The sequence below is a fragment of the Lissotriton vulgaris genome, chromosome 4_1 (assembly GCF_964263255.1).
Source record: "Lissotriton vulgaris chromosome 4_1, aLisVul1.2, whole genome shotgun sequence".
Taxonomy (NCBI): Eukaryota; Metazoa; Chordata; class Amphibia; order Caudata; family Salamandridae; genus Lissotriton; species Lissotriton vulgaris.
This window is the reverse complement of record NC_141691.1, coordinates 1,460,195,502-1,460,267,590: the sequence shown is the minus strand read 5'-3', so window position 1 is coordinate 1,460,267,590 and position 72,089 is coordinate 1,460,195,502. Positions and strand designations below refer to the sequence as shown.

The window sequence follows — 72,089 nt, the reverse complement described above, 5'->3', positions numbered from 1 at the left end:
TATTTAAATAAATAAAAAAAAAAGCCTTTCCAATTGAATCAAAGGGCTTTTAGACCGTTAGGCCATCTTGCTCTCATGAGATCAAGGCTTACAGGACTTAGGGACTTAATGCCCTGTCCCTGTGGGGTGGTCCAAGAGGCCATAATATAATTATTTTCTTTTAAGAAAGTCGCAGTCCCATGGAACTCCCACAGGATCACCACAAATTCAAAAAATGTGGAGTTAACATTCTATTATTAAGAGGGAGGGGGCATGTGGCTTTCTTCCCAAAGTCAGAAATGTGCCAGAGGACCCCATCTCCCAGACCTTATTAATCAAAAATGGGAGTGGGACATACAGCCGCCCCCCCCCACACCAGAGAATGTAGCAGCCCAAATGAACCCATCCACCACAAGGCCTACCACATTACATTTAGGGTATGGGGTATGCAAGGAGAAACAGCTGCTTCCACCAGGCAGGAGCAGTTCTGGTTGGGGCCATGGGGCCCGAACACTCCCCGCAGCCCCGAATGATGTGTTTTGTGGGTGCCCCAGGTGGGAATTGGGCCATTCATTCAGATAGAAAATGGACCTGGAGATGGAGTACCCCCGGGCTGCTTGAAACTCAGGGTCGGGGGGCAGAAATGTACCCCCCTCTCCAATTATTGGTTTTCCCTGACCCCATTTGGGCTTAGGTGGAGGGGTCATGCACCCCCTCCCCTATAATTAGTGCATGGACCCAGTGGGATGGGTTTCCTGCGGCCCAATATTCGTTTGGGAAGTATGGCAAACGACCCCCTCTCCTGGTAGGGCACTGGCTGCATGTGGCCAGCTTTGTGTGGAGGGGTGGATGCTGGCCAGGCCCTGCGGCCAGGAGTTGAGCGCAAGTCAGGCCCAAGTCAGGCCCTGCACCCAACTACACTCAATTTGGGGGGGGGGGGGTGATTTACAGTTGGTAATAACATTATTTACGCTAAAAAAGAAACCTATAAATTCACACAAAAAATGGTTAAAGAAACAGTTAGGTGAAAATGTCAGTGACAAAGGTTGAAGGAACATTATAGCTACTAGAAATACTATAACAGGTACATTTCAATGGCTTTTAAAACATTTTGTCACTGAAATTTTGACTCAACTATCAAATTTGAACCTTTGGGTTTTTCATTTCAGTGAAATTATTTCACTGAAAGAAAAAAAAAAACTGAAATTTCCCAGTAATAGTTCTCTATAGGAACCATAACTGGTACCCTAAAGGACCTATAACTTGCATCTCCGCTATGCAGTATTGTTATCAGAGATGTAATTTCAGATGTTGTAGTCCTGTTATTAGTGATGTCCTAGATTATGTGAGGGTGAAGCAATAGGTTGAATAATTAGCAGTGCATGTAGAGAGCAATAGTTGTAGTTACTTTAAGGCACAAATTATAGTTACTAGAGATAACTGGCAAATTTCATTTTTTTTAGTTTAAAATGTCACGTTTTCACTGAAATGTTTACATAACTGTACCATCATTTTAACTTTTGGTTATTTCAGATCAGTGTATATATATATATATATATATATATATATATATATACACACACACACACACACACACACACACACACACACACACAACACACACTAATAAAGGTCGCCAGTAGATAGTTCTAGTTAGGGCCATGTTTCCATAGAAAAATTATTTTTTTTCTTGCCTACAAGTTTGTCATAGTTTGAAGTGTCTTCATGAAATTTTCCCCCAAAAAGTGTGCACATGGAAAGTTTCGGGGTGATCCGTCAAGTGGGGGCCAAGAAAATGGGTTTGTATAAGTGAAAGCTGACCCTAACTAGAACATCCCTACAATCTTAACTTTTCTCAGTGCATTTGTAAGGTGTTTTAATTCCATTTCCAAACTATAGTGTGGTACTTACCTACATGGGAAAGGTGTTGCGGGGCAATGGATGTTTGGTAAATGTTGAATACCTCTACTTGATCCACTGAAATTAAATATTTGAACATGTCTAACAACTTCACGATATTGCTAGAACTTACCATGGGCTGAGGAAAATGTACAGCATAATAATCAATATACTTTAGCTTCTTTCCCAAAAAAATGCTAGTGCTTTCCAACTCATGAATTTGCCTTTACAATATTTAATGAGCCATGATCCTGCACTCCGTAGAAAGAAAACAAGTTTAAAACAGCACCATTAATCAGCTACTTTTACATTCTGAAGCAGTGCCTAGTCAATCTTTGTGTTTTGACTGTATTTTGGTATTTACATAAACCAGCGCAGCTCAAATTAAAACGCAAGCTTCTTAAAATATACTGGACCATAACACCGAGAATAAGGACACTGGTTACTTGAAGAACAGCAAAGGCTTAACAAACTGGTAAATTACTAAGAGGCCAAATCAATATAATGTACAAAGAGGCTGGATATCATATACAATGGAAATGTAATATAACTTGCCTTAGAGAACTGACAAAGAGTGATTCTTTTCAAACAGTTGGGAAAAATATTTCCTAAGATACATTTTAATTAAATAATTAGAATATTAGTTTGCATCTGTATAAAACACAGAAAAGTAAATCAGTGTATCTTATAATAACATATGCTTTGTCATGTTACCAACTAGACTATTTCCCAAACCAAACATTAGCGTGAACCAGCTCTGATAGGTTGGGTGACAAAGTAAAGTATTGACGCAACATCCCTTTTATGGTTATTAATAGAAACTAAAATAATTCAATTTTACAGCTAAAACAAAATCAGACTTTATTTGGGGTGGGCGACATACCACCCTATCAGCAGAATTGGCTGAAAATTGGCCACTCCGCATTACTCCTCTAATGTGGAGTTCCAACCAATTTTCTACTGCCACTGCTTGTTGGAGTTTTTTTCTCATCGGCGGTTCAAAAACAGTAAATTGGCTAGCGAGATTGTGCATCCCCTAGCGCATTTTTCAGTTGCTAGGAGGCAGGGGCAGTGGGTGACATTTCAAAGTGGTGGGGCGCAAAGTGATTTGCATACAGCACCGTAGCGAGCGCTGCCCAAACCCCAAAAGGGGGGTGGGGGGGGGGGGGGGGTTACCCCCCCCCCCCCCAAGAAAATTTTGAAAAAAAAGAAAAATCGTGCATTTTCAAGCAAATTTGAGAAAGCAGGAAGGTTAATAAAGCAATTGTGAAAGTGCAGTTATTACATTAATAGATGGCATAACATAGGTAGCTGCTTATTCAGAATAACCACAGAGCTTCATACATTTCATCCTATTACGCTCAGGTGCTGAATTCCGACTATAAGACTTTCATGAAAATCTCAGCTCTAAGAGTAGAAGAAGTTTCACAGCAGTTGGGAAGCAGCCTTCACAAAGCATTAGGAAAATGAGAGGCAATTACTTGAAAGCAAACTGAAAGCAATGCATCAAGTAGTAACTTAAAGCAATGCATCCAGCAAAACAGTGCATGCAGTCAACCATACAAAAGTAAACTAAAGCAAGTGTGAACCTGTGAACCTTCACTTTGAAAGCAGGGTGCTTGTCAACAGGCCAGTCACATACATTTAAACTGAAGAGTACACTTCAGCATGCAGGCACCAACATAAAAGCACCAAGCAAGTCAAACAGTTTAATGAAAGAAAAATGAAAGCAATACATCCAGCAAACTAGACAGTGACTCAAAAAGTAAACTGAAGCAAGTGCACACTGAAAGGAATGGAATGCGCAGTCGTAAGTCAGACATTCACATAAAAGCAACTTACCAAGACGCCCAATCAATTACATGGGAAAAACTTGAGCCAATGCACCCAGAAAACCAGACCAGCACACCAAAGCATCCCACCCGTGATTGGATGGCAGCTGTGCTCTTAGGGTCACCCCTCAGTTTTTTGGCAGGGTTGAGCACTCTCCAGTTTTACGCCCTCTGCGTCTGAAGGGGAGACAGGCAAAGGGGGTCATAATGGGACATCTGGCACAGCTACTTTGTAATCGAGGTCACCCACCCAGCTTAAGACTGAGTTACAGGCTGATCTTAAATCTTTAAACAACCACAAGGGTCTCCAGCTAGTTGGTTCTGGAGCCAAAAGAGTCCTCAGCTCACTGGGAGTCTTTACATCGTGCCTGAGATGACATGACAATGTCCCTTAATCCGGAGCAACAGTGGGGAATGGTCTGGGTCTGGATCTGACTTGGTTCGAGCAGGATACAAAAAGTAACGGGTAGGTGGTAACCCACTTCAAGTGAAGGAGCTGTAAGGAACCTAAGCGCACTGGTGTGGATACCACTAACAGGGCAGCTCTGGCTTTCTCAGGGTGGGTGTCAGCTGTGTGATGAAACCAGCATGTGAAGCAGTTACCTCAAACAAACTAAAACCAATGCACTCATCAAGACAAGGAGTTACATGAAATCAAATAGAAAACCACCATCAAGCCAGGTAGTCACCTAAAGGCAAATTGAAGTGACTGCACACTATGGGAAGTGCACTTCACCAGCCAGCCTATTACAGTAAAGGAAAATAAAAGCAATGCTTCCAGTAAACAAGAAAACATAAATTGAAAATGTTTCCCCGCAGGACCAACAGTCACAAAAAGTAAAGAAACAGAACAAAGTCAGAGGCACTCCAGGAATGAAGATTTGTGAAAGCAGATGCGATGGTTGAGGTATGGTGGGTCAGTTTTATGTAGTGCCTTGAAAGTGTGAATGAGTAGTTTAAGTTGTGCTAGTTTGTGAATGGGAAGCCAGTGGAGCTCTTTCAGGTGTGGTGTGATGTGAGTTCCGCATGGGAGAATGAGTGATTTTAGCCACCATTTTGAGAACCATTTAAAAAAAAGAAATCATGAATCGTAAATTATTATTCTGCAATCATTTTTGTTCGTATTTATTGATTTGCCAATCTCTGTCTGTGAGTTTGCTCACAATTTCTGATACTTCAAAACAAATAAATAAGGAACAAGCAATTGCAACTAGAATGCACTTAAGCTTTCTACTTGTCTGCTAATTGAACATAGGCACATAAAAGCCCGAAAAAACACAACTTGGTATCAGTGTATATTTGTAAGAGGGAGAATAGGAGCCTGTACCTGACAATGCGAATGCACCTGAAACACTGGGTGTTAGCTGGTGGCACAATGGTTTTATGGTTGGACACGGTTAATGGTACAATAATTGATTGATGGGTGCAAGGTACAGGGGCTGTGTCTGCCTGGTAAAGAAGTTTATTATTACCAGTGTGGTAGAATTGGGGTGTCTGTACTTTTGTAATATGAAATTGTATATATTACGTGGGATTTTGCAATCCCTTTAAGAAAACTGGTCTCCAATTTCTTTATAAAAGGCTACTTGTGACACACCCATTTGCCTGTTACAAAGAAATGATGTAGACACTTATTACAGTTGAGTTGTGATGTCACAACGCCTGCTGGCAGAGCCAGCAGCCAAGGGGAAAGGCAGGTCAGGTCACATTGCTAGAACCAACAGCAAACAGAAAACACACAAAATCATCACATCAAATAACAAGTGTCCACAGTAGGAGCAGCTTGCATGGACAAACAGGAAATGCCCACAATCCGACCCCCTAGAACGAAAGAGCAAATCCACCCATACCAATCACCAGAGTACAAATAGCAATGAGACTCATTACTAACACCTTAGCACAAATACCAGATGGACAAAAACAACCACATGTGCACGGATAACAAATACACACACTTCGACCATAATTTGAAAATGTCTACATTTCTAGCTCCCAGACATGGCTAACCCTATCACCTTCCACAAATAAGGACTCATCACAGTAACCACTCACCCGCACCTTGAAACGAGGCTTTAATATTCTCCATTAGCACCTTTTTTCTTATTTGCATGCGTCAAACATGTTTGACTAAATGATGCCTTAAAGAAATTGTATCCAAAGTTGGTCCAAAAGTTTAGCAAAACATTTTTTCAAGATGCAAAATTGTTGTGCACACTTTATCTTGAAAGCAAGCAATCTCAAATCATGTTTTCACGTTTCTCCATTTATTTGCTTATAATCAGGGACCATTCTGAGAAGATTATATGTAGGCCAATAAATAAGAAAGGAGCCCCCTGGAAGAGCGGATGAAGGGCAGACAAGCATGGGAAATAACAGGTAAATTCAAAGAATAAGAACAATCTGCCCCTTACGATTTATAATAAGGCTCAAAAAGAGTCCTCAATTCACATAAAACCGCGATAAACTCACAATAACCAGAAAAAGAAACAACTGAAAATCATAGTGGGCAGATTGTTCTTGTTCTTTGAATTTAGCTGTTAAGATTATATGTAGAACGAAATACACAGTTCCAGAATGCAAGCACAGGTTCAAACGTCATTTTTCCTTGACAGCAGATGGCAATTGATCAATGCACTGAGTTAATAATGCAGTGGACCTTTCCAACAGTCATAAACCCGGGCAGGGTGCAAGTATCAGTCATTGTACCTTACCCATTCTTAGCAAATATATCCAATCCAATACATTGAAAATAGTTATCAGCTTGGAATAATATCCACGGAGATTGAAAAAGTAATGATACAGGCAAAGGGATTTAATTTATCTGCAAATTTCTTGCAAACACCTCTACTAGTTAACATTGGGATATCTCAGAATACAAGGTGCAATCAACTTGATGCATTGAAAAAAAATATATAACCTACTAAGCCACTAAGCTAATCAATGTTCAAAGGTGCTGAAAAGAGAATAGCCAATAATACCTCATAGCAATACATTTGATATCAAAATGATGCCTGTCTGTCAAAATGGAAGCTCAGCCTCGTTCTGGCACAGATGAATTGTTCGCACAATAATATTGTATTGCATTTATTGCTTAGTGCAAAAAGAGACAGGAGAGGCCAGCTTCTAGGCACCAACCAAACAGCCACTTTGGTAGTACAAAAATAGAAACCAAGCAAAAAAAGAACTCTACCTCCTTTAGATAATAAGTAGTATCCAATCCAGAGGTAGAAAACCGGGTTCCCGTAGAAAACCGGGTTCCCATAGAAATCCGGATTCAGCTCAAGCTTGAAAGGACATTTTCATTTAGCATTTTTTGAACATATGTAACAATTCATTCTATTCTAATTGGTAATGGAATATACGTGCTGAGGAACAAAAGCCACTAAGCCAGCAATTCGCTAATAGACCTGCATGCATATTTTCAAGGCACACATTGAAGCTAGGTTGCAGCAGAATGCGTTGTTCAAACAATGGCCCCCTGGAAAGCAAAGACCACCGTAAGTCCCCAGAACCTCTAGTAAAGAAGTGTGTTTTCTAACAATCAAGGGCCTGTGCGTGGAGTGCTATATAACTCACGAAAAGGTGACTGCTCAGTGTTTTCCATTCCATTTTTGGCGGGAAGGGAGCTCCTCGGCCCTCGCCGAGGCGGAGAAGCGTCTAGCATTTAATGAGCCTCTATTAAATAACAAGAATATTTATCAAGATTAATCACACAGATCAGCTTCCATAAAATGCAAAGCCTAAAAAAACAACAGTAACCTTTTCTGAAGGGGCGGCCTTCTGTTAGCGGAATTCTCTTCGAGCGACTAGAAATTCTGTCTGGAGAAATAAGACGAAGTGCGCCAGGTAATGATGTTCAAAACTCAACCTCAGATCTCCGTGAAACCAAGTTATATTAAAAAAATATGAAAACAGCAGTAGGTGCTCCGGCAGCAGTATTGCAAATCACAATTACTGTCAGCTTTAGACACCGTTGTCTTCCATGCATGCCTCCATTTTATCTTGTTACAATAAACCTCAAAGCAGATTTCCAAATTAAAGTTGTGAGTTGCCTACTTGCCTCTCCGCTCTTCCCCAGGAGCTCCGTGCCAGCCTGTCTTTTCTCTTACCAGCCTCATCTCACTTTCAGACTGTCCTCTCCACCTCCCAGTCTCGAATGCCGGGCCACCCCCACGCGCGGCATCCAATGGGATGCTGCGCCGGTGGCCCAGCCAATCCTGGCTCTGCATGCAGCACCAGGATTGGCTAGGGAGGCACATTTGCTGCTCGCCCTGTCGCCCTTAGAAAACCCGGGCTGTGGCAGGCGAACAGCACGGTGAAGCACCCCTGGGTCCCACTGGGGAACTTACAGTGCGCATGCTTGAGAAAGTTTCCAACTTTCTCAAGCATGCGCACTGTAAGTTCCCCAGCAGGACTGCGCACTACGGTCTGCTGCAGCCTGAGTGTGTGGACTGTCACTCAAGCTGCAGCAGGCCACCCCCCCTGCGCAATTCAGCGCAATGTATTTTATTTAGTGTCCGAGTCTAGAGATCTGGCCGGCAGCCGCGATGCAGGTCCATGGTGGATGGTGGGGCTAGGCCCCTACGCCCCAATGGACGCACCGCGGCTTCTAGGAGGGCACCCAATGAGACCTCTCTAACGCAGGAAGTCACAACTGTTCAGTGTCAGAAAGCTGACACTCAAGTAGAATATCTACTTGAGCAGCGGCAAAATCAACTCTAGAAGCTGCGCCCTTTGGCATACCATGTGGTGCGGTTAGTGCTGATTTTTCCGTGTGGAATGCGCTTTCGCCACTAAATCACCAAGCGAGCAGCTCAAAGTGCCTTTTTCAGCCTGTCCACAGAATTCTGCAGATCTCACCAAATGTTATTGTAACTCCACTGAATTCTGCAGAGAAAAATTCCGCAAGTTCCGCCCTGACATACTTTTTACTAAGTCACATGTACACAGGATCAAAGGTCCCTTCTGGATAGCCAGCTGTCTAAATTGCTCCGATTTCTCCACATATCTCTGCAGTGACATTACCAGCTTCCCACACATACAAAACCATTTTAAACTATTTTTCAGAAAATGGAGGCACTGTAATAGGTAATTTGAAGGGGCATTTGTTAATAGTAGCTTGCACCATGTGGGCAGGACGAGACAGTGGTCAGTACTTGACTATGCAGAATCTTACTTAAAGTGATGCCAATTGCTCTCCACTATGCCCAGCTATTGAAACCGCATATTGGATAAAACAGGTCATATTGCTCAAACATACCATTTCACACTTTGTCCAGTCTACAAACTGCAATACCCTTACCCAAAAAGTAATTTATTCTTGCTCCTTTGCATTGTAAAATTAGATCTACATTGTTGTCACTTTCTCCATGATGTGAGTTTTTCTAAATCCTGGATAACCTCTTATGCACCATAAAGGTGGCATGCTATGATCCTCCCCCTGTCCAGTCTCACCTCTGTGGTATACAACACTCTTATTTCTAATACAACGCAGTCCCAACAACTAGGAGTTAGTAGGTCTTACTTTCAATTAACTTAGAGAGAAGGAACCTCATTTAGATTTTGGCAGAGCAGGAGCACCAAACTTGTGATTCTGCTTAGAATCAGGGAAGGAACTGGTCAGCCAGCTGGAGAAAGCCCGGATTCCCTGGTCTGAGTAGGGCATCTTTCTAGCCTGCTCAGGCCAATATCCAGAACTGCTCTGCAGGGTGTCTGATGCAGCCCCAGTGCCTGCTGGGACATAGATGCAGCAGCAGCACCCGGCGCAAAGCAGGACAAAGCCATCAACTTAAGGTAAGTTTAATATTTTTTTAATTCTCACATCCCACGCTACCCTGCCTCACTACCTTTTGTATGCGTCAGCCACCACCGTAGGAAACAAACCCTTAAAATGCAAACATCTTGAAGGAAGGTAATCTCAAGGTGGATTTGGGACCATTTTGGTGGACAGGCCCTGATCTCATAGCTCAGCTGCTATATCTGTTACCAATTACTTCATTTGTTAAGTTATCTTCGAAATCCTGGGAGGTCATAAGCAGCACATGGAAGAGGCTCCGACTGTGATCCTCAATATACCAGGAAAATGTAAGTGATTTCTAGGTCTTGCATCACATCCATGCCCTTTCAACTTGCATTTAGAGCATTTCTAGTACCGTAAATTTTTTTTTAAAAAAAACAGGGTATTTATTCGAGTAAAGCACATTACTTTTTCATAAAGGGATTTTTTTTTGTTTAGCATTTTGATAACAGACTTAGGTTCCTCACAAAAGTGAGAACACACTGCACAACCTTTAGCTACATACACACTGTGGCCTCCAGCTATCTGGGTCCTATTTACATATTTCATTTATGAAAGCTCATAACGTACTTGCAAAAATTAATTTGGTGTAATGGAGTGCTGGATGTCAATTGCCTACGTCATTCAAATAACTGAGTTGGAAGTGGCTGTTTAATTGCAGTATTACTGGAATATTGTTGATTTGTTGTGTTACTGTGTAGTTATTGTGCATTGTCCTGGTGCTGTGATTTGGTTGTGTTGTATTGCATTGCGTTATATTATGTGGTTTCTTTTTTTTGTTTTGTATTTTTTTTGGGGAGTAGCATTGTGTTTTATATATTCTTGTGTTAGGTTATTGTGCTATGCTTTTGTTGATTGCTCCAGGGAGCTAAAGTTGTTAGGGCTTGGTACAGTTAAGCTTTTGTACACCCATGACTTCATTTTGCGAACCAGTTCAAAGACCACTAATTAAAATTAAATAGGAATCAAATGACAGATGCATCTTCGGGACATGCTTGGTGTTAGTTTTCAGCAGTTTTAAATTGTGCAGTGAAAAACTCAAACTTTTTAGAACGGTCCCATGCATTCAGGAATACATGAGACAATAAATATAGACAGAATCAAATCTATATTTGGAGCAACCTGTCCAGCCGGACACAGGTCTTTAAGTTTACTCAATGAACAAATGATCCATACAGAGAGAATACCTTCAACAATTCACCAGTGTGGTACACAAGCCTGTGCCCAAACAATAACAGATCAACTACAGAAGGTAGATTACGAACACATAAGGGCTTTTTAAGGCAAACAAACGTTTTCTGTTTAAAATTCAATTGTACAGAAGTATCAATCAGGCACCATTACATTACATAGAAATCAAGTTTTGTATAGGGTGCTAGAAAGGTCGACGGCGTTTCGGTCCCCCTACTTAATCATGGGGACCATCATCAGGGCATTCAATTAATGCTTTAACGTTATTTAGCCTCTAATTGCCAGGGCAGTGCACTGGTTCGTGACCGGCAAGGAAGTGTAGCCTGTATTCGGTTCGGCAGCCCAAAATCAGGCGCGTTGTGACCGCGTTACAATAGCGTAATCCGACGGTGCTAGGATACTACCTGGTTAGTCGGTAGTTCGGTCTGTTCCCTGGGAACAGACCGAACTACCGACTAACCCGGTAGTATCCCTGGGAACAGACCAAACTACCGACTAACCCTGTAGTATCCTGGCACCGCCGGATTACGCTATTGTAACGCGGTCAAAACGCGCCTAATTTTGGACTGCCGAACAGATTTATTTATTGGGGATTTAGTTGGATTTCTTATTTTTGGGCACTCTCGTTCGCTTTTACAATGGAGAATGTTCAGATAGGGAGGGTCTAGGGGACACTCGGGAAGTGGGAGGCATCACATGGGTCTGTGGACCCATTTTGCCTGTGTTTGGGGGTGGGGGACTAAGGTGGGAGGGGGGGGGTGTATGAGGGGGATTTGCTATAGGGATGGGCAAAGGGCAAAATTTCCAGTATGGTTTGATGACCAGTTAACTAAATTAAAGGAGTAGCAATTCTTGCAAGACGGGGGAAGGCAAATATATTCCGCTGATAGGTTGGGCCGTTGGGTAATAGTGCATGGTGATTTTCAGGGCAAAAATATTACACTTTGTGCCTTACACGGTCCAGTACTTGACGACCCTGAATTATATAAATGGCTGAGTCTGGAGTTGGTTGGTTGGCCATCCCAGTTTATAATTTGCGGGGATTTAAAGATTAATATGGAGTGTGGACTCATGAATCATCCATAGACCATATATATCGGGAGAATACCAAAAGTCTATAGGGCTTTACACCACCTAATAGAACTACATGACTTAATGGATGTCTGGGCTTTTTTTTTTTTAAATCAGGATGATCCGGGATCTACTTTTTTCTCTCCGCACCCCATAAAATTTGCTCCAGGCTTTATTATTTTTTTATTTCTCCTGTTCTTATTCAAGGCGCCAGCATTATAAGATTTCCGCGAGTAATGTCGGATCATAATCCGCTTCTTTTGGAGATGAATACACAACTATGTAAGATTAAAATTGATACCTGGACGTTTAATCGTGGGTTGCTTAGCGAGAGGGAGTATATGTATATGATGTCCGCTTGGATCTCAAGATTCTTAGGATTATCTGAAGGAGATTGGGGTGGATACGCTATCCCTAGAAGAACGAGACTCATTAGATGCTGAAATCAGCGTCGATGAGCTCTGGCAAGCCATAGATTCTCTCCTAAGGGGCAAAGCGGTTGGTCTAGATTTTCTGCCAGGAGAATTTTATAAGGTTTTCCGGTCTCAGCTCACTCCGGTAATGTTAAAATTGTTTTGCAGAGGTCAGGATGGCGAGATCTCTCCCTCTCCCTCCCCCCTCCCCCCTCCGAGTCTTGGCAAAGAGCCCGAATTGTAACTTTTTAAAAAAAAGATAAAAACCCTTCCGATATGGGTTCATATCGCCCAATTATGCTTATTAATAGCGATATTAAAATATACGCCAAGATTTTGGCAAATAGGATTTCGGGGGTGATAAAGAAACTCGTCTCTGTTCAACAACACAGCTTTGTTCCTGGTCGCGAGACTATAGATCATATTCGTCGCACAATTGCTCTGTTTGATTTTACTAAGGTTTCGGGAGACCCTATGGCCCTAATTCGATCAGATGCAGAAAAGGCCTTTAATAGGGTCTCCTGGCCTTTTTTATGGGCCGTATTAAGGCATTACGGTCAGAGCATGTACAAGCAACCAATAGCTCAAATCTCTGTATCCGTCTCAATCCCCGTAACAATTAATATTTTAAGAGGCACACGGCAGGGGTGTCTCTGCTCCCCCTTATTTGCAATTCACATAGACCCCCTAATTAGAAAATTTCTTTTGAATGACACGATCCTGCCGGTGAGATCCAGGGGTGGGGATACCAAATTATTGGGGTATGCGGATGACCTTTCTATCCTGACAGATTCTCCTCAGCTTGCATTGCCAGAAATCCTAAATTTGACTTTACAGTTTGGTAAGGTGTCAGGATATCATCTAAATGACTCTAAGACCCAGATTATTTGTAATGATAAAATCTCTCTGCTTGACTCTCGGGTCACTGATAAGGCAAAATATTTAGGAATAGTGATAAGCTCTATTCCAGAGGAAGTGTGGAGATCAACCTCAAATCATTATTATGCAAGATGGAAAAGGATTTGAGTAGGATTAATAACTTTCAGCTTACATTGATGGGTAGATGTAATGTCAAAAAGATTTTTCTACCAAAGATTCTGTACCTTTTTAGAGCTATCCCTGTATTATTTGAACACGTTTAGTTTAAATAAATTAGAACGTATAATTTCGTGGTTTGTCTGGGCTGGTAAACGACCTAGACAAGCCTTTAAATTTATGACGTTACCCACAGAGAGGGGGGGCTGGTCTCTACCTAATTTTCAGCTTTATTATTGGGCAATTACGTTGACATATTGCTGTATTATTGGATTGTCCAGATGTAGAGGATCGTGAGACATCAAGTTATAGTTTAATTTATGGGGAAGAGGCGAAGGGGTTATTATTTAGACATATTGATTTTGCGTACTTCAAACATGTGAGGTTTAAGGTTTTAGTAGCAGCCTTTAAATTGGACACCCGTTCCGAAATTATACAATATAGGAAGATTACATATATATACACTTCGGTATTAGGAAATGCCCTTCTCCCAGCAATCTTGGTAGATGGGTATTTTAGAGAATGGACGATGCAAGGAGTGACTATGCTAGGGGATTTGATTTCAGACAAGGGGGTACGGACCTTTGAATATATTAGACAGAAATTTAATATTACTAAATCTGCAATTTTTTAAGTTCTTACAGATTCGGGATTTTCTTTCTAGGAAAACTGTTACCTGGGTCTCCATTCCATTAGTTGAGGCTATGGGGGGGGGGGGGGGAATTCTACTATATCTGTGATTAATACAATGATAAATGAAAAGAGGAACGATGATCTACCTAAACATTTTAGCCGTTGGCAGATCGGATTGCATGCCGGGCAAGAGGTATGCGAAGATTCATTATGCCTTGGTTATACTGCTACTATATCCACAAACCTCCAGGTTCAATGTTTTAAAACTTGGTTTAATCTGTATATAACCCCACATCGTATACAACAATGGGGTGGGATTACGGGAGTCAACTGTCCTAGGTGTAGGGAATACGCGGTCGATAGTATTCATATGTTTTTCTCCTGCCCTAGTTTGACTCCATTGTTACACAAAATTGAATGGCTGGAGCAAGTCTTTTTATGATTTTATTAACATCTCAAGCCGTTATACTGGGGTAGTGGTGGACTTAAATAGGATGTTAGAGCGGAAATTATTTTATATTGCGATGGCCTCGCTCAGATTATGTTTAGCAACTGTGTGGTTGGACCCTGCTCCCCGACAGAACACGAATGGTTTAGCAAACTTTTAAATGTTGGGAAGTGGGAGCTCCTGGTTTTCAAGCTCAGAGGCCCACAGGCTTGCAGGGAAGGAGAATTTGTATGGGAACCTGTAATTAATTGGTTGGATCGTGTAAACTCATGATTAGTGAGTAGGACGGAAGCCCGGATGAACTGTATATATTGCAGATAGTGTAATATAATGTGACTAACTTGTCTTATCAATGGTTTTTAGGTCTGGTCTATATATCCTCTCCCCGTAGCAATCCCCGGGGGGGGGGGGAGGGGGGTCGGGGGTAAAAAACAAAAATACTGTGAGTAATGACAAAGATTAAATGTTTTGTGATATTTTTGTTTCTTCTTTTTTTGTTTGGATGTTTACTCTGATATCTTGTTACTCTCTAATAAAAATAAAATAAATAAATAAATAAAAACATACACTGAGTGGGCTTGGGCAGAGCCCCAGAGGCGTACTGCACTCTAGTTTTATGCTATTTGATGCATCCTACTGCAATGCATGAAGGACTATTTTACATTTACACAAATATTAAACATTCAATTCTTAGTCATATACCATTGTATACATAAAGTGATCCTTTTTTTACCACTAATGAGCCTCTCTTACAGTCATGACCATTTTAATTTCTGGGCTCTTATGTGAACAGACCCTTACATGAAAGCAGTCCGACTGCTTCTCCTCATTGCCACTGGGGCAGAGTCTTATTTTGTTTTTTTCATTAATTTAGTCTATTGGTGTCTTCCCACTGCCATTGGGCATTGTATTGCTTTTTTTTTTTAGTCAAAGGAACATAAAGGTTTATTATATTCCTATGCCCTAGAAACAAATTTAAGACTATATTACAGGCATCCTTGCCATCAGACCTTCATTTCACATGGAAACAATTTCACATGGAAACAAAACAGAACTATAGACAAGGGAGTCTTGTATTGTATTGTATTGTATTGTATTGGGAACTTATATAGCGCTCGGCTGCCCCAGCAAAGGGGCGTCCCGGCGCTGCGAGCGAAACTAAAAACAGAAGGGGAATACCAGAAGAGAAAAGATACAGTTACTGAAAAAGATGGGTTTTGATTTGAGTCAAATACAGACCCCAATTTAACTTCTTTTTTAAACTAAGATTCAAAGGACACTTTGCATATTCCAACTAACATGATAAAGCATATGCATGCTCAAAAAAAATGTGCACTTACGCATGCATATGGGCACATGCTGTACACCACAAAATTCAGTCCTACAGATACTGCCAGTGCTTGTGGGACTCCGGCCTTTGGAGGAGGGGACTCAAACTGCGAATTGGCGTTCCTCCAAAACACCATTTTTAGGTACCCGAGAGGGAGAACAATTAAACATCATTTGTAAAGTGCAACACTGTCACCCCTACTGGCTTCTTAGTGCTATGTCTCAGAAGAGCCAAGTCTGGAGTGTCTTTGTTGTCCGCCAGTGAGGGGGGCTGCATGGAGCTTGGAGGAGAAGGTCATGGCAGGTCTTGGCAGCGATGTAGGAGAAGGAGTGGACACTGCTGCAGCTGCAATGGATGCAGTGTGTGAGAAAAGGAGCACAGGTGTCCCGCAGGTTGGTGGAAGTTAAGCTGATGGAAGGTCCTAGGTCGTGGGTGGCTTTATAGGAGTGTGTGAGGTTCTTGAACTGGCATCTCTTCTGGATGGGAGCCAGTGGAGGTCTCAAAAGGTGGGGGGGTGATGTGGGTTTGTTTGGGGAGGTCCAGTATGAGTCTGGCTACAGCGTTCTATATGGCCATGAGTCTTTGGAGGAGTCGGGTGGAGATGCCAGCATAGAGGGTGTTGCCGGAGTCGAGGCGACTGGTGGCGAGTGCCTGAGTGATGGTCTTTCTGGTGTTGGCAGAGGTCCATCTGAAGACTGAGGAGCTTGCGAAGTGTGTGGAAGCAGGAGGCAGCAACTGCGTGGACTTTTCTTTTTATGGTCAGTTGAGGATGATGCAGAGGTCTGTGTCTGTCAGGCCACCAGCTGTGGTCCCATGTGGCAGTGTTCTTCCCAAAGATCAGCACTTTGTTTTTTTCAGAATTGAGGTAGAGGCAGTGGTCTGTCATCCCTTTGGGTACTTTAGTCATGGCATCACGGAAGTTAGATTTGGCGTTGGAGGGGGACCGTCTGTGAGAAAGAGGATTATCGGAGTGGCATCTGCATAAGGATTATGCGGAGTCCATGGGATTGGACGACGTCTGCGGAGTGTTTTGGGGTGAGTCGATTCATGTACATGTTAAACAGGGTGGGAATGTGGGATGATCCCAGCAGTATGCCACGTATAATGTATTTGGGTGCAGAGGTGAAGGGAGCAGTGGGCGGCTGGTGGAATTTGAAAGTGGGCATAAATACAGTGATTGAATTGTAGCACAAGCAAGGCCGAGTTTAGGGGAGGGGGTGCTCCCCAACGAAGAACATTTTGAAAATTGGTGTATTCTGGTGCAAATTTCAGCAATATTTCTGTGATAAGTGAACAACAAAAATTGGAGTTCTTAACCTGGCTTCAGCCTGCCACCCTTCATCTACCCAGGATGTGGCGTTACGGCCAGGGCTGGAGACTTAGGAAGCAGGGAACCAGGTTTAATTCTCAGTTTGAATATCCCGCGATTCTAAGTAAATCACTTAATCTTACATCTGCCTATAAAAAATTAATGCGACGTTGTGTAATGTAATTGGTGCTCCTGAATGGACTAAATTATTTCGGGTCGAGTTTGCACTATATGAAATTGCACAATGCTGGCAAAAACAAAGTCTTACTATAATGAAAGACAAATAGATACCCATTTAGTGGCTGATGATTTGTACAAAGTGAAACCATATAATATTGCTAAAAATCACAGCTACCCCACACAGTTTGTGATCTTAGGAAAATATTTTATTTCACCAAAACTCAATTTTCTTCATTATGACATGAAAGTACATTTAAATATGTGAATTCAGAATATCAGTTCTACAAAAGGTGTGGCTAAAAAACATAATATTCTGTAAGTTTCACCATCAGATCGCTACATATAAAATAAATGGAACATAAGTGAAAAATAAAGTTAAAAAGTTGGTACTCAATGGCAAACGCATTATAGTACATTATGAAAGCCTACTCGTTAATCCAGTGCAGAGATGCCTGTGTGCAGCCAGAGAACCACAGAATTAAATCTTGGTTGGTGCTGTGGGAAATATTGGCTTCTGTATTTTTAATGATACGAGGCCACAGCCCGAGACAGAAAACGCTACATACAGTAACCGATTACTGCAAAATGTTTTAAGATAAAAAGGGGCTTCCAAAGTATAGCTTTTAGTAATGCCAAGACTGTACTTAATGCATTTTTTAACATAACTGTCCCTTCAATACCTGATCAGGGGTAGTAAGGGCTATATATATTTACAGTTAAAAGCACACACTCACTTTACAGCTCAGTTAACTCTTTGCACCAATGCTCAAAACCAGTAAATATTTGACACAAACCTTGGACTTATTCTATCAATTAATGCCAATACCAGAGCTCCCAACCACACTTTACACACAGATTAGCCTTTACAATTGCAAATTAACTCTTTGTAGTGCACATTTGAATTTCTCGCAGGCCTGCAGGTACCCTGGGAGGAAGGCTTGATTTTGATTAGCTCAGCTGTCTGCCTTGCGTTTGTTTCGCAGAACAATAAACTCACTTAATGACAGTTTGAAGTATTTAATCCAAACTATTGGAATTCACCAACCCATGCAGTGATTGGGTCGGCTGCTGCTAATAGAGAGGAAAAGGGAGAGAAAACAGTGGGAATGGAGAGAGCGACAGACAGGACAAGGACAGTGTAGGATGGAGGGGAAGAAAAAAGAAAGGATGAGAGATGAAGTGAACCAGACACTACTGGAAGTAAATAAAACAAACACTCACCCTCAGGACTCTTCTTGTCCGGTGCACTTCAACAGTCCATGGTGGCGCTTTCATGATGAGGCCCAGCTGCTGGAGCTAATAAAAATCACCTTGCACTTTCAGAACCTCTCTGCTGGCGCTGGAAATAACGCTCTAAACAGAATACACATGAGGCGCAGAAGCATGCGCTGTGTAAGAGTTCAGAGCATGTGAGGACAGCCAGCTTGGTAATGTTGCAACCACTCCCTTTCCAGGTCATCATACTGTTCAAAATGGGAAAGGGAGGAGTGGTTAGGCTACTGATGATTGACAGGCGGCCCCGGGAGTATAGGGCTGATCCTGTGGCTGCTTTAAAATGTGAAGTTTTTAAAACATCATTTTTGGGCAGTTCCAGAAGACCCGTTATTGCAGAATCGGGCTGGCAGCATGTCCGCCCGATGTGCTTAACTATTACTGCTGCCAATAGACACCTGCGTGTGTAGTGCGCAGGTGTCAATTAAAACAGGAAATATTCAAGGTCAGTTTAAAAGGATTCCCTCATGGTAATAATTGCTTTTTGCAATTACTGGTAGTGGCGACGATATAGCATTTAATTGGAAGGGCGTAGCCCCTCCGCCCACTCTCAGAAACCGCCACTGGAAGGGAGGTAGTCTGATGCTCTAATTGCATCATGTAAGGAAGGAGGCAATCCACTTGAGGGTCTCTTGCTGTATACCTATGTTGCAGAGTCGATTGATGAGGGTGTTGTGAGAGACTGTGTTGAAAGCTGCAGAGAGGTCGAAGAGGATCAAGGCCGCAGTTTCTCCATGGTCATGGAGTTTTCTGATGTCATCTGTGGCAGCGATCAGCGTGGTCTCAGTGCTGTGGTTGTAACAGAATCATGAATAAGAGATGTCCAGCAGGTGGTTTTGTTCCAGAATTTCAGTACGCTGCTGACTGATTGCTTTCTTGAGTACTTTGGCTCAGTGTTCCCACTCTGAAGTCTCCGGGGGTTAACCCCTTCACTTATGAATGTGGCTGGTGGCAGCAAATTCATCCATTTTAGATCCACAGAAGCACTTAAGGTAACTGCCTATTTACCTCTTCATTTATATGAGCCCAGTAGGCATTCATAATCTCCCTCTGGACAAAGCGTGCTAGAGTAGTTTCTCCTTTAGCAACAAGGCCTATAACATAGGTTTTCTACAAATGCTAGACTTGAAACAGGTAGAAAGGTGGTGAGGCAACTATTACATATCTAAACTAGCATCCACGGGGAGGAGACATTTGTGTTACTGGATTACGCATATTGTTATGCTACTTAAGGGGATAAATGTGTGCAACAAATGTTAAAAGTAGGCATAAAGGCCTTACAAATCCACAGGTGTGTGCTGAACATCAGTATACTCCCTCGTCGATTAAGGAAGGGTCGGTTGTAGTAATAAATTAAACCTTTATTAAGCAATAATCCACAATTAAGATTAAACAATCTGAGACAAACTTAACACATTGATAAATAACTTGGTGTGAGGTTAAGAGGACAAACCATATCCAAGTGCTGTTCAAGAGCCCAGTACCCACAACTTGTTTCAAACAATACTCTAAAACAAAGCTACTTTTCCTACACACCTAATTGACAAAAGACAAAATAAAAATAAATAAAAAGTTAAATTAATTCTTTGGCTTCGCCCCACTCAAAGTGACACCGGCTTTCCAGGAACAACCTTATCACATGACATCCCGCTGTTTTTTTTTCTTTTCGATGTTCATAGTGCACAGTACACTTGGGCATTAAAAAGATTTTTTCCCCCAGAACATTAAAAGGAAAAGTAATTGCATATCACAAGGGTAAAAAAAGAATAAGCCATGAACCCACTGAATAATGGCAAAAGGTTTCTAATGTCCAAGAATTCCCAGTCAAACCCATTTATTCATCAGGCCCGGACTCGCTAGGACTGCTCCCCAGGTGGGATTCCAAACAGACTGTTGTACGGCAAGCCTAATGGTTAAAAATCTTAGTTATGATGCGATTAAGTTACACTGGATTATGGGCTAGGAAAATGGCTGTCTTATCTAAAATGGGGACATGTCAGCTATATGGAGTTTGTGTCTGCAGATATTCTGGACAGCATGTACATTAAAACTAATTGTAACCAAGGTTTATTGGTGCATCACGGGATATTTAAAACAAATTGCAATACATTTAACCCAAACTTCTTGCGCCCCCTGAAGTGGTTAGAAGTTTGTTCGTAAAGTTCCTATGCTTTCCTTCTCACCATCTAAGTAGATTCCCTTTATTCCCAGCTTTTACTGATAATCGGAAAGCCGAAGGATAATATTCAATTTCAGAAGTTGGTCAAGTAGGACTCTGCCAAGGCAGCTTCAAACTGGGTAACTTCATCCAGAAAGGGACTCTAAAAGGGGAAAACAAAATAATTGTTTTATACAGCTGTTCACCAATACATCAACATGGCTGCCAAGCGCTAATGTATTTCAAGAACAAATGTCGCCATACAGCTCAATTTCACCTATAATCATCCAAGTGTGGGAGCACCACACGTAATTCAGCACACAAAGGTGCACAGGAGATAGACGTTCGATAAGACTGGCATTTCAATCTACTAAAGTTCCCCAATTACACGATTCTTACAACATTACTATAATGCAGCATTTGATATAGTTTTATATTTCAGAATAGATTCACCAAAATTATATTCGCAAAAATTGGAAATCCTCCACTGTTGAAAAAGAGAAAGATCCTGAGAGTAAGCATTACCCTCCAAAGACGAAAATGTATTTTGTGAACTCAATTACCCCTGAGATGGTCACATTTCAGTGCCCTGGCATGCATCAACCTGTTCGATGACAGATCACCACTGGGGTGTTTATCAAATTGTATCATACTGCTTCACTCTATTGTGAAAACTGATCATAAAAGAAAAATTTTAAATCAGGGTGCTGCACTATGGTCAAACGGGTTTTCATTCTAAAATTAATATACATTGTATTAGCAAATATGCTCACAATTCATTATTTCTGTGGCATTATTTATTGGTGCTTAATGATCGTGTTAAAACATCTTTGAGTAGACTTGATTTCACCTTTCCCAGACCGGATACTATTTTTGTTCATTTTTAAATCAAACGTGGCGAGAAATGCTATTAATTATGCCAGCAATTTTGCATTTCAGAGAGGCTTGTCTGTACATCTCTCAACCTATGGCCATTGATTTGAATTAAAAGTAAATAAACAAAAATTCAGAGAACGAAAAATGTAAGCATAGGAAAACTTTAGAACATTAGCTGCGTTTATGCACGTTTATCTAAAACTATTTCAACACTGTTGTAATTATCAAAGCACTAAAAGCAGATTCTAAATCAAGTGAGTGTTTAAATCATATACAAATGCAACAAGACTTGGCAGTCAACTCATAGTGGTAACAGTGTGAGAAGTGCCAGAAAACACATGGTGCACATCTGCTGAAAGCAAAGACTATTTCTTTAAACTCCACTTCAGTTAATGGTTCGGCCTCTAGGCACTTTTACCAGAACCTTCTGCATTTCATATAAACATCCCATTTCATGTTAAGCATGCAAAACAAGCATTGGCCAAATCAATATGTTGCACATTGAAAACTATTGACTTCGCCAATGCTGTTTTTAAGCCCCCCTGATTGGCATCTCAGATGACTGCCATCCTTGAATGGATTTTGTTTTGCTTAAACATTTTTTAGAAAAGTTCAAAGATGGCTTCACCAAACGCACAGGATTTTTACCTGCATGATCACCATCTAGAGTAAAATCTTAAACTACTTACTGTATTGGAATCCAGCAAAGGATTTATGTCCCCTTACGACTTTTTGAACTAGGAAGAAAATTGAGTGTCTATGTTGGAAAGTTCCTTATTAGTAAATGTATACTTACCACTGACAATACGGCAACTAAGGCGGTCGAACGTTCAGTACAAGTCTCAATAAATTATTCCCATGCCTAATCCTGGTTAACTTTGTTGCGAGCAGGCAGGCTTAACTTAGGTGAAAGGTATATAAAGCATTTAAAAAACACCAATTCAGTGAATAATTAAGACACACTAAAATCCAACATCAATTTAAATAAATAGGAAATAGGATGATTTTTAAAATTACACCAAAATGACAAAAACCCAATTAAGGGAACCAGAGATATGAATTTCTGAAGATTAAACACTTTCTAGTGCTTAGAAACCAATAGCGCCCCTTCTGGACATTTGGTTGCCACGGACCGTGACAAAGTCAAAGTTTGAGGCTGATGCAAAAGAGCCCTGGTTGGATACACTAAGCGGGAGGCACCCGTCAAGATTTTAAACTTGACACTTAGAAACTTTTCTGGAGTATTTCTCACCAGACGTTATACAGCCTCCGCCAACAGGCCAGATTCCTGGAGGGTTCTCCGGATTGCTTTTCTGTGAGAGTTCGGTCACCCTCTGGAGCTTTTTCATAAAAGATCAAACTTTCCTAAACTTCTGAAACTTCTTCCTGAAGTTACGAGGGTCCAAAGAGCCCAAAACACAATCAAAGAGACTGGAATCTCCAAGATGGTCCTTGAAAGGTTGGGACCACAATTCACACAATGCACCTGGACAACACCCTTAAAAGTCCACCGGATACACTCCAAGCGGGGGGGCTCTTGGTAGAGTTGAGGCAGGTGAGCTCAGTTAACCGGTAACTTGCAGGGCATCAACTCTTTAATCCCTTTGAAGCAAGGTACATCCCAAGGACTGTAGTTCCATGTAATGCAGCAGGTGCAGATAGTCAGAATACAGGGCCTGATAATGCAAACCTAGTTTCCAGCTTGGCAAGCCTTCCTAGTTTCAAGCAGCAGCCCTGAAAGGCTCTGCCCCTCAGAGACACTTACTCAGTACTCTCTGTGGTCAAGCAGGAGGGCACTCCTTGTGAGGGGCAGGCCAACACCCCAGAGCATGACCATTTCCTCCAAAGTTTGGCACAATGGCCTCCCAAAATGCACTATTCTTCCAAAATTCAATATGGCCGATGTCTCAGAAGAGAAGCAAGAGCTAGCTAAATCAACCTCCAGTATGGCTCATTTCCATAGCTCCCCTCCCGCCGATCTGCAATTTCCTTCCTTAAGCCTACCATCTGGCTGGGTTCACAGTGGAAGGGGGTAAATGGACCTAGCGGTCTCTGCCTGTTCCAGTCTACCTTTGAAGCTAGTGCTTTAAAACGCCCTCCCACCTGCTCTAGCATTTCTGTGGAGCAGAGCCCTCTTACAAGAGATCTATTCTCTCTTTGGGGGCCACTTATCACTTCATCAAAACAGCCTGGCTAATCCACTTTGCGCTGACCAATCTGGGCAGACCACTGGAAGGCTGAATTTTGACTTACAGAATGTCTTATAACTTTTCTGTACATTTTAGGATACATTCAACACCATATGTTTTGATGTATCAATACCATTCTCCCAAGTCCCTGAATTATATTTTTCAGTTGTCCCTTACAGTAGTTATGAATTCATAAACTATTGCGATGTTAACCTATGTGGCTAGGGAGCTACAATGGGGAAAATGAAATGTTCAATTTCTGCAACAGAAGGGCCTATAACACTGCTTTTATAAGGACCCTGCCTAAACACAACCTCTCTTCCCCCCCCCCCCCCCCGGCACTTCAGGGGCTCATGAACATGCATAGATAATGTGGCTCCTCACTCCACAGTGCTCCTAGCACAAGAGTCTATTTTAGGAAGTACTTTACTACAATGAGGGAAGAGAAATGGGTAATTTCTCTATCCCAGGGCATATAAATCTGCTTTTAGAAGTGTCTTAGGGGAGACCCTGAGGGTACCCAATATGCCAAAATATTGAAGTTTATCCAAAGTCGAATTTGGTCACAATTTATATTTAAAAGCAGTTCTGCAACACAGGGCTGCTTTTAAAAGGAAGTCAGGCTAAAGCACTACTTTTTTTTTTAGGAGTGTTTACCCCTTGTTGGCATCTTGAGGGGGTAATAATTACAATCTATATGGAGTTTCAGTTTTTATTTTATTGGCATAGTTACTTAAAACCATTGCACTAATACACATCGTTAACATTTTGTAAAAGTTATATTAAAGAATAAAGGAATAGTTGAAATAGGTTGTTCAATTTAATTTCGGCTTGTGTTTTTGAACTTATTTTCTATGCATCTTTTAGGGGTGTGGCCATTTTGTCTGGTGTTGTTGTACTATCTGGACACTGCATAAGGGGTAACGAGACAAAGTCCAATGCTATCCTCAGGAGAGCTTTAGGTTTGCTCGATTGTTCAGACTAGATGACCCTTCATCAGTGTTCCAGCATTTTTTTTGCCACCAGTCTCAAGAAGTTTACCAAGCAGCAGTTCAGCGGTGGGTCTTTTGGTGCGAATCAGGCCAGCACAGCTTGCCTCCGAGTGCGGATCCCTTGTTGATTGAAGTGAGGTTTCAATAGTTGTTTCCGTTCCTTCAGGAGATCTTTGCATGTACATAAGAGGTGTAGCAGGTCCTCTGGTGCTGTGCCGCATAAGTAGCAAGAGGAGCCCGATTGAGTCTTAAGCCAGTGTGAGAGGTGCTGTATGCAAAGTAACAGGCCTAGTTGATACTTAAAAAAATTGGATTTTGATAGTTTTTGCATACCCCAAGTCAAAGTATTTTTGAGGGACAGGGGCTATAGAAGTGCTCAGGGTCATCCAGCAATGGACCCTCTTTGATAGGGAAGCTTTGTCCGTGATAGAAGTTTGACCGTTTTCCATACAAGTTTTTTAAATGTTGAGTTGTTGGTAGGTGTTTCCCAGACCTTGGATAGCCCTTTGTTAATCAGGCAATTTTTGAGGTAAAATGAGGCAGGTGATGAAACTTGCTGTTGAATTTCTAACCACAGATCATGGTTAAGAGATCCTGGTACAGATCGCCGTACTTTATCCCAAGTAATGATATACACTCCTGGTCTTGCCAGGATCTGTTTTTGTAGGGAAAACTCCAGCCTGATCTGGGCTGGCAAGGTATATTTGGGCAGGCCAAAGATAATCCTATACGTGGTTATATTTGTGCTGTCCATGACTTTATGAATCTCTACCCCTCTGCAGTTCACTACTATAGGCTATTGTTGGTAAAAGCTTGGCGCCTACAACTTGAGCTAGGTTGAAGTAGCGATGAACTACTCAATTTAAAGTTGAGATTCCTTAGTGAGACTGACAGGGCAAGGCCCTTTCTTCTGATAGAGTTCTTCTGGGCAACAAAGTGGCCACCCTGGTCTATAACCACGCATAGATATTTGTATTCCGATGCAGATGCAATGTGTGTGCTGCCCCAGACTCAGGGTGGTGAATTCTTTGAGTTTTTCCCGATAGTCATTGTCCAGGTTTTCTGCAGGTTGATGCTGAGGCCACTAGCTTCGGAGAATTCCTGTGTGGTGGTAAGAAGGTGCTGTAGGCCCACCTGTGTGTGTCTGAACAGGACTAGGTCATCCGCATAAAGAAGACATGCTAGTGCTAAACCTCCTAATCTTGGAGCATGCGAGTTACAGACATTCAGTACCGTCATACGGTCTGCTAAGAATAGGTTAAACAGGGTCGGGACCAGTACACATCCCTGTTTAAGTCCCTTCTTGGTTGGTATGCATCTCGACAAAGGATCCATCGTCCAGCTTTATCTGAACCCATGTATCTGTGTGAAGGTTGATTATCAAGTTCAGCAAAGTCTGAGGTATACCCCCAATTCACCAGTCTGCCCCAGAGCCTGTTATGTTTTATTGACTATAAGGATGCTTTTGACCATGAAAATCATAAGTGTAATGGCATTTTTGTTGATTCCGCCTTGTCGATCACCAATGCCAGGGTCAAGATGTAGGTTGTTGATTCGACAGACTTTGCAAAGCTGGTCTGATTAAGGGGAATGATTGACTTCTTTGGCCAAGGACTGAAGCTCCTCTAGGAATGTTCCTGCGAAGAATTTTGCCTCATTGTCTAGGAGAGCTACTAAGCGTTAGTTTTTTGGCAAGGACTTGAAAATTAGGGCGATTATAGAGTCCCCACAGGAGGGTGTGCGTGCGCCAATTTGCCTTATTTCAGTGAAGAAAGGTTCAAGAGCCTTGGCCCAGAGTTCTGCATCTTGTTTAAACAAAACTGGTGGAATTCCATTTGGGTTCAGGCCCCTTGTCTCCTTCCCTTTCCTATTTGCCATTTGATTGCCATGATGTTGCGACTTGAGGATACAGACATTTGCGTATTTCCCCCTTCTGCTGGACGTTCCGAGGAGCTGCCTTACTCCCGGTGCATCTATCTGGGGAGGCTCCTCCTGTATATATTCTGGTTTTTGATCCTGTGGCCTGTAGGGTGCTGTCTTGGTAGAAGTAGTCTCCAAGATATCTTGCCCAGTCTGAGATTTGGGATGAAATGCCCTCATGTGTGGGTCAAATAAAGCAGTTTATTGTTCCCCAAAACATTGTTGTCGGCTAGATATTGGTGTGCAGTTTCGCCCAGATCTCCTCCTATAAAGCTCTATTGACAGCCCATTGCGGTCTCCTTAGCTGAAGTTTTTGCTGTCCAAGTTTAGACAATAAGGGTTTCCTAAAGTATGGGGAAACCTCCTCCTCTGTACCCATTCCGGTACATCAGTTTCCATAATAGCTCACAGCGTACTCTGAACTGGCACGGAGGAGGAGGATTCCCTATACTTGTGGAAACCCTTATCGTCTAGACCTGGGCATTACACCTGACTATTTTTGGTACCTGAATCATTAATATTTTGTTATTAATAATCTTATTACAATTGGATATCATGGGATAGAAGTAAAACCGGATAGAAGGAACATTGGAAGAAGATTTAGCCCTGAGGAAGTCGCGGGGCAAAATTCCCAGCTGAGCGCCAAAACATGTGTTGGCTTTGTAAGGTCAAGTCGTAACACAATTGAATGCAGGAACAATAAAGTACAAAAAGAAGACTACTGTTCATTCTGGACTATTTTTCATACTAAGTAATATGTCTGTGCTGGGGAATATCGTTCACTTGGTTATGTTGGTTCAGAACACATGTAGGGCGATTCTACCCATCTCATTAGCACCGCAATTGTTAGAACAATTCTAACTTATTTTGTGAACTTTCCTTGGTGCGCCGCTTCCCTATAAATCTGCCACCCACCTCTCCAAAGTTAATAATCATGCAGAGATAAAAATCCATTGCCTCCGGGCACTTTGGAGTAAAAAGGGAAAAAGTTAAGTTTTCCAACACTCATAAGGGTGTCAGTTTTGAATCCAAGTCCCATCGCTTTAATGCGGAGATTAGAATAGCTAGGAATACTAAGAGCATAGGGCAGAAATGAGAACAGATTTAAAGATAAAAACATGAGGCTGTTTATGATGGAAAATATTTGTCTTATTCATGGGGCAGTGTACATTTGTCCAGTTTCAGAGGTCGGACTGATGACAAAGAAGGGTTTATGAAAACAGATTATGGAAACACATTCGAGGAGGGTTGTAGTAGGGGGGGGGGAATAGTCGAGAAGGCTATATGCCCAGAAGTTGCTCTTACAAGAACAATCTGAGATGAGGCCTTATCGCATAGTTAGAAATGGGATTAGAAAGGCACGTGAGCTTTTAATATAGCCTTGTAGTCCGCTGCTGAGGGCTATACTGGTTGGTAAAGATCCTAAAACCAGAGTTGAAGGCCCATAACGAGGCAGAAGGGCTATGAGGATATTACGACATGCTACTCACAGAGGATATCATTTTCCAAATTAAAAAAAGGAACAGAAAGAAACACTGGAATGTTGGAGCAGAGGACTTATACCAGCCATTATAAGCCCTGAGCCACTCCATTGTCTTAAAATGAAGCTCCCAATATTCCAATCTTCTAAAGGGCTGTATTTTCAACGTCAGAGTCACAAAACCTGCTGTGATTCATTCTGTAGTTAGCACTTCGTGATACTCTAGCAAGTAATAATAATAATAATAAAGAAACTTGTAAAGCGCACAGCTACCCCAGATGGGGTGTCCCGGGGCTAGCATGGACATTGACAGATAATACAAACAGTGAAAGAAATAAAAACCTATTTACCATAAAGTCATCATAGTCAAAACGGTGTCTTCTGTTTAGATGGTCCAGAAGATTTCTCTTTTCTACATTCTGTTCTGTCCAAGGCATAGAAGCACAAATGGGACATACCTAAATTGACAGGTTAGAGATCAGAGCTGTGTAGGAATATAAATTACTTTTAATGCAATTTACACAATTTGTGAAATATTTTTGGGAGAAAACTCATAAGTGTTTTCATTGACATTCTTTGTGGTACACAGGCCAATAGTCTATTTTTTAAATATATTTTATATACACAGGGAACAATAACCTTCATGGTTTTCGCTCTTTTTTGCCGTTTTAAACCGCCCGAAATTGGCCTAAAGACACCTGAGCACTTTACATGAGCACCACATGACATAAAAAAAATGTAAAAAAAGAAAATAATAAATCTGACCTTGTGTAAAGGCACGGGAAAAATAAGTGATTTGCCTACAACCGCAGGATGTCGAGCCAAAATTGGGACTCGAGCCTGGTTTCCAGGTTGGCCACTCAAGCAGTGAGGACAAATCCCTTCACCATCATTGCTGGAGTGGATCTCCAAAAAAAGTATACATCCAACATGATCTTCAAGTGTGTTTTCTAGGATGGTGCCAGTTTATGGTCTTCCAGTAAAGTCTGAAAGTCTTTGTAACAAAATAAAATTCTACAGGTTTATCGAATTATGCTAACCTAACCATCAAAGTTGTTTTTATAGAACATTCAGATTGCCTTCCGGCCACCTTAGGATGCTTTTTTTGTAATGTAAATAACATTTTAGACCATGCGCTTTGAGTTAATGTGGATTTGTTCTAGTCCGTGCTTATGCTGGTAAACATGGTTTTCACGCCTACAGGCCCAGCCATAGATGCTTCATTACAAAGGGTCCAGATTATCAACTGGCACATTGGTTACATATCGAAAAGTCAATATGATGGTTTTCATGTTCACTAGCGGAACAAAACAATTTTTCTATATTTTTTCTCTTCTTGACTAAAAGTAGATCTTCACATATCTTCATTGAGGTTCAGCAGCTTTGCAATGCACTTGCTATAGGTTTGCCATTGCTGAATGCTCTCCAATTGTGTTTAAGGGACCAAAACACATATTGTTCGGCGTAAACTGGAATTACCTGGAACATTACCCTCACTCAATTCTTTTGAGTAAAGTGAGTTAATTTTGTAATTGAACAATATGTATACTTCAGTGCTGATGTTGAACACCATGCATATTACCTTCCAATATCAAATTGTATGTACATTACCGCTTATATTTTATGTATATTTGTCAAACCTTTCATACTTTCTTTTTTTTTACTAGTTTGCTATCTTTGGTCCAACCAACAAAATGGATTTTGAGAAATGGTCTTAAATGTGCGAAAACTCTGAAAATAATGGTTGGATAGTTTTTCCGAGGGGTACCCTCTCTAGCTATTTTACAGTTAATATGAGAAACAATAGCACGATTCAAATAAGTATTTCGGTTTTTATCACCACAAAAATAATGTTCAAAACACTAATAGATTGTTTTTTGCACACAGTATAGCAATTTTATTACACGTATACATGCGAAGGGAGTGAAGAATTATAAGTGACGTCAATTGGTTTCTCTTGAAACCCGTCCGGGACAAATGAAAAAGTAAAATAACAAATAAAAGTACAAGTGAGATTACCAATGTAGCTGCTTCGTAACTGTGTTCTCGGTTGAAATGAGCCACAAAACCTTTCCTGTCCAAATTGCGTCGCATGCACACGGGGCATTCAAACAACTGACTGTTAAAAGTGAAGAGAGCAGGTTAGAGCTGAATTCAAACATAAGACTGTGGACTAACACTGGTTAAAATCGCGAATGAATAAACAAATAAGACAATTTTTACCACATTAAGTTTGTACCGAGCATTAATAAACACACCAAGCACAGTGCTTAATTTGAGTCGGTGGTTGTCACTGGGATAAATGGTCAACAGCACTTATGACAGTCTAACACATGGTGGCGCAGTAGGTCAAATATAGAGGAGAGCAAAACAGTTTATTAATTTAATATTCACAAAAAATGTCTAATACATGCCACCCTAGCCATTCTCATAACATTGGGGGCCTGGAATGGTCTGAATAGTCACACTTGTAAGAGTGTGATTGTTCATAGTTGTGTTAGCACTGACATTCGCAGCGCGGGCAGGGGCAACAGGTGGTGCAATATTTAGTGACCTCCTGACGAAATTCAATTTTGCTCTGAAAGCACTTAAGTAGGATGGAAGCCTGTTACAATCCCAGCATCCCACCTACACGGATTCACAACTATCTACCCACTGTCCAACGATGATCACCACTCTGAAGCACCATTCAGACAGCAGAATCCCTATTCAAGAATCCCAGAAGAGCAGATCTTAGGGATAGGTGTTTGTAGCTAGTGATAGTTTCCCACTGCACCCTAATTACAAGACTCCAAAATGCCAGCATCTGCGACAAGGCTCTGGACTGGATTCACGCCTTCCTTACCAGCCGAACACAGCAAAGCGGACTTCCTTCGTTCATCCCAGAACCTACAGAGATCAGCTGCGGAGTGCCCCTGAGCCCCACCCTCTTCAACATATACAAGACCCTCCTCTCGGCCTTTGCCAGGAACCATGTGCTACGCTGACTACACCCAGCTGATCCTCTCCAACAAGCCCACAGGCACCAGAATCAACTTTCACAGCGGGATGAAGGATAGCTGCCTCAAGCTCAAATCAGACAAGACCGAAGTATTCATCCTGGGACCCGCCCCTCAATCTAGGACGACTACTGGTGGCCCGCCACACTGGGAACCCACCCACCCACACCCCCACAGACTGTGCTTGCAACCTCAGCATCATACTGGACTCTTCACTGAAATGAACAGCCAGATCAACGCTGTATCCTCATCCTCCTTCCATACGCTCCTCCTGCTTTGCAAGACATTGAGATGGATCCCCAAAGAATCCAAAAAGACGACCACCCATGCACTCATCACCAGCAGACTAGACTACGGCAACATATTCTACACCGGCATCACCCAGAAACAGCTCAGGAAATTATAGAACGTTCAAAATGCTGCAGCCAGACTGGTCTACATCCCCCGCAGGAGCCACATAACTCACCACCTCCGACAACTCCACAGACTCCCGGTCAACAAGAGAATCACCAACACCTACAAAGCTCTCCACAATGCAGGACCAGCAGATCTGAACCACCTCATCTCATTCCATGCACTTGCCAGACACCTCCTTTCCACTCAACTTGCCTAGGCCACCGTCCCACAGATTCACAAGACCAGAACCAGAGGAAGATCCTGCTCTTACCTAGATCCCAGTCACTGACCCAATTCATGAAGGATCTCAAGACCTAGCTCTTCAACAACCTCCACGCCCAGATGGATCAGCAGTCCACCCCCTCCCCCTTTAAGCACCTTGAGACCCTGATAGGCGAGTAGTCGTGCTTTACAAACTCCTGATTGATCGCAAAGATTTTGGTCTCCATAGCATGTATTTACTTCAGGCTAGGTAGCTCAAATGTGCTGTTCCACGTGATGAGAACTGGTATTGCTTCTACGGAGTCTTCACTGTGTCTATCATTTATACCACTAGAGAACAAGAGACAAATGGCCCTCTGTCAACCAAGCTCAGAGAGTGGGGGTAATCTTAGATCATGCAGCAGAGCAATGTGGGCAAAACATATCATCCTTTGATTAAGTAGTTATTTCAAAGATCATGTCATGATTACCACTATTACTGTCAATTTTAAATAAATGAGATGTGGAATTTCTTTGTTGTGTTTGGTAATGTGTTGTACAGAGAACATACTCTTTTTTATGACACAACTGGACTATCAGCATGAACAACTTAAAAGAAAAAGAAAAAAAAACTGGGTCATACTATTTAAGTTACTTGCAAAGGGTTCTTACCTGCTGCCTGATGAAGGGTTGCGTGAGTGAGCTTGCGTCAGCTTTGTAGGAGAACCGTATTCCTCCTGGTATTTCCAGCATGTCCGGTAATGCTGCCTCATTCGGTAATACTTCACCTGCAAATGGAAATTCCGAAATATATCAAAAGTATGTGGTGGACATCAAAGCCAATTTCCTCTACTGCTTTCTACTTTGGTGGTCTTCCAAAACAGTATTTAGTACCAGAAGCTCTTAAAAAGGAACCATATGCTAAAAATGTCCTTGCTCACCTCCACCAAACAAAACATGAACTCTGAGGATTTAAATTGTGGTTATAAAGATAGGTTTTTCTGGTCAGATACATCTTTGTTCATTATGTGTTATTTCACAGTATCACTAGAACAATGACATAAAACTGTACTACTACACCCCCAAAAGGGACCCCAGTGGCGCAAAATGTTGGAGCATACAATCTTTAGTTGTAGGCAGTAATATCTATTGTTACACCTAGCACCATTGGCGCGAGTCTCCCTTCCATTTGTCCGGTTGCCTTATGTTTTTTTGCTGGTGTTAGATGTTTTGGGCACTGTGCCACTGCTGTCCAGTGCCACAGTGCAAGTGCCCCCTACTGTAAATTAATGTATTAATCAGTGATTCCATGATTGGCTTATTTGGTTTACTTGTCAGACCCTAGTACAATGCACTGAGTGTGCCCAGGGCTTGAAAAACCAAATGCTGCTGGTGGGCTTGCAACACTGGTTGTGCCACCCACAGAAGCAACCTTGTCAAATGTATCCAAGGCCTGCAATTGCAGAGCCTGTGTACAGTCAGGTACTCTCATGCTGACTGGGCAAGTGTACCCACTTGCCAGTCCAGTCCCTAAACCTTCCCTTTTCTTCAAATCAAGACACCCCTATGGTAGGCGCAAGGGCAGGGTGCATTGTAAGTATAAGGTAGGATGTGCCATGGTGTGTGTGGCATGTCCTAATAGTGAATGACAGTCATTTTCGTTTTTCACTATTGCAAGGCTACCCCTTCTCCATAGGCCGGAATGGGCAGTTCGATTATTACATCTTACAATCCTAACTGACTCAGGGAACATGGTAGAAATTAGAGTTTAGCATGCCTGAACTCAGAATGATAAAATACATCTTTTAGTGAAGATTGGTTTTAACATTTGTGTTTGAAAATACCTCTTTTAGAAAGCAGGTACTTTGTCTAACCTTCCAAGCCTGCCTCTACTAGGTTGTGTATTCCTTGTCTGGAGTTTGAGTGACAGAGGCTGGGGGATTCCAGGAGATAGGGCGAGTCAGCACAGGGCTGACTAGAGAGATCTGCATGTATATATGGGGGGGGGATGAGAGTTGCACCTGGGACCTGAATAGGGCTGTGCCTGCCTTCCCCAATGCTGGCTCCACCTCCTGTGTGGCATCAGATGTTCCTGCCCTGCACTGTGAAAGGAAAGAAGGAGTCATGTAAACTGGGTGCTCCAGAACTGGTTTGGACGGGACCCTGATCCCAAGAAATTAGATCACTTTTGGACTACAAGAAGAAACCTTTGCGGAGGAGAGGAACCTGAAGAAACTGAGGAGAGACTATCCCTAAGCGGAAGTGCTGCTTTGGGGGATTGGCCTGCAGTGGTTGCCTGACTGCCAAAGAAAGGAGAAAGAGCTTTGAATGCTTTACTTTCAACTTGAGGAGGATCTCCAAGGACTTGGAACATAGCTTGCCTTCTGCTGAAGTCTCAGGGACAACAGACCTCAAACCCCAGCTTCCCAAAGTTCTTTAGAAGTGCCTGCTGCTGTTTTGGGGCCTTCTGAGGGACTGCGTGTCACAAGGAGCTGGAAGCACGACTCAACGAGGAAGAAGCGCGTTGCCGTCGTCGCATCGTGAATGTCGGCGCTGTAGCGGTCGTATTGCACCGCATCAGGAAAAGGGTCTCGCAACGAAAGAGAAGTGAGTCGCCGACGCTGCTACTGCATCTTGGATGTCGCTGCTGTAGCGGTCGTATTGCACCACATCAAGAAAAGCGCTTCACATCCACAGAGAAGCGCACCGCTGAAGCTGCTGCCGTCGCATCTTGGGTGTCGCCGCTGTAGTGGTAGCATTGTGAGGAAGCCTCACGCAACGTCGGAGAAGAGTGCCGCAGCCGAGGCTGTTGCCGTCGCATCGCTGAACAGGGTGTCGCCGCTGCAGTTGATGCATCGAACCGAGACTTCTCGCATCATCGGAGATTCGTGCCGCATCTGGAAGGTCTTCACGTCATTTCTTTGCACCGGAACTTTGGCGCATATCCATTGCTGCAATATTGCTGGTTGTGGAAGGGTCCCGCATCGAAAGGTACATTGACGTACAGTGTCGCATCTTAAGAACTGAACGGAACCAAGTTAAAACTACCAATTTAAGTTTAGTATTGTGGATATTTGTCGTTTGTGGTCTTGTGTTAAGTCTATTTAAAGAATACTTATTTTTAATATACAACTATGTGGTGTCCATCTGTAGTGTTATCACTGGGTTACTGTATGTTGTCACAAATGCTTTACACACTGCCTCGGAGATAAGCCGGTCTGCCCATGCCAAGCTAACAAGGGGGTGAGCAGGGGTTATTTTAGGAGTATAACCCCTTAACCCGACTAGAGGCAAGGGTCCCCATCTGTCGCAAGTACCTACGTGTGCCAACTAGAGACCCCCAAATCTAACATCTATGTACAATTATTTGCTTAGAACTATAAGAGCAAATCCTGCTCAGTGACACTACAAGCGAGTATCTAACAAGGAGTCAGGTTTTTTTGTAATTAGGCGTGGGCATGACTAACATTTGCTTGGGTTTTCAAATTTAGGGAGTGTCCCTGACAAGACAGTGGTGTAGGTCTGTGGTAGGGAGCCTTGCCTTCATTAGAGTTCCATCTTTCTGCAGATCTTCCCTACTCCATTGCTTACTTTAGTGGAACTCAAAATCAGCAGGCTCCAGAATTCTCCAGCACTTTACTCTGAATCTGGCCCTTGCCATACCAGGAAAGACTGGAGACAAGAGGCTGAAGTACCTAGTTTGGCCAGCACCCTGACCTTCAATGTATGGGAAGGGGGTCTGCTGGCACACATCACTAAAGCCCTTGGCCAGACTTCCTATTCTGAAAAGGGTTATTTGAGAAGTGATGGTGGTGAAGATCGGAAGAGCAAGGCTAAAGGTGCTAGGTGGTTAGCAACTGGTGACCCTGGTATTTCCAATCCACTCAACTTCCCAAGGACATGTAGCACTAAATTGGGTGGAGGGATGGGGTGCACTGCCATAACATAGGCCTATGGTTTGCTAGCACAGACCAGATGCTAGAACAGAATGGTGGTATAACTAATGTTGTATTTCTCAGTAGCCATCATCCTGGCAGGTTGATTGATTTTGCTGGGCTGTTTACCTACACATGGGTCACGTGTGCTTGCATATATTGCCACACACGGGGTGGCCTTGCATACATTGAAACCCATAGGGCAGGGCGATCCAAGAACCATTCCATAACCCATCAATGTCCCCCATGCAGAACTGGAGGCAAATATACATAAGGCTGGCAAGTTGTACTGAGATTGTCCTGTGCATTTGTCGATTCATTGATAGGACTCGTCATGCACTAGGCATGCTAAAGATCTACTGGTTGGAGACCCTTGTGCTAAGAGGATGCACCAGAGGTCAGATTCCCATCTAGATTAGTGGAATCCCAGTCACCCACCAGGGTACCACAAAGGGCACTTGGAACTCTTACTTTGCACCCAGTTATAGCATATGATCATCGTTGGCCTCACTCTTTCACAAATAGAAACAGGATTTGGATAGTGTGGTATTCCTGGATTGGTTCCCTTTAGCAACCTCCCAACACCATAAGGATGCAACACATTGAGGTGCATTTCATTCTCACTGGGATTAACGAACAACACTGAGGATGAGAGGGGTGAGGAGGGTGTATTGAAACCCCTAGTCAGAAATTGGATTTCTGGTTGGCAGAGATATGCACCCTGTCCAAACAAGAACCACAATCCTAGGCAGGGTAAGTCAGATACACACTCTAAGATAACCTGTGTTCACCCTCTGGTAGCTTGGCACAAAGCAGTCAGGCTTATCTAAAGAGGCAATGTGTAAAGTATTTGTGCAACAAACAGTAACACAATGGAAACACCACACAAGAAATAAAGCGACACCAGGTTAGAAAAATACACAATAAGTTTATAAATAAAATCGAGACAAAAAGTAAGTGGAAGCAGAGATATTAATTTTTAAAGAATAAAAGGAGCTCCAGAGCTTAGAAGTACTAAGCGCCAATGGGGGTTATCTGGTCACGCTGGACCGGGACAAAGTCAACAATTCAGGCCAACTGCGCTGGAGCATAGGTCAGGGAGAGGAGCCACGCAGGGCCGGTGAACAGAGAACCTTGATGCTGGTAGCAACAGCAAGATGCAGGTGCTGACAAGATGCATCAACGTCTAGCCTGCATCATGGTGATGCATTACCACCACTGCATGGAGAAAATCAATGTATCTGTTCCGAAGAAGACGCGCCAAGCCGCTTTGGTTCAGAAGTATGATGCGCTGGTTTTCTTCACGCAGTCAAGGGGATGCGCTGATCACTCCACACTGCTGCAGCAGTGAAGAGCGGTTCCTATGCGTAGGGCTCTGCAGGCTATGCACTGGTTCTGAGACCGATGTGCCGATTCTACTCCTGCAACAGGGTTAAAGCACCATTTCTGCTACACAGGCTGGAGATAAGGATTTCTTTGGGGCCACTTCCAGTGAACCAGGCACAGGAGCCGGGTAGACTGATGGCTTGCCTCCTGTTGCTTGAGACTTGAGCTAACAACCACTTAGAGATCACTTTGACTGCAAGGCAGAGTCCATCTCTCCCTCAGCACAGTCATAGAGCAGCAGGGCAACAGAGTAGCATAGCAGAAAAGCAAGTCTTCCAGATCAGCAATTCAGTAGTGTGTCAGTGCTTGATGCAGCACAGCATTTCTTCTGCCAGAGTTCAGTTACATATCCAGAACGAACTGGTTTGGTGTGGTCAGTGCCCCAGTAATGATACTCACTTGTACCTTTGAATTGAGAGCGATTTCAAAGAAAGGTCTTTGAAATCCACAGAAGCCCTTTCTTCCCAAACCCTGGCTTCAGACTAACTATAGGGGCTAATCAGTCCATTTTGTGGGGACAGGACTTCTTTTTTTTTTAACTCGGTGGAATTCCGCTTCACCCTCCCACACTTAAACAGTTTTTTTTAAAAAGCCACTTACCTGCTCTGGCATCTCCGGGCTGCCCTCCTTGTCGGTTGCAACCCCCTAAGTTGTACATCTTACGAGGACTGTGCATGAGCAGTCATCTCACAATATACAAGGTCGGGGATTTGCGACTGTCAAGAAAGACGCCAGAGCAGAAAGTAGTGTTTTTTTAAATTATTTTTTGGGCATGGGCTAACTCCACTCTGCCGTGGAGTTGAAGTTTTGCCTGAACTAGAACGCAGAGTTGGCAAAACTCTGCTGGCGAAGCAGAGTTCGCCACCCGGGTTTAACTACGACCTGCCCTAGGCAGCTCATTGCGCAACAGACTTCTAGAAAGAAGGTTCACAAGCCTCTAAAGCACCAAGAACAATTGCAACAAATACTACATTGTTTCTTAATTTCATCCAGGTCACATTCGTGAGCAAATAAAAAAAACTGCCAGTTAAACGTAGTGACAAGTCCATTTATCTACACAAGTGGATACAAATAATTCCTCTCTAGCATCGTAAATCCTAAACGGAGGTGCTCAATTATTTACAATTAAATGTTTCTATCGAGAACCTTCAGCATTACAGGGCCATGGTATCCCAAAGTACTGGACTGGTTGTACAGTTTAGCTTATTGCAATGTCAATGCGGAATCCTATGCCAGTCTTATGCCGTCAACATCCCGCCCCAGAGACATATGGGGCCCATTTCGAGACTATATAGCAGCTACTAAGCAGGCCTCCAGCTCTCAGGCAGAAAACGCATTGTGCCAGAGGGAGTGGGATGATCGGACTGGACATCTATTGTAGGACTTGATGGAACTAATATTCAGAGTGTTGTATTTCTGCGTATCTATGCTAAATGTCATGTCAGATGTGAGGAGATGTGCATAAGGGATGTGTTTTTGAGGGCGGGCTGAGGACGATTCCTCCTGATTTGGATAAGGGGTAACGCGAGACAGCATTATTCTTACTGTCATAACTGCAACTGTTCTTGAACAGTCAGGAGCGACAGGTAAAACTTGTAAAATGGTTGTATACGATGCTATGAGCAAGGTGCTTGTTACAAAACATATTTGTTTCATATCTGGAAAATAAAGTTAAGAAAAAACCAGGGCCATGGTACGTACTCGCGGGTGGCATGTGCTCGTGCCACATGTACTCGTGCCACATGTACATGCACTACGATCTCTTCTAACTCATAAAATAAGCAGCTGCACTTTCACAAGCACATGATAGGGGCAGGCTGACTAGCATGCACAATCACACACTGCATTTCCATACTCATCCAGCCAATAACAGCGGCTTACCAGCATAAACCTCCCAGCTACCATTTCACTCCACCAAATAGCAAGGGTATACTACAGAAGGTCACAACTCTGGTCATCACACAGGACATCGAAAACACCCCAATCTAGGGCATAATACAAACCTACACAGTTACAGCCACGCACAACCAATGGGGCCGCACACATTCTGCAATGCACTCTAGCACCTAGTCACATTTTGTAGGTCGAGCCTAGCGCAGCGCATGCGCTGCTTGCTCGACTTTTAGTAAGAGGTAAAAAAAAGTGCTACCAGATACTGCCATGGCCGGCCTAAAGCTTGAGTGCATGTGCGCGGGCTTTGCTTCCCTTTCCGTGCTTCAATTCCCTCCCCCACCACAGATCGCGTCACTGCTTGGCCTCCACTCCACCCCCGCTCTCTATACTGCAGCAGGCCGTGCGATCACTTTCGCAGCATTCATCAGTTTCACTTTTGCAGCCAATGCTTGTTTTAACACGTGCCAAAGCCGGTGTTGTCATCCGCTCCTCAAGATGGCTTGCAGCCATAGGGGCTCCGTAAATTGAGCTCTCTGGGTGACTGAACAGTTGGTGCAGCGTTGGCAGGAAAGCCTCCTTCAGAGCTGAGCCCTGTCGCATGCTCTGCAGCAAATGCAACAGTTACGCTGCCGCCAACCTTGGGTTTAAACTTACATCGTCCCTTCTTGCACAGCAGCACGGACTTGAGAGAGCGCAAAACTGAGAAAAATGTATAAGTGCACCATATTTACTAGTTAGATATATGAAATAGTTAAAGCCGTAGAAGTGTTGAAAATTCCTAAGAATTACATATACCAACATGTGTTTAATCAAAGTAGAGTGCATATTAAAGAGTGTGAAGCTAATGTAGTAATGTTTAGAAATATTAGAGTGCTGTCAAGACTCCATGTTATGTGACCATTGTCGAAGAAATGTAATGCTGCTAAACGTAGAAATGCAGGCCTCATGGGAATGTATGAAGAACGAAAACATGCTTTTGCAGTTCATATTCAACGGATTATTACTTCCATTGCTATTTTAGAATATTATTGATTACGTGTTAGAAATCATGTTTTATAGAAGTGTTCTATATAATCAGAGTGTATTAACAAGAATTGTTTTAGTTTAAGAAATAAAGGTTCACAGAGTGCAGGCCTCTTGCAAAGTAATTCAGTAGGCCTGGAAAGATAAAGTTGCTTCTTTGATCTGCACGTGTTAGTTAGAATTGAGTCTCGTTAAGCATAAATTGTCATTCTTGGTAGAAGTTTTATGGCCCAAAGCAGATAACTGGAGGTTGGAATTTGGGGCCCTATTCATGGGTATCTGTTTGCAGGTGTGAGGGGGTTCCAATCAAGAGAGTGATGAATAGAGCTCTGTCCGGGGAGACAGGCACAGGCCTGGAGGAGGTTCCAAGAATGTAATGGGGGGTACCCGCGAGCGGAGAAGAAGCCTGGGAAGCAAGGTCAACGCTAACGAAGAGGCCCAGTGGAGTATCGTTATGGAAGAAACCAGAATCGAAACCACATGAGAGGTGTACGTGAGGGGCGTCTCTGAGGGGCGTTTCAACTGCAATTGTGATTTTGTATTAGGGACAGCACCCTGGGGTGGAGGCAGAGCAGATGGCCTGAGGACCCTTAGAGAGCGGATGGGTAGGCAGAGAGGGCATGACTGCAATGCACAGATTTTCACCAAAGACTAAGAGGAGTGAGTGAACTTCTTTGGAAGTCACCACGGCTGACACCTTTTTTTTTTAGCTTAAGATTCTGTTAAGTAGGGATGTCACTTAGTCTAGTGTAGGGACAGTCTAACCTGATTCTTTCCTTTCTGTAAATGACACTTAAATTACAACTAGTGTCCATTCTTGTGAATTTGCTGATCTTTGAGCTGGTTCTTGTAATATTCTTCTGTCGCTTAAGATCATTCAGAGAATTTATGTTCGTTTTAGTGCCAGTATACCTGATGAACCTTTTATTGAGATGTTTGTATATCCAGTTAACTTTGGCTTTATAATAAATCTTTAAAACTGATTTGTGGTAAGTGGTTCTTCAGAGTCGTGCCCAATTATTGGTTTGATTAACTTGGTAGTAGATTGCTTTTTACTCAATGACAGGCAACAAAGATTCAGTCGACCTGATTGGGATTCAGATCTAGAGTGATCAGATAGGAGATCAAAAATCCCGCCTTCCCAGACTTCATCCTTGCACAGAGAAAGCTGAAGCGCAGCCTGCTGTCCCAACATGACCATTTAAGATGTTGTAACTGGAGTCTTGAGAATCAAACAGGTTCACTCTGGATGCCTAGGCAGTTATTCCCATCAACTGCGATTTTTTTTTTTTTAAACTGGTTGAAAGCTGCTCTTTGTCCCGCCTTTGGGTGTAGTCTCACTTTTGAGGCGACTGCCCCCGTTACACGTGCCATAATGCTTGAATTCTTTCAACGATAGTTTGGGCACTCTTTGATTTGCATGGGATGGGCCCTGCTGCCTCTGGCTGGCCCATGGCCGCTCTCGTTTTCCTTTAGGCATATGCTCCTATTTGTCAGCATGGCCCGATGTAATAATACTATTTCTCCTGCCCCCTCCCTTTGTTATGTTCAGCACCTTCCTGGTCAGTGTATTTTCAGAGCGCTTGAGTTGTGTTATGGCGCTCCATTCACAGCCGCAATACTGTTTGTCCCATGGTCGGACCAGACACAGCCATCTTGCAATAGTGGCGGGCAAATGTAACTTTTGTTTCCATGTTTCACCACCCTCCACCGCTAGTGTGTGAGGCTGGGAACCTTAGGTTCACCTGGAGCAGAATTGGCAATGCACTGCGAATGTAAACATTCAACTGTTTCAGGTGTAACGGGAAAGGCTACATTCAGCCTGGGTTTATTTCTCATGCACCTGTGGAAAAAAAGATTCACACACCAAAGCCACCTCAATTTGCAAAAGCTAGCTTCAGCAACAGACTCCTTGTTGGCAATAAAATAAAGTGTTAGCAGACAAATAGCTATAGATCTTGCACCAGCTTCACAGTGTGAGGATTTGCCAAACGCCAGTCGAGCTGGCCTTGATCCGCATTGCGGGGGGCACTCCTGATTTGGGTAGGGCAGGGGACGAGGAGTCTTGCTGCAGGCTGCAGTCAGCCGTGTCGCCCTGGCTTCGTTTTGGTATTCCAGTCTAGGGTTTTGCGCACCGCCCGTTGCTCAGTGTGTTTGAATGTGGAGACCGGTTGTGGTGGTAGATATTGTGTTCACGTTATGCTCTGGCTCTGCAGCTTCTGTAGCCCCCTGTAAACACTCACTCGCCAGCTTGGAGTTGCTGAAGATATATTCAAATATTGAGGTTTGGTTTTCCAACACATCAGAAGGCTGATGGCAAGGAAGGTTTGTGGCTTTGTGGGGAGGTCTGGTGCTTGACGGACACAGTGCTGGATGCTATCAGTGACTGGGAGAAAGGGGCCGCGCATCTTGCTTAAGAGAGAACAGCTTTGTGCAACGTGTTCCTGTAGTGTTGTACAGAAATTGTTGTGGTGACTGCTTCTTAATAAAAGAGCGCCTTTCCCCCTCTAGTTACTCACACAGCACTGGATTGAATGATCACGGCTTTCGTTTTTCTTTGCCTCGTGTTATGTTACGGATGGAGGGCAGTATGGATCTAGGAGTTTGCTAAGAACTTCCCTCCAGGTTTATAAATGTAGTCCCTTTCTCCCAGTCACTGACAGCGTCTAGCACCGTGTCCGTCAAGCACCCGACCCGGTGACCACCCCACGCAGCCACATAAACTACCCCTCAGTGAAGGGCTGGCGCAAGGCATGGGCCGCTGCCCAGGGCCACACACTCAGCCCACCATCATGGGGCCACGCACTGGTGGGGTGTCCTGTTTCCCTGGCGATCCATTTCAAAGAAAGGTGTCGCCTTGCAATTAAGGACCTTCGGAGGGGCCCCGCTCCTCGGGCCTCTTAGGGATGGTGTCTTGAGGCATAAGGGAGGGAAACACTCCCTTCAATTACAAGGAGACCCATTTAAAGACACTGTTGGAGGCCCATTGTCCAGCATTTTGGCCCCCCACAGTTTTAACTTTTAGCCCAGAAGCAATTCTCACACCTGTCGGACTGAAGGTGTGAGAAATGCTTGTGGGCTGAAAGTTAAAACTGTGGGGGGGGTCCAAAATGCTGGACAATGGGCCTCCCACAGTGTCTGTGAATGGTCTCCTTGAAAGGGGCCACTTATCTACATTAGAGGGGCCTCGCACATTCCCTTTTAGCCCAGGGCCTCGCAAATCCTAGAACCGGCCCTGCCTCAGTGCAGGAAGTCAGTTAACATACGCACGAAGTTCTGAGCCATTTTACTCCCAACTCGCCCGGTGGAGCATTCACCTATGCTTTATTTTTACAGATGAATTCTCAGACACACCGGTCTGGTGCTGAAGATAGATTCAAATATTGAGCTGGTCACATGCTGTGGTGTTCATAACTCCTAAGCAAGCAGCAGTGAGAAGCATGCTTTCCGCCTGCACCTTTGCCAGCCCCTCTCCCTCCCTCTCTCCTTGGATTCTCAGACAGTCCTTTGTCTCTGGCTCTCGTCATGTGACCTCCCTCCTCACAGCCGGATAGCAGCCCTCTCGCAGAAAAGTACAAACCATGTTGTTGCACTCCTGCAGTTCTCAGCTGAAGAGAAGGCTGCCCAATCCACATGATCTTGGGAACTTCTCTTAACCGACTCCATATAACTGACTCCATATCACGGCCGATCATATTCTTATCCCCTGAACTAAATCTCATCTCTTCACAACTCATTGCTGCTCACCATATCCTCAACAACTCACATCTGGTCACGTTTTGCTCTACTGTCCACATCAGAACAAACACCTTATAATTTCCACATTTTATGCAATTTCTTACTCCCATCATCACTCCATTTGCATCAAACCAAGTTGGCAACTCTGACTGTTACGCCACATCCTCAACCATGCCATTTTCCACTGCCAATTGGCAGCGGGACATGGCAATTGCCAATTGCCCAGCTGGTCAGTTGGGCTCAAGTGGTCACTGCTTTTTCGGGTGTTCTTTTTGCTTGCCATCCCAGCACTTTGGGCTCGCTACACCCTAACGGACGGTACCTGGACGTGCTCCTGCTGCCAGCCTTGTTCGATAAGGCCAAGTTTGGGATAGTCTTGCATCGAGTCTTCTCAATACCTTACTTCGGCTCCGAATGGTTTTGGTGGAACTGGGCAGGAGAGCACATAAACTTCATGAAACAATGCTGAGCCCCAGGGGCAACTTTTGCTAACTTTTTACCCAGCTTCACAGCAGAGTTATTCAACCCGGACATGTGGGCCAAGCTCTTTGAGAGTGCGGGGGCCAAGTGTCTGTGGGAAAAAAGTGTGGGTGGCGGGAAGAATATAATAAACAAAAAGCACTCTGGTTACTCGGCTCGCACCCCCAGCATCCACATACTTTTACAGTTTACATGCATGCAAATCTGAAAGGGAGCATTTCGTGCAGCATTAAGAAGCACATGGTAGAGGCAAGCGATTTGTCATAAATCCGACTGCATAACCCAATTTATAGTAATTGTACAGCTATTCAATACCTAGCAACACAATGCATAGGATATTGTGCTGCATACCTAAACGCTTAAAATGTCCCAAAGGCGAGACCTATTGGCTATGCCAATGCTTGTTGTGTTTCGCCACTAGTCCCACAAAGGTCCCCTGGAAACATGATTTTTTAAGAACGAATAAACTTAAAATATAATCTTTTCTCTGAAACGCTGTTTTTCGGCAGCTCGCACGTCTCTTGGCCTTACCTGTTGCCCACAGCACTTGCAGCGGCCGTAGCACGTCTTCATATCTTCTTCGATGCTGGTGGCTCTCTGAGGGGTGGCGATCTCTCGGTGAGAGATTTTCCCGCGGCAAAGCGGACAAATGGCCCCGCCTTTCATGGCCGTCTGGAAGCACTTCCTGCAAAACCTAGAAGCAACAGTGTAAACCAATGGCTCAAAATGAACTATGATTCTATACGGATAAAAACAAACCCCCCGTGCTCCCCCCCCCCCCCACCCCCAGCACCCCAGCCAGCCCGCAACTCAACAAAACGAGAAGAGCATTTTACTTTACACATAATACAATTAAAATCTCATGTACCAACTTAACCTAGAAATCAGAGGAGTAGGAAAACAGAGATCACAGTGGCATAGGTATTATGCCAAGTTAGGGAAAGCTCGAAATATGTTGCTCAAATAGTTTTAAAGTCTAATAAACTCCTTTTTACTCGTAAATATTTTTTATTTTTTTTTATTTTAAAGGTTTTATATAGCGCTGGCTAGACCCGGAGGTATCAGAGCGCTTTACATGAGCATCAGATCATAGTTACAGGTTACATTGTTACAAAGGTTACACAGTTATTAGAGTATGACAACATAGGGCCAGATGTAGGAGCCCAAATACCGACCGGTATTTGGTTATTGTAATGTAGGGGGCTGGAAAATTACAGAATCAGTATATTTACAGATTCGGTAAATTTAACGATTCGGTAAAATACCGAATCTGTAAATATACTGATTCTGTAATTCAATATGTAGGTGGCACAGTTTACAGTGCCACAGGCCCTTAGAAATTCGTTATTTACCACCCAATACTATTGGGTGGTGAATTACGAATTTGTGTACATGCACATCTGTGCATGAACACCTGTGCTATGTGACACACATACATGCCCTTAGGGCATGTATGTGTGCCACATGGCACAAGCCAGAAACAGGGGTGCAACAGGGTGTCAAAGTGACACCCTGTCCCCCTTGGAAATTCGGTATTTTTACCGATTTGGTAATTACCGGAATCGGTATTTGCTATTGAATCCTATGGGCTTCAAGGCCCATAGGAATCAATGGCAAATACTGATTCTGTAATTACCGAATCGGTAATTACTGAATCTTACCGATTCAGTATTTTTACCGATTTTTTCCTACATAGCAATTGCCGATTAGTAAATACTGAATCGGTAAAATTCGGTATTTACCATTCGGTAATTTGCTATTGCCTACATCTAGCCCATAGTTACTTATAAGGTCGAGACACAATAAGCACAATTACGTAAGGGGAAAAGCAGGCAGGGGGAAGATTCAGGGGAGGGGGGTAGGAGCTGGGGAAGTAGACAGGTAATGAAGGCAGGAACGAGGGGAGTTTGAAGGACACCGCATGGAAAGGGGAGGGGAAGGGAGACGGTTTGTAGAGTGGTTTCCACTGGGTGCCCAGGTCTGTAAAAGAATGTATTTTGTTGAGGTAAACCAAATATGTTAGACAGTTCTTAATTTGAAGGGGGGGGCAGGGCTCTCATCAGCGCACACACACAGACACACACACACACACACACACACACACACACACACACACACATTGCCCCTGCCAAAGATAGTACCACCACAACTAAGTGTGATAAATCAAACTATTCTAGGTTGCAAAGCTCAGATTGGCTTGGGCGGCAGGTAATAGTAATTTATAATTTGCATTTAACTAATAAATACCGATTGTGCTCTTCTGTAAATTAGCCAGACAGCGCCACCCTGTGCCAGACGGTCACAAGCGCCGGTGCTAACAATTAAGAACCGCTGTTAAGCACTGGAAACCATCGACTCAAATTAAGCACTGATGTTAAGACGATTTCACTGCAGTCAAGCTTAGCGCTCCTAAAGCCTAGTCTCAGTCAACAATGCAAACAGTGGAGTACTTTAAGAGTTTTTAGAATTCAGGAAAGGTTGGAGTTTAGAGGCGATTAGAGGGTTTAGGGACTAAGGGAACTTTATAGACCAAGTGTATTAAGGTGCAGGAATTAGTGGAGCTTACGGTGGTAAGGGTTTTAAGGACTCCGGTACGGGTGCCTAGAGTTTTTTTTTTTTTTTTTAAGAGCAAGGGATAAGTATTTAGGGGTGGTGAAGGGTATTTTCAAGGTTCAGGGATGGGTGGAGTTTAGGGGTGGTGAGAGCTCTAAAGGTTCAGGGATGGTTGGTGGGTAAACATATAAAGGGGTTTTAGGGATCCAGATGAAATTAGAGCTAGGGAGAAGTTTAATGGTTCAGGCATGAATGGAGTTAGGGGTATAAAGTGCTTTAAAAGTTAAAGGATGACTGAAGTTTAGGGGGCAGGGGTGGGTGTGGGTTAGGTGCAGCGAGTGGCCATTAGGATTCAGGGATGGGTAGAGTTTAGGGGTAGAAAGGCCTTCAAGGTTCTGGGATGGGCATAGTGTGGGCATGGCGAGGGTTTTTATTTTAGGGATAAATTATGGATAGTGTTTAAGGTTGGTGAGGGGGCAACGAATTAAAAGCATTCAAGTTATTTGTATAAAAGATACAAAATCTGAAATAATGTCCCCCTAAAGCAAAGCACTGAAAGAAATTACTCCCACAAAAATGTCTCAAAGTAAAATCTACAATTACATCTTAAAAAAATTAGGCATCGAAAAGCCAATTTTGAAGAAAAAAAAAAAAAGGGACATTCTAGAAACTTTTTTATTACACAATAAATGCAATTTAGCCTGCAAATTTCCAGTAAACAGTTTAGGTGAAATGGCTTGTCATAATGGTATTCCATTAACTCATTTTCTAGGAAATCCCATACATCTCTTCCCAGCTAACTTGTAATAAGTCTTCTGGAATGCCTCTAGAATAGACAAACGAAAGAGATTCTGTAAAAGGCTCCCTCATAACATTAAGATATGCAAGATCCAAAGTCATGATTTTACCAAAGTCATGATTTTACCAATCACAGGTGGAGATTTCCTTTTAATAATCCGATTCTAGACCCCGCCACCCATTTCCATTCTGTCTGTTGTTGCCCTGAACATAAGCCATTCAAAGGATCCCAAGCATTTCTTCAGTGCCTTGGGTTCAGAAGTGTAGATTCCCCATTTTTCCTGCCTCCTAGCTTCTCTTCCAGAAAGTCCAGATATGCTTTACATCCATAAAAACACCACACTAGGTTGTTTGCCAAGGACTTCCCTCACTTCTGCAGAGATGGGCAGGAAAAAAGGTATTGTTCCGACAAGACCATGAACATAAATCAAGTAAAGTCAAATTTCCTTCTCAAATTCTAAAAACACCTTGTTAAATACAAAGTTGAAAGCAAGACTTATGGAGTTATTTACATTAAATGTAGGACCCACAGCAATAACCCGGCTGCTGAACAAAGAGGGGACATATTTGAAAGCGCCGTGAAACTCTAACCGGGGCTTCAAGTTCAATGCGGATAGTGGACTGAAAGATACTTTTGGTGAAGGGAAAAGCAAATGTTATTAGTAAACAGATTACATATTAAAATCTTTGAAGAGGAACAAGCTATCACCAATCATGGTTTTTGTGGAATTGAGTTGCCATTAACAAACAAAAAAACTCAAACGCATAATAACATGGCAGTGTAATTTAGAACACAAAATTTATTGAGCCCTGCTCATAATTGCCCTCAAGATCGTTGCATGGGGAAAACGACAATTTCATGATAATTAAATGTTTAGGCCACACTTTCTCAATGCTATGTTCACAAGGAAGCCTTGCCGTAAATATATGGTAAAATGGACACTGAGCTGGGGCACTGGGTGCTACAATCGCCAGACTGAGTCCCAATACTGGAACAAAAACAATATGACAGATCAGTAAATTACACTTTTGAAAAACACAAATATAGGTTTATGGTACAACACTTTCATTGCTTCTCATTCCATTGGTTTAAAAGTGGCTAGCAACAGTCATTAAGGATGTCAACATGGCTAGATAGAAGTGTGACTCTGAAAGTCCTTTGCCTCCCTTTTACTTTTTGTTGACATATATGGGCATCGCAAAGTTCCAACTAGTGATAAATTAATGGGGCCAATTAAGGGATCCGTCAGAAACAGGCTAATCTTTCCTTTTCTAAAGAAACTGCATTACATCATTGGCATAAGCTTTTTCAGGATGCTTCGATTTAAGGTATGATTTTATTCTGGTTACTGGGTGCATGAGATTAGCTGGTCTCCTTTTGGAGAGGAAATCTTTCAAGCTCTAGACCAGTCTAAAATTGGTCACATGAGCACAACTTTGTTCAAGCCAATATAACACTGTAGTTTCACATAGAAGTTAGCTTTTCAACACTGCAGTTTATAAGCGCAGAAGACAAGAAGCTGACAAGAAACTGCAAAGAGATTGATCAAAATAAATGCATGTTTCACAGGCGTCAATTTACTTACACATGTTCACAGGCTAGAGTCTTCACAGGAGTCTGAAAAACTTCTTGACATATAGGGCAGTAGAAATCTTCATCTGAACGACAGGACGGTGACTGAGCTGCAGAGGCCATCTTGACAAGTTGTAAAAAGTGTCTGCAATTCAAGCAAAGAACACAATGGTTTCACCTACAGTTGGAGAGGGCGAGATAGCCGCGCTTCCGGTTTTGATGCCAACTGCAGAACTGGGAGCCACCTGCAACATTAAAAGCATAGATAAAGAACCTAAAGTATAGATGTAAAATTTATAATCATTAAGATTTTTTTGGTATGTGATGGACAGTGTTGAACATTGCACGCACTCACCCCCAGTCAACTGATCTGGGTTTAATTCATCATCATTCTTTAGCTCACTCCCCCACCCCAGTTCAGACATGGCCATATGCAAATCAGTCTGACCCTGTGCCTCATGGGAACAGTCCAGCCCGAACTGCAAAGCCATGTCTTTCCTGGACCGCAAACAAACACCCTGGGACCTGTTTCGGGTTCATAATCCTCATCAGCCAGGCTAGCGTGAATCCAGTGGCAAAGTGAGCAAGGGACCCACGTCTGGGCATACCCTGCCAACTCAGGGCAAACTTAGCAAAACCAAAGGGGATGATGGACGGAGTGTTGAACATTGCAAGCACTCTCCCCCAGTCAACTGATCTATTTGCATATGGCTGGGTCTGAACTGGGGTGGCAGAGTGAGCCAAAGAATGATGATGGATTAAGCCCATATCATTTGACTAGGGGTGAGTGTTTGCAATGTTCTACACTCCGGCCATCTTCTTCTTTGGTTTTGTTAAGAGGTCTAACTAAGCACATTATATTTGCTGTACACCAGTTTCATCCATCTTGGTAGAGTTGTGCACCAGTACGTGGCATCACAGCCCTTGTGATACTAATAATGTGTTACTGCAATTAGTTGCACACCATCGTAACTAAAAAAAAAAAATATGTCAGTGGATTCTGAAGTGTATACATAAATAATGACAAAGAGTACAGCTTTGTTGGTTGTTTTCAAAGATTACTAGACGGGCTGGTTACTTTTGTTGGGGGTTGCAAAGCTGTGCAGGGAGGTCAGAACATTGTCATGTCAATTAAAAGGCACTGCTGGCAGTGGGGAAAAAGAGAACGAGGTAACAAGAGGATACGGAATTTCCTCCATTAGATTGTTATTTAAGAGTGCGTGGCGGGGAAAAATGGGCCATTTGCAGAGTAAACCCCTCAAAATAATCCATTTAGCAAAAAAACATTTAAGTGGCTCTTTAAGAACAAAAGTATCCACTCTGGCAATCCAAATGTACTATCAAGTGTAAACTTAAGGCTATGCACTCCCATCTAACCAAAAAACATCAATGAAAAGCTACAGGCACTGTTCTTCTAAATATTAACTATCGATTCCTCCACATTAATGGTCACTGCATTGGTGCCAAAAGACTTGTAAAGTTTTACATTTCAATACTGACAAACATTCTTCTTAGTTAGCAGTAATACTACAAGATGTAGAGCGCAGCCAGCAAAACCAACATATTTTGTCCTATTTTTGGACTTTTTCCATGGACGTCATTTAGCAGCTGCGACCCCTGGCTTGTTATTTGCGACCCCTAGCACTGCCTTTGCAACCACTGGCCCCAGCGGTGACAAAATTATTTCCAGGAACACAAGGTGGTAGTCAAAGAAGGAGCTGCATCATTAATATGAACACAAGGTGGTAGTCAAAGAAGGAGCTGCATCATTAATATTAATTAGGAAAGTCACAATGTGATTGGCTCTAACCACAGGGTTGGAGTCCTGTGATCGCTTTCCAGGAAGGAACTCCAGCTGCTTTAAAAATAAAAGTTTTCTGTTTTGGAAAACTGCAGTGAGAGCATGACGTGGTCCCTGGACCTCCTGAAGGGGCCACCGCGATTCCCATAGGCGAACAACCCCAATTTGGGAGTTGGTAACCAGTCAGTGGTTTGCAACAGAATTACAGTCGCAAACCATTGGTAGATCAGAGTCGGAAACACTATTCGAAAAGGATGACAAAACAAGCACCTTCCAAAAACCTATTCAGAAGCCATTATAAACCCATTTATCGATTTGTTCCACGTCACTAACATGGGTTTACTACACTAGAAGAACTTTTTTACACGTTTCCACTCTGATTTAGCAAATTGGAGCGTTAGCAACTAGTAAAAAGCTTTGTACATCAGGCCCACAGATTTTACATTACGAGTCCCGCGCTTAAACCCCAGACCACATAAAAAGTCCAGGAAAAAAATCCAAAATGCCATAGTATACTTCAAAACACGGACTGACAAAGATTGCAAATTAAAAAAGGTACAGGAATATTTGAACATTAGTAATATGAAGTTAAAAACTATAGTCCCTTCACACCTACCAGAGCTCACATTGCACCACACTCAAAAACCGAACCAGTAGCCCCTTAATTATAAGCCTTAAGGAATTGCTAAAAGTAGCCCAGTCTACATCCTCCTCACTTCATTGACTGGGTCTCCACCATCCAGACACAGGAAAGCAGTTAACACACTTCCACTATCTGGAGAACTAATCCTCACCCCCATCTTGGGCCATGCTACAACCAGGGGCATCCAAAATGGATTCCACTTAGTTCTTATATTAATATTCTAAGCCTCACTTTATGGGTGAGCATCAAAAGACACCTGCTCTAGTATTTGCAGAATCGCCTCTTCAAAGTTTGCATTATTTAGCCTATATTGCTATGGTCCTAATGTTACTGCAGTCTTTGAGATCAGCCTTAAACAGTTCACTGTATATGGGTCCGGCTATTACTTTACGCTTCCAGCCCTTGTGCTGATCAGTGTTGACGAAGCAGTGGTCAAGCAGTAGCCTTTCAGGGAATGGGCTAATCAACTGATTCTAGTGCTCAATAAAAATGCCTAATATAGCACTATCCCCTGTTTATTTCTACAGTTTTGAACCTCAGTTTACACGCAATCACAAAAAAAGCATCCTCTGGATTATTTGCATGCTGCATTTAGTGTTGATTGAAGGTCTACAACCTAGGTTTACTTAATTTTGATAGTTTCATAGTGCATTAATAATCCATATACGAGTACATACTTTTTGTAATGCATGACAAAATTTAGTAAAGGTGCAATAGAATATACAAATGCTTGCATTTTACATCATTCATCACAAAGCCTGCCCTTCTCACAATAATCAAAAAAGTATATTCAAGACTGGAAGATCGTGTGAGCCAGTTGAAAACATTCTTAGTAAAGGCCTTCGCACCAGCTTGGCTTGATCAGCTCATGGAGCACCAAAACAGACAAAACAACTTCCTGAAACAGGAAAACAAGCTTGTTCAGGTAAACTACGTGGGCTAGAGGACACCTCAAACGTAAATGGGCACTTTCGGTGCTAAAACAGTTGAGATAGAGGCTACAAGGTACAGACCGCTTTAAGACTGGTTCCATCATTCAATGCAATGAATTACTGAAACACCATCACAATGATCTACGCGCTTCAAATATTTAGCTTATTAATTACTTTAATTGCCACTATTGTGTTTGGTGTTATAGCTACATCTATCCATATTATCTACACTATATTAGGATCATAATTTGAGAAAAGTTTTTTTAAACGTATGTGGATTCCTTGTGTGTGCGTCCATTCATGTTGAAAGGAGTTTGAGACCACTAATAATTATTAAAGACTCACAAAACTTTCCCCAGAAAGCACCATCTTCATGTAATGCTCCTGATTTAGAGTCACCAGAGTTCGGACCTCAAGTTGGAAAGAACGCTTCAAGCCTGTACTTTGGGTAGAGGGTCTAATACTGGGCCGTATTTTGTAAAGTTGCAGAAAACATTTCACTAACAAGAACTGATCTCCTGTAAGTTATCTATTAATGCCTCCAACCATTCATGTGAATTCACATACACCGACTCCCACTAAAGATTACACCTAACTCCTAATAATTAAATCCACCACTCCAAAACTGGAGCTTCGTTAACACCTTGGCTGCTAGAGGTATTCTCCCCCGGTGCTGCATTCCCAGATTTACCATTGTTCATGACGAGCTCAGCTCGCCATCAGCACAGCTCAACCATGCCTCATGAGCTCGTCATGAGCATCGAAGGGGTTAAGAACACAAAAGACTGATCACAATAGGCTTCGCAAAAGCCACTGACTTAGAAACAGACAGAGCACAACACAAAATAAGTAAACAGCTGATTGATCCCAACCAGCAGAATTATTTTAAATACAAAGTTCATGGAGTAAGTTCTGTTCAGCAAGCGATCTTCATGACAGTTGTTCTGTAGTTACAACATTGATACAGCTACAGCCGACATGTGTTTCGCTGCCATTTGCGACTTTCTCAAGGCTTCTACAGAAAATATGGACAAGGATCAAATATCGCATCTAATCGGATGGATCAAAGCACAAGAGGTATGGATAACATATTCCAGAACAAAGAATATGGCCTAGTAATAAGTTACGTCCGCACGTCGGTTTCTTCGTGTTAAAAATTCAATAGCGTAGCGAAGTAAACTTATCCAGTCACAATGGCCACAGAATCAAATCTCTATGCGTGAAATGCCGAAGAAACACTCTTGAGCAAATTTGATCATGATCGGCGTCCAACAAGTTAATTAGGGAGTCTAGCGCAGACTTCTTCAACCTGTGGGGCAGCCCCCCTGGGGGGGGCGCGCCACCATCTCAGGGGGGGGCGCGTAGCCCGCCGTAAATCTCACCTTTGTCCTCTACTGATTAAAGAAACAGACGGCAGAGTGAAGCTGCAGGGGCCCGATGAAGGGGTGAAAACTATTAAAGCCTCATTAACAATATGAGATTTCTCTTTCAGCCATGTAATCGCCGTAAAGGGACTAAGCACAGGTGTAAATGAAATGTAATTATTGTGGGAGGGTGCAGCACTGATAAAGGGTTTAAACTGCCCTTCTGAAGACAAAGGTGAACCATATGGTTGGAGAGGGGATAGAGCCCCTTTTATATCTGAAAACAAATGTGTGCAGGGGCCTCTGTTCATCTCTGCAGCGTGCGGGCTCTGTTTCACATCAAAATGCAAGTAATCTCATAACCTGAGGGACTCGTTGAGCACATCTTTCCTGAGAAGTTTGCATGGAGTGCAGGTTTCAGCTTTGGGACGAATTTCACTGCGCATCTTTATTTTTCTTGTTTTATTTAATTTGCGCAGGCCTGCTTGGCAACACCCCTGACAGTTTTTTTTCTTGTGCTTCAGTCATGATCATCTTCAGAGCTGCCACCTGTTTGCCCTGTAACAGCTGAGAACTGTACATTACATAGCAGTCTGTCTTCTCACTGACCGTAAGCTGTGTTAGTAGTTGCTTGCACTAACCTGTTTTGGGTCAGGTGACTGAGAGCCACTGTGGTCCTTGCCAACGTAACTTTTCAGCGCGCAAAGCAACACAGAGTCAGAAGAGCATGCCGGGTAGCTCTGTGTGACAGGCTGCAACTGGTGTGATGGGGCCACCAGCGGGGCTTGGCAGGCAGTGGGCAATATTCAGGACCGGGGTGCACCGCTAAGTAATACAGCTTGTGGTTTATGATGTGACTGGTCTTAGAGTTCCTTGTTGCTCACATGGGTGTCATTTCTGATATGTATGTTTCCCTCGTCTTCACTGCTTGAGTTTGCCTGCGAGAAATTGTCACTCCTAGTCCTTGAAATGTCACTCATAATTACACTGAAATTAAGAAAATGTCACACATAGCAATCTGAAACCTTGGCAGCTATGTTTGGGGGGGGGGGGGGGCTATCCTGGTTAATTTCTACAGCTGAAATGCTTTAGCTGCAGTGGGAGGCAAGGAGCCCCCTTTTCTAAAACTGAAAGCAAATATTTTGCAACTATTTACTGCAAGTGTCTGGGAATGTACCCTGCATTCAGACAACTTGCTCCTCATTCTCACCCTTCACTTTCATGCTCACCCTGCACTCACAGCGATCACAATTCCCTCACACTAACCCCCTTGCACTCACACCATTCACCCTGCACTCAGTGATCACTCTGCTCTCACAATCCACTTCCGCGGTTTTCCCTGTACCTCAACCTGCAGCCACACAAGCACACTACCAACCCTGAACTCATGTGACACTTCACTCACCTATCCCCCTGCCTGCTCAGTCTGCAATCTCACTTAAACAAGCCCTTCACTAACCATGCATTCATTAGTCCTACTCTGCACTAAGATGCACACCCAAATTCATATGGTCAGCTCAGTCACCCTGCAGTCACTCCACTTACCCTACTCTCACACTGTTGCATACCTCACTATGCACTCACATGAGCACTCCTGCCACCCTCACATCACAGAGGGTTAATGTGCCTGCTACAAAGAAGGTGTACCATGCAGATCAAAGAACTGAGGGGCATATGTTCAATGAAGTCGCGGAGTGAGGCGTTAGCAGTCATGGGTTAAAGCCTCTCTCCGCCACTTCAGAAACAGAAGGCTGCACCATATTTACAACAATATGGTGCCGCCTTGCGTTTCCCCTTAGCAGTGTAGTGCAAACGCAGACACTATTGCACCATAGTTCAAGGGTGTCTGGGTGCAGGGAAAATATTGTTTATGTTCAGGAGGGGGACCTTCCTGTAAATAAACAAACAATCTTTAAATGCCATTTGTCTCACTTCCATGTGTGCTACTTGATGCAGCACACACAGAAATCACAAGATGGATTTTTTTTAAAGAGTACAAATACAAGGCATTTTGCTTTTGGAGAAATAATGCATTTCTCCTACTTTCACCAGCTTAAGACCAGGTTTTCCCTGTTCTTAATTTTAACGCTGCCTCACTTTTACGCTGCCCTTGTAACTAGGGCGCAATATCAAAATCAGTGCCCACCATTTCACGCTAAGCATAGTATGAAGGAGCGCCGTATTTACAAGGCAGCGTTAACCCAAGTTAAGTGGCTTAATTCTGCTGTGCAAATACGGCAATGCCCCTATCACCACCACAACGTCGTAAAAAGTGACGGTGTGGTGTCTATAGGTGCTTGTACATATGCCCCTGAGTATGATGAAACTATGAGTAGCACTATAAAAAAAATGATATGTTTGCCAGAAAGGTGCTATAGAGAAATGAGGTCCATTGTTGGCGAGTGGTAGTGAGGGAATTCATGGAGAAGGAGGAAACACTCATTGGTTTGAACATTATTTGCCGGATATGGCCAGGGATATGCGGGTGGCGGTCAATTATGTACTGTACCAGATTCCAGAAATTTCTGTCAGGTGGTGGAGGGGCCCGACATTTACAAAATTTCAGCTGGGGGGGGGGGGCTCAACCTTTAAAAGTTTGAAGACCTCTGGTCTAGCGGCAGGGCACCATACCATCAAAAGACCAGTCTGTCAGCAGTGTCCTGACCCCAAGAACGGTAGGTTCTGGTCCCCACCAGCAATAACCATAAGTGTGCAGAGCGGAGGGGCTGGCTTTTTTGAATATTCCACTGCCACCATTCCTTTTTCTGCAAAAGCCACTAACCTTGGGATACAGAGCAGCATGGTGAGCGGCGTAAAGTGTTACAATGCCCCGTCAATGGTAGGAAGGGCTACGTTAATGCAATGACCATGCATCACCCTCATGTCTCACATCACTACTAATGCCATAGCACTCAATGGACAGGCAGTCAATCGTAGCACTTACAGGCTGCATAATAACTTCTTACCAAATGGGGGGAGTGAGGAACGGTAAATCGTAAAGGATGTACATAATATCAAAAAAGAGAGATAACCTCTTTAATGGAGCCTCTTATTTAGACTACAAACTTGCAGTTTTTAGAGAAACTCTTACAAATATTTCTGTATGGCATGCTTCATCATCAAGTCTGGGAGTGGGAAAGGAAGATTAAAAAAAAAATGCATATGAGCGATCACTTGAGTAATACAGTTTTATTATTAGGAGTACCCTTGACACATATAAAAACAAAGATGGGACCTCTACGGATAGTTTAATGACCTCAGCTTGCCCAGGTCAACATGTTTCAGCTCGTATTTGATTGCCTAACTAGTCATCTAACCTTAATAAGGACCAACCCAGTCCCACAATATTAACTGTTTGTTATACATTTAAGTGCAATGGTTACTCCAAAAGGAGCATCTCAACACTAGAATTGCACTACTAGAACATCAACAGTGAATCAGTAAAGAAAAACTACCTAAACAAGAAGAAACCAAGAATGAGCAGGGAGAAAAAAATAGGTCAAGCAGCAGTCTTTAACAATACCGAATTAGGTCAACCTGAACAACCAGGTTTTGAAATTCTTCCTGAAAGTGGTTTCTAAAGTTACTTCTCTCAGGTGAAGGGGCAAAATGTTCCACAAGTTTGAGGCACAGAAACCAAAGAAGCATCCACCCATATGGATTCTTTTCGTAACAGACCGCCGACAAAGCGGTGCAAGTTAACACAGGCCTTCAACTGGGTTGGTAGGGTTACACTAAAGTGAAGAGAAGCCGGTGACATTTGCCATTAAAGATTTTATGGCAGAGGTTTTAAAGTATATTCTTTTGCTCAGCAGCAGTCAGTGTAGTTTGTCAAGAGCCTGGCCAGAGAACGCATGTCTTGGGAGAGTGTCAGAGAGTGTGTGTGTTTTGCACAAATTCCAACCCTACACCATGTATTCTCGTATTCTCAAGCAGTGCCAAATTCACCAGAAATGCATTTTAGTAAAGGCGTCAATGTCAGCCCATAGCTAGTTACTGGCAGGCTACTTTCTGCGTCACAAGGGTAATTCCATTTGGTACCTAGTCTGGTCCAGTGACTCCTGAATGTTCAAGCAACCCCCATACTAAATTACTCTAACTATATTTAAGAAGTCGCCACTAAAAGACAGGTGGTTATCACAAAACAGTAAATGTAACATCTTCATTCCCAGCACTGATTTCTTCAGGAAGGTGGTGGTGTGAGCTTTATGGTTTCACAGAAAGTACCTAGAGGCAACCCGGGCACTTAGAAGAAAAATAGGGATTGTAATCTCTTTTGAATTTCAGAAAAAAAAAAGTCGTGTGCTTTAGATTTAAGTCTACTCTGAAGGCCAATTAAATAATCACACTGATCTTGCTGGCTTAAGAGACAGTTAAACAATAACAAAAGAGAAGGTGGGGGCACTGGGAGCGAGCGAAAAAAGGTCCAGTGCATGTGCTCCAACACAAAGTATCCTCCAAAAAGAGGGGTCACTGTTCCTAGAGAAGAGAAGGGGAAAACAGCCCGATGAGGAGCAACCTCCCTATGATGAAGCATGACATCCCTCGGAATGTGTGAGGGGAGCAAGTAAGTCTTTGACTCTTCTGTCTACACCCTAGACCATTTTTCCCTCTTCTGTGTGAGGTTTTTCACCTAGCTGGCACAAGAAATCAAGCAGAGGTATAAACAAAATATGGGACATGTATGGCTCCTTTAAGACGTCCTCTTGGTAGGGGAGAAGACAGCAAGGGATTGGCTTTGCCAATCATCAGATTCCGGGGGGATAAAACACTTCCTTCAGCAGTAAAACAAAACCTAAAGCCATGAGCTAAGTTAGTCTCACCTTTTATGGCCCAACACAGACGGTCAACTATTGGTGATGATAGATGCACACTTCCAGTATCCATAACTAAAGAATTTGAAATGGACTTATGTTTAAGTAGTACTGATCACACCTGCCCCAAGAGGAAAATAAAACCAACATCCCTCAGTTCCAATTAAAAGAATTCCAAGGATATCTAGAGAAACTTGACATCACAAGTACATTCCTTCATGATATAGCCAAGCCAAGGTGATGTTGGCAAATTCACGGAGACCATATAGACAACACTGTACATCTCTAAAATGGGATAGATTGACTCTATATTAGCAGTTTTTATAAGTCCAATTGGGACCACGGACCACTATGCACAGACAACACCCACTTATAAACCAGGTGTATCCAGTATTGTATCTGGTTGTGCAACCTGGCAAGTTGCTGCCAGAGCAAGTGCACAAAGAGAGCAGAAGAGAATAGCAAGCAAATGCTGCATTAAATGAACAAAAGGAGTGAAGGATATTAGGCCTCATCTGCAATCACCAACCTGGAGATAAATATGTATGAAATTTAAAACAGCCTATGAGAATCATCCTGCAACCGGTGGTGCTCTCTGTCTCTGCAAGGCATCTGTATGAAGTTGGGCTGGTATATGCTGTCCGCTAATTGAAGTGGGCATCTTGCACCAGTCCAAACAACCCTTATGGTGATTTAAGAAATCTATCCAAGTGGTACCTGTGGAAAGCACCATTCAGGCTTAGTCTTGAAGGAATGCTAAGCAACTTGTTTAACCAGAATGCAACCGCATAGTATTGGTTAAATGAAAGGAAAATCACACAGTAGGTATAAAAATATGTATTTATTAAAAACACTCCAGTACGATACAGTATCTTCTACACGAAGATACTCTCAAAGCACACAATACTGTAGTCAGAAACAATAGTAAATAGCACAAATACACAGTGGGCCACCTGGGGGGGAACCAAACCATATACTAAAATAGTGGTTTAAGAACCAGGACTTGAGTCAAGACTGTGTCTAGAGGAGGTAGAATCACTGGGACCCAAAAGAACCACCCAAGGGGAGTCAGTAGGGACCCCAGGTGCAGTGTAGGAACACTACCTTGTGCTCCATACAATTCTAGGGGAAAGTCACGGTTGAAGTTTTAGAGTTTAAGGACCCTTCCCCAGTGGACTTTGAAGAAACCCAGTGGAAGTTAGGAAGTTTGAGAGCCACCACACCTGTGGATACCATAGTGCCAGAGTTACCTATCCCAGGGGAGCCAGATGCATAGGTCTGAAGAGGCGTCGGAAACCTCTGTCAATCTCAATGGAGGACTATGAAGAAGAGACACTGCTGGAAGGAAGAAAAGGGTCAGTTGGAATCTAAAGGTGGATTCAAGTTGAAGAGTACCCGAAAGCAGAGAGGACAGAGTCTGGGTCACTCAGTAGTGACCAGGGGCTTGGTGGATTACTGCCCACCAATGTCCGGTGCTCCAGGAGCTTTGAGGGGGTTCTTGACTCTGCAGCCACTGGGACCATGAGACATCGAGGATGACCAGGAGCTACATAGAAGCTGTCCCATAAAGGATGTCGAGTACTGAAGGGTCAGTGTGCGGCAGGAACACCAACAAGCCTTGGTAATGGCAACCAACACAGAAGGTCAAAGAATGTTATGTTGCGGACCAGCAAGGCCCAGGAGATTCATCACAGCAAGGGGAGCCAGGGCTGGCCTGCGCAACCAGGGGAGACCAAGAAAAGCAAAGTTGACCCTCTAGTGGACTCGCAACCCGGAGGCACAGGAGTCGCAAGAGGACCTCAAGCGGTTTCACCAAACAGCAGCCCACAGAGCACTTGGCGTGAAGAGGCCAGAGTTCTTGATAGGAAATGGTGCCAGAGGTTGGGGCTACTGGGAGCCCAATGCACTTGCTCAGGAAACAACAACAAGAAGAAGCACTTGCATATGCATGCAGTGCAGAGGTACAGGTATTGCAGCCCCCACAAGGGATTCAGTTCTCAAACTTGGTAAGAAGGCAGCTTGGACCTAGAGGGATGTAGGAACCCACCTCCTGTGTTGCTGGAGCCTTCTGAGTCCATAGGAGCTCAGGAGCAGCAGACCGCTCAGTCGTGATGTGGTACCTGCAAATGCAGGAGAGTGACTCCTTCACCCCAATGGAGATATCTTTGGTTGTCCTTGATACCCCACAGGTCCTGAACGGAACCTGTATGGTGCATGGGCAATGCTTTGGACTGAGAGGGAGACTGGGTTGGGCCCAAACGAAGTCCAGACAGTCTAAGGTGGAGTGATTTCTGGTTCAGAATCTTGTCCACATCGAATCAATGGCGCTACAGTCAGGTAAGCCCTTTGTACCCACAGGAGAGGGTTGGTCAGATGTAGGGGACCCTCCTAGGGGAGGGTCTGGACAGTCTGGAGGTTACTCCCATGTACTTTGTCCAGTTTTGCGCCAGAGCTGGAGCCAGCAGCTCCCAGGATTGGTTTGAGAACTATGCACAGGGACACCAAATGTGTCCCTCATCCAGACTGTCGCTGGCAAGCGCACCCACCCAGTTCTAAAACACTAAATCCTATATGGGAGATGGTCACACCTCCCTGTGACAGGATGCCTATTCTGCCTTCGCCAGCTCGAGCTTGGATCAGCAGTAGGAGGGCAGAAATGTGCCTGACCGGCAGCAGCCATTTTGTGCTGTCTGGGACTAGAAGGCTGGTATCGGGAACACCAGGAACCCCACGAAGCTTGCCTCTGAGGCATGGAATCATACCTCTCACACAGGTTATCGGTGTGAGGGTATGATTCCAATATGTTTGATACCAAACACAATAGGATTTGATTCAGCCACTTTAGAGTTAGTCAGTACGCGGTCACATATTGCCATTCTATATGTCGCATATGGCTGTATCACTGACAACCCGGGAGAACGGACTCTGTAGGTTGCAGAGGAGTCCAGCTCATGCTAAGACACAAACCCTTAGAACCAAGCACCCTGCCTTCAGGATTGGTAAGGCCTGCTATAGGGGTGGCATAGGTTTTAAGTGCAGTGATCCTTTAGAGACAGTGAACCTATATCTAAAGTAAGTGGTGCATAATACATGCTTCAGCCATTGCGAGGCCTCTGGGGTACCTATACCCTGGGTACGTGTGTACCACATACTAGGGACTGACAAGGGTACCGCAGTATCCAATCTGGAGTGTACCCAAGTACATAGCATAACAGTTTAAGGAGAAAGCAGATAGACTTGAGTCCAGATTAACAGGATCCCAGTCAGACTAGTCAGAAAACAGCTTAGTACCAGGCAAAAAGTGGGGGTAACCATGCAGAAGGATCCTACCTTCCTACAGCATCTCTATTCAATAAATCAAAAGGCAGCACATAAACAGCCACAAGAAGAATGTTATCAACCTGGCCAGAAAAAAGGGGCCATGAAGAGCATATAGTCATCATAATACATCTCAATTCACAAACTCAAACCAAAATCAAGGGTCCAAGCCTCGACTTGGATGAACACCTAGGACAACGAAATCCACACCCTCAAGAAATTCACCCGAAGTCCCAAGGAGGATGGCCATGGTACTATTTTTAACCCTACTAAATGCTACCAGTAAAAGTAAAGGTACCTCATCTTCTCTGTAGAGAAATCATGTGTTTTCTGCCCCATTGTCCACTTCTGGGCTTGAGAAGGACGTTGGATCTCCACTCAGAGTGCTGTGGCTCCTTTTATTAGGCTAAACAGAGAAAAGAGCTCAAGGACCTTCTAGATAACCAACTACCTTCATGTGGTTGGCCATGGATGCTTGTTCTCCTGTGGAGCGTGCAGGCTGGCTTGCAACAGTCCCCACATCCGGGTGATCCCTCCCGGCCCCACTCTGCTTCCGCTGCTCGGATCCGAGCAAGCAGTTGAGAGAGAAAGGTTGCATGGTCTTACAGTACCCAACACTACTCACCCTTGTTGGGTCTGCTGGTATGTCACCACGCCCGTCAGCTCCTTTCTGTTCTAGTAGATGGTAGTCCTGCCAACCCACAGGCTCAGGGACCCCTCTGCTAGTACTAGCTTTATTAAACAGACCTAACAAGCCAACCTGCATAAAAGTGTGAGGGGCTCAGCCTGCGAGCACCCAACACCCATCAGCGCCACTGTTTGGGGTACAAACAAACTTCATCCGGTGCCACAGAATCATGTATACCAGCTTTTTCCCCAATTGCTTCAATCTATCCAGCACTTCAAATACACTGCACAATATTCATAACATATGACCAGATCAGCCACCCTTCAACATATTTTAACTGCGAGATGAGAAGGAGGGGCCTTGAAGGAAGACATGGCCTTCAGCACAGTCTCAAGAGCCCCTCATAACCTCCCGCAAAAACACCAATGAAAGCTTGTGAGCTAGTTGCTTTAGTTTCGTGTAGGGTGAACACCTCCCTCCAGGTGATTACCAATACTACTTCCGGTCCCAAATTTGGGCTACAATGCAAATGCCTTATGGGTGTTGTAGTATTTCCTGCTTTAATAAAACTAATTATACTAATGCTAGAAACCAGTAATGTGTAGGTGGGTAGCAGCCTCGGATTGGTAACGCGGGCACTCGGGCAATGCCCGAGGGACCAGTGTCCGAGTTCCTGCAGGGGGCTGCTTTTTTGAGCAGTCTAGGGCCGATTTGGGCGGTGTCACTATTTTCGGAATACAGCCAGCGGCCCAGTGGGTGGCTGAGTGGCCTTTCAGCAGGCAGATGGGCGCTCATTACCACCCCACCCCCCCCCACCAACACCCCCCCCCCACCCCCGGTCCCCCACTCCCTTTGTCTCACTGGCCGGCCCATTAATGGGTGCATATACTGAGCGGGGGCAGGGGGGCTAGAAGTGGCCTCACTTGTTTTCAGGTGTGTTTCACTAGTGTAAACTAATGCGTGCATGTTTGTAAAAGCCCCCCCCCCCCCTCCTTTTTAATGCAATTACGCTGAAGCAGTGATTGGAGGAAAGGCATTATGCAAATGGCTGGCGATTTTTTTTGTGTGTGCCCAGGCCGATTTTCATTCCCAATCCGACCATGGTGGGTAGTTCGGAACTAGAGAGGATGCCTGTAATGACCCAGGGTGAGGGGGTCACCCTAGGTTCAGAGAGCTTCCAAAGCCCCTGATGGGCTTCCACTGTTCAGAGCCTCCATCAATGAAGTGCACACCTTTATGCATGGGGGTTCCTGGTCACACCATGCCATATCTTTTCACAGGGTACAGTAGCAACATTGTAGTATCGTGTGACGCAGTGGCACCGTGTAAGTCGGCAGGTCTGAATGTCCATAATCACATGTGGCTCATTAAGTCTATTTTACACGTCACTCGCCATCTCCCGGAGCCAGATTTATAATCTGAGAATTGATACCGCCAATGCCTTTCCTCCAGGAGCAGTGTTACTCTTCACTTACTAACAAACTACACAGCCTCATTCGGAGGTCAAAGGGCAGGGTCGTGCTATGCAGCATGTCAGGGGTGTAACTGGACCAGCTGCGGAGGGGCGTTCAGTTTCTCAATTCCATGATTCATTAGAAGAACCCGTCCAGTAGGGCCTTGCTTATTTTGATTCTGGTACTTGTCGTCTTGATTTGGTTCTCGCAGTCTTCTTTTATTTCATTATGAGCTGTGGACTACAAATGTCATACCACAAACGGGAAAAAACGGCACTGGCTGAGCTAGTTACGCGCGCTCGGATTCGAGTGGCCATACCGTCAACAAAAACAGGTCTCGGAGGGACCGAAATGCGGGGAACAAGGGTTAATAAAAGTTTGGAACTCTAAAAATCATTTATATTCGGAGAATCTATTACATAAACAGCACAATATAGACGAGCAAATGTGCACCGTTTTATGTTAAACGACACGCGACTATTCTCATTTAACGTGGAGTAACAAACACGACGGAATCACACGTAATTTTACCCGAACACTTGCAGTGAAGACAGTTAAGACCTTTTCCGCTAATCCTTCTGTAGCCACATATTCATTCACACAACAAACATACCTCCAGCCTCCTACCCGAAGTGCTTCTCCCAAATGCACACCTGCAGCGCTTTATTCCGGATACAGCAAGCTGAGCAGGTGGTCCGGGGTTAAGAAGTGGGGCAGGCTGGGAAATGTAGTTCAGATCAAGTGTTGAATTCACCGTACACCTGAAATCACCCCCACAAAAGACTTCGAGAGGACATTACTGCATCCAAGGTTTGATTTAAAAAGACCATCACCGCCTAATGATGAGCCCTGCTGGGGATCGGATGGTTTATTAGTAAGCAGTGAGTATCCAATATTGTATCAATATTCATATTTGTTTAGCTGATTGGGGGCGCTCTGAAGGATTGTTCTCCCGCCCCTCACACACACACAAAAAGGTTTGGGGCCTCAATGCACAGCAGGGGTCTGTGTTACGCCCCTGTTTGGAAGAAACAGCAAAACATAGTATGAAACCAGAGTTGTCAATTGGTCCTAACCCTTGAAGGTGTACTTCAGCCAGTCATGTTTTTTTTGGTTTTTTTGCTAACGGTCCTAAGCATTGTGGGACTCGTAGTTTGAGTTGACTCATTATATGCCCGGCCCTACTAGTTCCAGTGTGCTTAGTGCTGTTGGATGAAGACACAGTCCTGGTTGAAAATCAGCCTCGTGACATTGGGCCAGTTGACATCTATTTTAAATAAATATTCGAAGATTATTCTGACAAAGAAAAACGAAGGGCTGGGGTGGGGAATATGACATTAAGTAATGTATTGTGAAAGCCTAGATGACATTGATATTACAGCATAACTATCAAAGGGAAAACCTACGTTTTTTAAGCGTTTTAAGACTCAGTTCAAATAATATAAACTGGATTAAATATTTGTATTCATTAATGAAATTCATTGAAGACCTCGAAGAAAGTGCTCACAGTGTAACACGTGAAAAGGGGATATGTGTGCATAGTACAGCTAACTTGAGACTTAAAGATGTACATGAGAAGGCTTGGCCATGTAGTGTGCGGTGAAAGAGTCAGGAGTGCACCTAGACCCAAACCTTGGGGTGTGGGGGACCTAAGATTTTGAATGGTGGGGCAGACGCATATCCAGAGACCGTTTCAAAATTGCTCCCATAGAGAGCAATTTAACAGTGTTAAATGTTTCATTTTTAATGTACTTTGAAGCAGTAGACTTGACAGGATATAGAATTGTGTGTTCCATTTTCTGGGACAATCATTGGCAAATGAGATATTCCAAAACACAATGTGACCTGTTGAATTTATTTCAGCCTGTTAAGGCATTTGTTTTCGTAATTGTTCCGTTCATACTACGATTACCACCATACCATACCTTTACAATATTTGCAAACTAGGATGTTGCACGCTCCTCACCCGCTAGGGTCTCAAGGCGCTATCTTCAATCCTTGGTAATGCACAGTAACCCCGTGGTCAGCTCCCACCAAACATTCCTGGTTCTGATATGATCGGGCACTCTAATGGATACAACACACTTTTGGAAAGATGTTGGCTGTATAACAAGGCAAAGCACCAAAACCATGCACTGTATGTGAGCATCTATGGGTCTGCCCCAGCAAAGAACACATAAGCAAACTTACAAATTCACCATGAACACTGGTAGGAGCAGGATAGAATATAGAAACACCTTTTGTCAAAATATCTGCCAGCAGTGCAAGAAGAAGGCCTTAAATCTGTTGAATGTTTACTAGTCGCTTTCACTGATGCCCCTGTTAGTGTGTTTCAGAATGATTCTTGTGCTGAGTGGCTGATCCTGAAGCAGGCCTCTTATGGGAATGCAGTGGCATAACAAACGTCTTGCAAAGAAAAATGGTAAAAGCATAAATTGTCCTCTCACGGGATTAAAGACACTGGAAAGGAAGATAAAAGCAAAACGTCCTGGATAAACAGGCCTAATCAGTGTGAGGAAAGGCGAGCTGCAAACATAATATTTTCTACCATATTGCCGTTTGCAGTGAAGTTGGCACAAAAGATGAGCCCAACCACCCTTATCCCAATCTCACCTCATTTTCAGAGAAAAGTAATCTGCTCTTCTCAGCTCCAGGTTATTGCTCATTTTTGTTCCTAAGGTCAGCTACCTTTGAAGCACTGTTTCTTCTGTCTTGGGGAAGACAATTCCATCTGTAAGTCTCCTTTCTCATTTTCCTGTTTATCCTCCTTTTCTCTTTTCTGTTTCTCCTGCCTCCTCTGCCCTCTCCCTGCCCTCTTTGATATGATGTCAACGTATGGTTGCCTAAAGAATGATATAACTGAGCAAGATAATAGTTCAGGACAATTGCAGCCAATAACCACAGTACCTATACATTGCCATTCTAAGTTATATACTTTAAAGCAATACTGGGTTTCTGTAATTTGTTATCACTCTTGGCATTGCCAGGTTTGTGTGTCTCTTTCTCACTGTCACTCTTTCAAGGCTTCGTTCTCTCTCTCTGTCTTTCTCTCTCTCTCGCCTCACTCTTTTTCTCTCTGTCTCTATCTTTCTATCTATCTCTGGGCCTCCCTTTGGTCTCTCGTGAGCCCCAGGGTGGCCTCTGCAAGGCAGCAAGATGGAAGGATGGAAAATAATGGGTTGATTCATAGGAGGAAATGAGAAGGAATATGTCATATTCATTAAACAGTCCATCCCCTCCCCCTTTCCACTTATCACACACCCAGGGTGGGATTGGTAATCCTGCCCTAGGGCAATGCCCGAGGGGCCGGTGTCCAGTTCCAGCTGTGGGCTGCTTTTTTGGGCAGTCTTGGGGCCCGATTTGGGCGGTGTCTGTGTTCAGATGCAGTCAGCGGCCCAGTGGGTACCTGAGTGGCCTTTCTGTAGGCCTATGTGCCTCTATTACCTCCCTTTTATTAACAGGCAGAGGTGTCACCCCCTTTCTCTCACTGGGCCAGCCCTTCAATGTATGCAGATTAAGCAGGGCAGGGGGCCTGAGCAAAATTGGCCTCTCTTTTTTCAGGTGTGTTTCACCAGAGTGAAATAATCCGTGCATTTAAAAAAAAAAAAAAAACACCCACCATTTTTAAAAAAATAAAATTTCGCTGAAGCAGTGTTTTGTGGTAAGGCAATATGCAAATGTGGGCCACTTTTTTTTAGCGTGCCCGGGCCGATTCTTTTATTCTAATCCAACCCTGCACACACCCTTTTCTTATTCCCTCTTGATCTCTTCCCCATCTGTCACCCACATTGTGCAACTGCAACTCTATCCTACACCACTCAGTAGTTCTTTTCGTCCTCTCACCCTACACCACACAGCACTTCCTTGCCCCTTATCCACCTCCCTTAGCAAATCACTGCCCTGTATTCTTTCTTCATACCTTACTCTTCCACACAACCAGTGCTTAATTTGTGCCTGTGTTTCCAGGTGGTGGGTTCCGTCACTCTGCTTTTAGGACTACAACTTATTTTTCATCATTTGACTTTGACCTCGTCAAGAGGCACAAAGTTAGAAAAAGTAGAAAGAATGAGAGAGTGAAAGAAAGAAAAACAGTGATAAAGGAAGAAAGCAGAGAGGCTGCAAGAGTCAGGTTAACAGACAGGAAGTTTAGGGTGATGGAGGAAGGAGGCATCGGGTGAAGTCAGCCATGGTACACCTCAAGCCCGGCATTCAGCAGCGCTGCAGCAGTCTGCTGAGAAACCCTCTGGACTCCTGTGTCTATTATTTTATAATTAAAAAAAAAAAAACTAAGCATTGTTCAGAGCTCTTTCCTGCTTCAGCTATTTATCTGCCCTCATCCATATCACCTCAACTCTTCTCGTCCCCATCTTTCACTCTTAAACACTTGCCCTGTCCGCCTCTCCCTCCCTCCCATCCTTCCTTAACCCTTCACTTGCCAGCATTTTCTTTCTCTTGTCATCTTCTGCTATGTTGTACCACACCACCTGGCCTCCAAAAAAACACTATTATGTCAACTTAAATCCTTCTCTCCGAAGAAACAGGACGCAGGATCCCTCCAATTCTGGATCATTTTCAAATTATTTCTTCAAAAGTTTCTGGCAGAGAAGATCTTTGAAGTGGTTCTGGGAGTCTTCCCACATTGGGGGTGCTTTGATGCCTTGAGTGTGCCCTGGGGTTGGTGCATTATTTGGTCCCAGCAGTGAGCCAGAGGACGCTTTTCTGAGGAGCGAGAGAGTACTCTTAGCATTTTTACTTATGTTTTTCCATTTCTTTTCTCACTGCTTCACTCTTCCCTCGAGCAGGCTTGGATGGCCACGGTGAAGGCTATGGTGACTTACCTTGCTGGTACATGGGCTCTTATAATTAGTTCACAAAAATGTCTATTTACTTTCTTTTTCCCTTTATCTTTATGGAGGGTGTTTTATCCATTGAGATTGGACGTGTTCAGATATGTACCACTGTGACACTTGAGTTTTGTTTGATGTTTATGCAAATAAATGCATTTCAGCTACAATATGAAGCAACAAAGACATATTATTTGTTACAAACTCCCCATGGCCAAATTCAATGTGGTTTAACATATTGAGTGAGTTAAATCCTTCTACAGGAGGATGTGGGGTAAATTCCACCTCAGCATGTCATGGATTTGGGACTTATATTGAGCACCTCAAAGCAATGGTGTGGAGGTTTGGTTTTATGTCTAAAAATTGAGTACAGTTCTAATTGTGGTATATCACAAAGCGTTTGATCCTGGGTAAATTATTTTATCTCCCTCTGAAGTGGTGGCCGGCATGGCTTGCGGGTATCTAGGCACGTGGGGGAGGGGGGGGGGCGCAATGAAAAAAAAAAGAAACACTTACCTTGCCACCGGGTCCCGTGTCTCTGCTCTTGCTCTCCTTGTTGAACTCGAGGAACAGTAAGCACAGCCAGGCTCCCCTGACCAATCACAATGCTGCAATGCAGTGTTGTGATTGGTCTGAGCATCATGGTTTGGCGCTCAGCCAGGGACAGGGAAAGTGCTCATGACTGTTTTGGATGGCCCGAGAGGGCCGGCCAAACAGTTATGTGCACTTAAGAGTGGGTAACCACTCCTCACCTGCCCTGCTTCAAGAGCTGAGCAGCCCCGCCCGCCCACCCGCCGCCTGCAAAGCAGCACGGAAACATAAAATGATAATGACTCAAAGTTATTATCATTTCATGTTTCCTTTACTATGCACTGCTTAAAAGCAGTGGGGAGACACTCCTCAGCCATAGTCTGTCCCTCTGGAACGCAACATCTGCCAACATAATTGTGAAAGCTTAGAGGTGATTCAATTTGTACTCTGCACTATACAAAAGATACTGTGACAACAAGATAGACATATTCTGAGAAGTTTTACCTTTGGAAAAAATGGAATAAAATGTGCTGCATTATTTTACAAATACACGTATATATTAAGCATTGTAAAATCCATTACTGAGAACGGCATGTATAAAAAAGGGAAAGAGAGCGGGACCTTGATGCAAAGGAGCAAACTTTTCTGGGATGTGATGTAGTGTCTGCCCACACCATTTTACGTGCCCGTTCTTGATGTTCCTTTTATAAAAATTGCATTCTGGCCCATTGATTCCACCTCATCTGGCCCAAGCCGGAGATTCTGGCCCGACTGCGGACGTAAAGCTACCACTCATAAATGACCTCTGTGAAGGTTGTATGAAGTTACAATGCATGATTTTATCCTGCATGACGTTACAATGCACTTTTTTACCCCAACTTGCTTTCGGGGTGCGGTGAAGTTTGGAATAGTACAATTTACTATTCCAACTCCAGTCTGTGCAACAGTAGGGATGGTGTTGGAGTTAAATCCGGATTGAAAAAAACAAGGACCCCCTGAACACTGGTGTCAATGAACTCCTAGGGCAGGGATAATAATGTGTGAACAAAAACCCTAGGCAGTCAACAATTGGGCAAACAAGTAATATAAAGTGACAGCGAAAAATCATACATAGAGAATTAAAATAAAATTAATCATGATTTTAATGAACACAGATAAAAATCATACAAGTAAATGGCATAACCACCACCGTATGATGGTAAAAATTAGTTAAAAACATACAATTCATACATTTATTATTTAATCATGTAAAGAACACCCCTACAAAATAGTATCATTGGTATCAGAGTGAGACAACACTGTGGCGAGTGAAACTCGACACGCATTTTGGCGTGGAAAATGCCTTCTTCAGGAGCCACACAGTGATATATGAAACATACATATGAAAGAGACAACCTATTACAATATATTACAAATGATATTTCAAGACATAAAAATTACATATTAAAAATACATTTTTTGATAAATTAAACCCACATTTTATGAAAACTGACATTTTCACTGTCAAATTATATAATCTCTTATCTTGTTTCCACGACAAAACTGATAAAGCTATAAGAACCAAGATTGTGCAGTAACCAAAACTAAACTAAAGAACAAGTGAGAAAGTACAATATGTGACACAATGATAATCAACACACAAGCAATATTTGCTATAGCATAGGAATGTTATAGTTAGTTATATGATAATTCTATCAGTTCATAGCGATGATCATTTAACAATTTCTTTCTATATAAACATTCATTAACTATATTCATACACATTGTATCAAACTCACTGTTTTAAGAAGGTTTACAGAACTTGTATACAGGAAACAATCAAGTAGATCTCGGAAATTCGACAAATTAATGGCCGCAGCAGATATAATTCCTAGAATGTATAAAATATCAAATATCAGTCTACACACCTCTTATCGTACAACCTGTGAATTATACAGGCAACAATGATTCCTTGAAAATAGATATCACATGAATACACAATAGATGGACATGTAGAACTTTAAATATCAGCCAAATGGATGTGGCAATTATCAAAATTATTTCCGAAGTATGTGACCTAATTTAAATTGTTGGCGGGTCAGTTTTATAAAAAATCATGTCTTAGGACGCACTAAAACCTACTGTTATGCTGATCTCAAAGGTTGTATCTTAATTCCGCACTGACAAGAAAATGCATGATTGAAGGGGAAAAAAAGATATGACTCAGACTAAAGGAATTTGTTCGTATAGCTCTCACTACATAATGTAATAATCATTTTTGGGCACATGCGACTATGTTGAACGCATGGGATTTATTAGATGACTCTTTATTAGTCCATGTGTATGTTACTAAAACTAGAACGGGAAGAGGCGAAGGGAAGAAGGAGACAATCAGCTTCCCAGTAACCAAATACCAGACTAATGTAAAGTCATGCATCCACATACCTGATATATAAAGAGCGGCAAAGCTTCTATTTGATAAGCCGAAAAAGTAAGAGTTGATATACGGTGCTTCTTAATTGCTTAATCGTTGTAGGGCAATTAAGAAGCACAGTATATAAATAAAATGCTGTTGTAAAGAAAACACGGCTCCACTTTAAAGGTATACCTCATAACGTTAGGGCTCCTCCTTTCATTTTCTTTTCAAGCTCATTGGGTCCTGAATTAGTTGTTTTTTATGTATCTTTACAGGATCCTAAATATAATATCTATCAGCACCTGTGGATACTTTTACTTTTTCGACTTATCATATAGAAGCTTTGCCGCTCTTTATATATCAGGTATGTGGACGCATGACTTTAC

The 72,089-nt window shown here is 43.3% G+C and overlaps 1 protein-coding gene across 1 annotated transcript; it reads right to left on the bottom strand.

Annotated features, from left to right (window-relative positions):
* Positions 1-19,731: 19,731 nt before the first annotated feature.
* On the bottom strand, positions 19,732-64,572 carry RNF138 (ring finger protein 138). Its single transcript, XM_086966948.1, has 7 exons — positions 64,547-64,572; positions 48,993-49,224; positions 44,587-44,749; positions 32,273-32,388; positions 30,024-30,123; positions 28,355-28,462; positions 19,732-20,710 (listed from the first exon to the last, which is right to left on the bottom strand). The coding sequence occupies exons 2-7, from the start codon at positions 49,100-49,102 to the stop codon at positions 20,642-20,644; spliced, it is 666 nt and encodes a 221-aa protein (XP_086823074.1). The 5' UTR covers positions 49,103-49,224; positions 64,547-64,572; the 3' UTR covers positions 19,732-20,641.
* Between the last annotated feature and the right edge of the window lie 7,517 nt (positions 64,573-72,089).

Coding starts and splice junctions, on each gene's coding strand:
- RNF138 (XM_086966948.1), bottom strand. CDS start 49,102: ATGGCCTCTGCAGCTCAGTCACCGTCCTGTCGTTCAGATGAAGATTTC. Junction 44,750..48,992: donor ACTCTAGCCTGTGAACATGT/GTAAGTAAATTG, acceptor TGTTGCTTCTAG/GTTTTGCAGGAAGTGCTTCC. Junction 20,711..28,354: donor TTGACTATGATGACTTTATG/GTAAATAGGTTT, acceptor TTCCCCTTTTAG/AGTCCCTTTCTGGATGAAGT.